Source organism: Panicum virgatum, chromosome 7K, assembly GCF_016808335.1.
Source record: "Panicum virgatum strain AP13 chromosome 7K, P.virgatum_v5, whole genome shotgun sequence".
NCBI classification, from domain to species: Eukaryota; Viridiplantae; Streptophyta; class Magnoliopsida; order Poales; family Poaceae; genus Panicum; species Panicum virgatum.
In genome coordinates this window covers 44715804-44769205 of record NC_053142.1, presented here as the reverse complement: position 1 = coordinate 44769205, position 53402 = coordinate 44715804, and the positions used below count along the sequence as shown (strand labels likewise).

General features: G+C 46.9%; 4 protein-coding genes and 1 long non-coding RNA gene across 8 annotated transcripts; 3 read left to right on the top strand and 2 right to left on the bottom strand.

Annotated features, from left to right (window-relative positions):
* Positions 1–1422: 1422 nt before the first annotated feature.
* LOC120641562 (importin-9-like) lies at positions 1423–17644 on the top strand. 4 transcript variants are annotated; one of them, XM_039917735.1, is made up of 33 exons: positions 1423–1791; positions 2686–2747; positions 2883–2975; positions 3659–3830; positions 4763–4878; positions 4982–5068; positions 5156–5272; positions 5359–5422; positions 5504–5646; positions 5972–6019; positions 6087–6155; positions 6752–6827; positions 7171–7301; positions 10113–10172; positions 11082–11121; positions 11192–11256; positions 11325–11386; positions 11475–11598; positions 11670–11727; positions 11830–11942; positions 12407–12484; positions 12575–12637; positions 12759–12854; positions 13270–13379; positions 13729–13918; positions 15536–15650; positions 15748–15860; positions 15944–16021; positions 16546–16623; positions 16703–16834; positions 16912–16965; positions 17042–17122; positions 17207–17644. In XM_039917735.1, exons 1-33 carry the CDS (start codon positions 1662–1664, stop codon positions 17255–17257), a joined length of 3069 nt encoding a protein of 1022 aa, XP_039773669.1. In that variant the 5' UTR covers positions 1423–1661; the 3' UTR covers positions 17258–17644. The 4 variants fall into 4 exon arrangements, with proteins under 4 accessions (XP_039773669.1, XP_039773670.1, XP_039773668.1 ...); XM_039917734.1 differs by having other exon boundaries at positions 1424–1791; positions 11052–11121; XM_039917737.1 differs by having other exon boundaries at positions 1425–1791; positions 4551–4878; positions 11052–11121.
* Positions 17645–21712: 4068 nt separating this feature from the next.
* Positions 21713–22436, top strand: LOC120640294. The gene has a single exon (XM_039916143.1). The coding sequence runs from the start codon at positions 21713–21715 to the stop codon at positions 22052–22054; it is 342 nt and encodes a 113-aa protein (XP_039772077.1). The 3' UTR covers positions 22055–22436.
* A 1000-nt stretch (positions 22437–23436) lies between these two features.
* LOC120641563 lies at positions 23437–24637 on the top strand. The gene is made up of 2 exons (XM_039917738.1): positions 23437–23948; positions 24090–24637. The coding sequence occupies exons 1-2, from the start codon at positions 23734–23736 to the stop codon at positions 24376–24378; spliced, it is 504 nt and encodes a 167-aa protein (XP_039773672.1). The 5' UTR covers positions 23437–23733; the 3' UTR covers positions 24379–24637.
* Positions 24638–27878: 3241 nt separating this feature from the next.
* Positions 27879–35091, bottom strand: LOC120641561 (pentatricopeptide repeat-containing protein At5g13770, chloroplastic-like). The gene is made up of 2 exons (XM_039917733.1): positions 33118–35091; positions 27879–28260 (listed from the first exon to the last, which is right to left on the bottom strand). Exon 1 carries the CDS (start codon positions 34962–34964, stop codon positions 33141–33143), a length of 1824 nt encoding a protein of 607 aa, XP_039773667.1. The 5' UTR covers positions 34965–35091; the 3' UTR covers positions 27879–28260; positions 33118–33140.
* Positions 35092–49502: 14411 nt separating this feature from the next.
* LOC120643094 lies at positions 49503–50360 on the bottom strand. Its single transcript, XR_005662847.1, has 2 exons — positions 50224–50360; positions 49503–50139 (listed from the first exon to the last, which is right to left on the bottom strand). It is a non-coding gene; the product is annotated as an uncharacterized LOC120643094 (long non-coding RNA).
* Between the last annotated feature and the right edge of the window lie 3042 nt (positions 50361–53402).

Here is a 53402-nt window from a genome sequence, read left to right as displayed (position 1 = left end):
ACCCAATGCTAGTTGTTTGTAGTCTCTAACTATATTAAATATTGGATTAATTTTTTATAATGGGGTGGTGGGCTATATTTAGTTAGACACAGGATATTTTGGGTCGATTTTTATCATAATGACAGTGATTGGATTAATTTCTTTTATAATGGCGTGGTGGGCTATATTTAGTCAGACATAGGAGTATTTTGTGTCGATTTTTATCATAATGGTAGTCGTGGGTAATTTTAATTTCTCTTATTTTTTCGATCAACGTGAGAAATTTTAGGCATTGAGAGCGAACATGGAGGTTTCGTTTGTTGATCAAATAATAAGAAATAGATAGATGGCAGCATGAGATGGCATGGAATGAAGCACCTGATACGTTCTCTCTAGAAGACTGCAGTTACCGGCTTTGCCGCCCGGCGCGCGCCCATGGCCCCGCATAGCAGACGGCACGCCGTGCCGCCGCTCGGCCCTGCTTGCGAGTTGCGAACCTGCCGTTCGCTCGCCGCCGCCTAGTGTGCCGACAGCCGCGGCCCTTATGGTGCGTCTCAGGGCGCGTTTAGTTCTCAACAATTTTCACCTCCCCTTTAAATACATGTATGAAACACTAAATGTAATTAAATAACAAAACTAATTACACAGTTTGGATGTACATGACGAGACGAATATTTTAAGCCTAATTAGTGCATGATTAGTCATAAGTGCTACAGTAACCCACATGTGCTAATGACGTGATCAAAGACCTCAAAAGATTCGTCTCATGGTTTCCAAGTGAGTTCTAAAATTAGTTTTTTAATTAGTGTCCGAAAAATCTTCCCGACATCCGATCAAAGTGCTGATTTGACATCCAAAAATTTTTGGACGGGGAACTAAACGTGCCCTCAGAACGATTTCGGCCTTGGGATCGTGGCCTCGTGGACAGGCTGGAACGAATTGTAAGTGTTTTGATGGGCTGGATTGCTTGACGACCCAAATCTCTACCTCGTTTTTCTTCTGAAGCCCAAACCTCGCGCTGTCTCATGCTAGCATGGATTTTTCGGTGCGAATGTCTGTAGTGCCGTTCCTAAAGACCGTAATAGAGCGGCCCATAAAATGACACCGTCTAAAGTCTACTTTTACTTTGTCCCAAGCTAAGTCATTGTTCATCGGACAGCACACCTTTCAGAACTTTGGCATCGAATCGAACTTTACAGTACATACAATCATCGCTAAACAAGATTCAAAACAAACCACGCCGTGGTCCTTTTCGCGCCCTTGAAAACCGGAGGGTGGTAATAATCTCAAAAAAAAAAACCGGAGGGTGGTGGGCCGGAGGCCCGTTCAACCAAAACAAGCGGCGGTCAATCAACCAGCCTGGCAGGTGGGGTCAGCGGCAAATGAGCGCACGCCGGGCCCATTGCAAATGCCCGCTTTCCGGTTCCCCGTGGCCATTCTCCCGGCTGTCCGCCCTCTTCCCCCCTTCTCGTCTTTTGCTCCGTCTCCTCCAGATTTTCTCTCCGCTATAAAAACCCTAGCCTAAACCCCGAATCCCGCCGCTCCCTCTCGCCACCGCCACCTCGCCGCGCGATCCCCCGTTCCGAAATCAGGAGGAGGGGTGTGCTCGTACTGAGTTAGTGAGCTCTGCGCGGAGCCTCAACCCTAGGCGGCGTCGGCGCCTCGGCAGTTCGGAACTTCCGATGGCGGCCGGGGGCGTGGCCGACGGCGACCAGCGATGGCTGGTGGAGTGCCTGACGGCCACGCTCGACACTGCGCGCGATGTCCGCGCCTTCGCCGAGGAGTCGCTCCGCCAGGCCTCCCTCCTTCCCGGTACGCTGCCCCCACCTACTCCTTCCCTCTCTCGGTGGCGATGGGTGCCCAATTCAAACATGGGCGCCGTTCAAGTATCGGGCAATTCAGCATCACGCGTTGGCTGGGAGCTGCTTTTGGTTGAGTTTTGGTCGCGTGCTATCAGCGTGTCGGTTGTAGATACCGTGAGCGTGCAATTTGGCCCCTAGGTGTTCCAATTCACTAAGTGGGAGGCGATGGGATCCCCCTAGGTTTTCCGGGAATTGTTATTTAGGAGTACTGGTTTGCTGCTGCAGGCTGGCTGCAGCATTGCCCTGTTCGGCAGTGCATCGCTTTGCTCTTTGTACACTCCTGTGCTTCTAGAGGTGATTGGCACTTCGTCAGGTAGCTTCTCACTAGCAAAACTTTTGTATATTTGACATATAATAGCTGTGCGAGAACATCTTTATTCCGCGGCCACAACAGAGGAATCACATATACCTAGTATATTTCGCAGCATAACAAAACAATAGCGAACCTGGCCCTGACATAATACTTGATAGCTTCATTGATGCTGCTTTACATTCAGTTTGGAGTGAGGGTCTTTCTAGCACTGAGAAGTGATTTATCTGAGCATAATCTGCACCCATGACCTCCTGTTGTAGTTAGCTGTAGTGATCATATAAATCATACGTAACTGCAAGTATTAACAATACATTTTGGTTTCTTAGCAATCAGCTCCACCTATCCAATTCCAGTTGGTTTTTACATCTGTCAATAATTGGCCAATCAGGTTGAAACCTTTTGCTACCCAACTGACGGGGAATTGATTTGAATCCCTCACCATTCTTTGACAGATGAAGTGAAAGCTTTTTCCAGTTTACTATCATTGACTGACAATAGCCTGTTTTTTCTTTTTCTGTAATGTTTTCACAGGATACGGAGCTGCCCTTACAAAAGTCACAATCAACAAGGAGATCCCATTTGGTTTACGTCAGATATCCTTGCAGCCATCTACACACGTTTTTTTTTATTGCATCAGAACTTTCTGTTGCATGCTGTATTTTTGCCAGTTGCCTTTTTCATGAGTTGGACTAGCTTTTGTTTCTTGTTTTTCCTTAACAACCTTCTACCTTGCTGCTGTCTTGCTAAAGCAGTTCATCAAGCAGCATTGGCAAGAAGATGAAGATAATTTTGTGCCCCCTGTTGTTTCCGCTTCAGAAAAGGTACCATAGCATACATTTAATGCTTTATATGTAAAGAAAAATAGGACTCAAGTGGGAGCATGCCCTTGATATCTTTTTTACATTGCTTCCTTGGTGTGCCCGAGAATATGGAAATAATTTCCATTTATTCTTTAATCACAATTACCGTGCTCATTATTTGAAAGGTTGCAAGTTAGAAAGAATGCAAGAATGGGAAGTGCTTTAGAAGTATGCAACCCGGACCTGCCATTTTCTTTCCAATTACAACTGGTGATGCTTCATTCAACCTTTTGATCTTGGAATTGATGCTAATTTCTAGGAGGATAGTTGGGAACCTTCCCACTGATTAAGAAAATATAGGTGATGGGTTGATTACTTTGATACCATCTAGACAATTCTGCATGATGTTCTTGAGCAATGCTTTTACTTTATATGAAGGAAGATTAAACTTTTTAAGGTTCCTTTTTCCGGGCCAGCAGAGACATCCTTCCATTTGTGAAGAGGATGATTTTCTTGCACGCAAATAGACAAGGCACCCTTTTGATCTCCCTTGAGCATCCGTTATTGTAATTAATGCTTTTGTTCTTGTATATGTACATTACAAGAAGCCAAGAACAATAAACTACCATTTGAATTATTAAGTCTTAATGTTGTATACCTGTACTGTGTTTGTATCACAATGTTTTCAATGTTATTTTCTTCAGGTGGTCATACGGCAGCTCCTGCTTACCTCACTGGATGACTCTCATGGGAAGATTCGTACTGCTATCAGCATGGCTGTAGCAGCTATTGGGCAACAAGATTGGCCTGAAGACTGGCCTGAGTTACTTCCCCTTCTTTTGAAGTTAATCAGCGACCAAAACAACGGGAATGGAGGTAAATAATTTTTTGTTGCTTATGATATATTGAAATGAGGGTATCAGGGTATGCAGCTGTTTTAAGGGGTGTATTTATGGGCCTGAAGCTTAAAATTTGATGTTGTCAGCCTCTAACACGCATAAGTCCCCAATTGGGTTGTTTCCTTAGATAACTGACCAGATGAATACCCTGTTTTGGTGATCATAGTTCTTTGTGAATCTAGCTTCGAAGAATCTGGTGGAGAGTGGTTTTTGCTTTTGCTTCTCAGTACAAAAAAGATGGGCTTATAAGAAGCTTCCAAAGCTACACCCATTTGGGATGCTTTCTTATAAGTTCCAGATCCTGTTCCCTTTTGGAATGGCTTAATCTTCTTACAGTTTAATCTGAGCAGTGCCAAATATGGCCTCAACTTATTTTTCTTGGGAAGCATAAATTGTCAACCTCTGCTGTTAGTTATGCAGAAGCCATTGCCCCTCCTTGACACTGGAGGGGGATGGGGAGGAAGGCTAGAAGAATGGGAGTTGTTTTGTAGGTGTGGATTGGAGAAATATTGTGGGAAGTGAGATTGTTTTGTTGACTTGGATCTTCTTTGGCCATACTCTCAGATGTTGCTTGGGTTGCACTGATAAGTTCGTGCATGATTAATGTTTCCTATTACGTTCCTAGTATAGAAAAATATTCAAGTATTTGTGGCATTGTCACATCTCGAGTGTCGTCCTTCGACTCCATGCTTTACAGGCTGGTTTACTTCATATCCTGCCCTGTTGCCTCATCTTCCTGTTGTCTTCGCTTTGGAGATTCAGTGCAGCCTGAATCTGAATAACCTCATCTTAGGATGCTGTCATGGATCAAGGACAGTGTTTCTAACTGTGTTATGTACTGAAATACTGCATATGAAAAATACATGAGTTACGTAGTTTCCTGTTATAATCTTCAACTCTTTTTTTCAGTTCGTGGAGCATTAAGATGCCTAGCCCTTTTGTCGGATGATCTAGATGATACATGTATTCCGAAGTTAGTGCCAGAGCTATTCCCGTCACTCTATAGAATAATATCATCTCCTCATGTATGTCCATATCACCTCTTCTATTATTTCTATTCTTGTTGTCCATTTCCTTGTGACAAATTGATAAGAAGACAATTTCATTTGCTTTGGCCCATGAAAACAGCTATATGAAAATTCTCTTCGTGCTAAGGCTCTTGCAATAGTCCATTCATGTATTTCCATGCTCGGATCAATGAGTGGTGTTTATAAGGTAGGTTATTTTTTGTATACTATAATACTATTAAGTTCTTTTTGCTGTTCTTCACATTGTGGAATCTGATGACATTTTTTTATGCAGAGAGATACATCCAGTTTGATGAGTTCGATGCTTGATCCACTAATAGAACAATTCTCCCTTATTCTAAATTCCCCAGTGCAGTCCCAAAATCCTGATGACTGGAGCATGCAGATGGAGGTATATACATCATACAGCCTTTGTTGAGATTGAATGCATGCATCACTTATATTTAGTAGCGATTCTTATTCTTGTCTTATCCTCAGGTGCTGAAATGTTTACTTCAGCTTGTCCAGAACTTTCCTGGACTGCCTGAAGCTAAAATTTCTGGCAAGTATACACACTTCATATTTTGCGTAGTAGTTTGATTGTACACCTTTGCTTTCCTGATAAAATGTAGAATTTGTACAGCCATTCTTCCATCACTGTGGCAGACATTTGTTTCGTCGTTCAAGATCTATCACCTGTCATCCATTCAAGGTTTGGAGGAACTAGATTCTATTAACTATGATTCTGATGGTAGTGAAAGAAGTCTTGAGTCCTTTGAGATTCAGGTAATTCTGAGGCAATTCCCTGTAGGCCATTGAAATTTTTTGAAATACCCGACCTACCACCAAAGGAGCTATGAACCTTTTGGGCCACTACTACAATTGCTTGTTTCCCTACATGGCACTACCGTCAGGATACCATGAAATTTCTGTTATCTAGCGCTAAAATGACTGATTCCCTTCAATTTAGTTTAATGGTGTACAAGGAATTCTCTCCAATTCTTTCCTTTTTGTTTTTGCTGATACTTTTTTGCCTACCATTTCCTGCTAATTTCTACTGCAGGTTATTTGCCACTGTTTCTTGACATTCCCAGTTTCCCACCTTTTGCAGTTATTTGAGCTATGGACAACAATTGTGGGGAATTCTAGATTAGGAAAGGTATGCCTTTCTAATTATTGTTTTGTGCATCATGTATTTGTATTGATTCTCATTGTTGTTCCACTAGGTCATTGGGGGAAACATAAAGGAGCTAGCATACTATACGATAGCCTTTCAACAAATAACTGAAGAACAGGTATGCACTTGCTGAAACACTGCAACTATTTTGACGTTGCTTCCTTTGTTCTTTTTGATTTGAATCATGTTTCAGACCTTTGCACTTTATTAAAGACACAAAGAAGCAGGCCACATGCCTATTGAATCGTGACTAGGGGTGCAAATGGGCGACCCTTAGGGGCACCTCCAACCCTCTTTAGTTCAAAATTTTGTACTACTTCTCCAAAATAGGATTCCATTTTGAAAAACTAGTACAATATTTTGAACTACAGAGGGTTGGAGGTGCACCTAAGGGTTACTCATTTGCACCCCTAATCGTGACCGTGGCTACCATTGTTTGGTCTAAACTTCATGACTTTAATCATAATGGCCAACAAACAAAGAGATTGAGCTTTGCACAATGATACAGTGCAGCATACAGTAAATATGATAAGAGTCAATTTAGAGAAATGGAGTTATGTTTCTTCTTAACACGTTATTTGAGAAAGAACAGATGATGTATCAGTGTATGCCTCTTGTAAACAGTTTGTGTGCTAGTTATTCTGTATGTTACCTTTTTCATTTTTTCTGTTTTCCAACCTATTAGTTACAGATTTGCTTGTTTTGTTTTTCTAGGTGCAAAGGTGGTCTCGTGATGCTAACCAGTATGTTGCTGATGAGGATGACGTAACTTATAGCTGTCGTGTGTCTGGTACAAACTGCAAAATTGATTTTTTGTTAACTTTTTTTTTTCTCAAACGCGCAGGAGAGCTGCACATCCATATATTTTTTGTTAACTTGATTGGTTTTATTAAAAGTGCAATGCTGCTTACCAGTATTTTTTCTCTCTCTATGAACCATAATGTTGACAGAAGCTGTTAATGAACTTAATTTCTGTTACTACTGTATTGCATCTATCAAATAGTACTGACTGCATTGCAGCATTGTTCAAAGATGCCTTTCTTTCACATTGTTTTTGTATGGTAGAGACCCTTTCAGTTGGTAATTGTTATTCACTTGGCTGCAGTGCTTCCTCACATCTTTTCGGTTTTCAGGGTCTCTTTTGCTGGAAGAGATAGTAACTGCTTATGAAGATTATGGAATCAATTCAATTTTGGAAGCTTCAAAAATGCGTTTTCATGAATCTCAAGAATCAAAACAAGCAGGTTCTGCCGACTGGTGGAGAGTGAGTTTTCAGTTTATAGATTTGATTTTTTTTAACGCAAGGCAGGAGCACTGCCGAATCATTTAAGAAGTTGCCTCATATTAGGGGAATCGAAGCCAAACCGTATACCGTACAATGTTCGGTTAATTATGGAAAACCGGGTTAAAATGGAGGACACTGCAGACAAACTAGCTAAACTAGTCCCAAAACACTGCACACTGACGGAAACTGCAGCACTAAACCCACTAGATTTAATTCAGCACTTCAGTTTCTTGCTTATCATATTCATCAGTGCTCTTTAAGTAAGTTTTTTTGAACTGAAAACAGCGAGGGAGGCCCCCGCTGTAAGATTTTATTTAGAAAAAAAGAAAACGCCAAAAGTTAAGAATACAGTACACCTGTACAAATAAAAGAAGAAGCAAAAGGGAGCAACAACTAGACAAAAACTTAAGAGCTATCTACGAGCTATACAGACAGATGGAACTAAGTCAAGCTATTGGACCAAATTAAGAAGGGGGTCTTCAGAGAGTCTTTCATTCGATGAGCTTGTATGAAGCATTCACTTTTGAAATTTCCTTTCCACAGGCTGAGGGTTGTTGGGCAGTTCTCAAAGATATGTCCATTCCTTATTTTCCAAATGTGCCAAATTTAAGTCTAAGTTTTGTTTAGCATAAACTATTTTTATATTTTAAATATTCTGATTATTACATAATCACCCTGTTAGAGTATATTTGGTAGTTTAGATATTGTATCCGGACTGCCATACATATCCGGTGGGGTTGCCTTGCACCCCAAGTCTTGTACTCTTATATATACCGGCCGAGGCCTCAAGCTAATACAATCCATCCATTATACGCATATCTTCCCTCCTACATGGTATCACGAGACTAGGGTTCCTAATCCTAGACCTAGCTTCCGCCGCCGCCACGCGCCCCCGGAGAGATCCATCTCCGCCGGGGGCAGCACCCTCCTAGATGCGCGGCCGGTCCCTCTGACCGCCGTGTTCGTCATCGTCCTCGAGTCTGCGATGGATCCATCTGATCCCGCCGCCTGTCGTCGTGTCGTCAAGCTCCAGTAGATCGAAGACCTCATCGCTGTGCCGCCGGTCGCGCCCCTCCTTCACGCCGCCGGCTGGGCCCTCCCTTCCGCGCAGCCGTCGTGGTGGCGGCTGCACTCCTCGCTGCCGATGCAGCGCGCCACCGTGGTGGTGGCCGCACCCTTATTCATGGTGGAGGAGGCCTGGACGGGTCCTTTTCGCCGGTGGCCGTCGCTCCGTCCTATCCGCGTCGCTCCACCGTCGCTTCGCCTGATCCGCGCCACCCCGTCGTCCGCCCACGGACCAGCGCCCTGTCGCCTTCCTGATCGGTTGTTGCTGTTGTTTTCTTTTTCCCGATCTGTGATCGGGTTTGCGTCCCCATCGCCCACCGCCGTCGACTTGCGCATCATCGACATCGGCTTCGACAACACCGACTTCCTCATCTCCTTCGACTGTGTTGCCGGCGTGGCCTGCGGCGTAACCGGAACGCTTGCTTGTGCCGCGCCCCCTCGTCTGCACGTCGACCTACGTCGGCTCGTCTTCGCCACCACCGATCGGGAGGCTCCACCTTCGACATCGCCTTCGCCATCGTTGTCTTCGCCTCGCACGCCGTCGGCCTGATCAACCGATCGCGCGAACCACCCTCCTGAGACGTTTGTCGTCTATCGCGTGATGCTTCGCCAAGCAAGAGGGCTGCCGCTGCGTCGCCTCCTCGGGCAGCAGCGTCGCCGCCTATTGTCGTCCTCGCCGTTGCATCTACATGCTGTCGACTCTATCTGCGCGTCTTTCGCGCATGGTCTTTGTCAAGCTGTACGAGTTCTTCGCCGTCTCCTTCGAGCACCGCCGCCGCGTCATCCGGATCACTTCGGCCTTGTGCTAGAAAGTCTGGATTCCCCTCATCGCTTCGTCTAGCACAACCACGTCGCCAGCGTCGCCATCTCGTCCCCGACTACTTCGTCTACTCCAGCAACAGCAGGCGTTGGCACCTTCTACCTCGCCTTCTTCTGCGCCTGCGACCGCCATGGAGGCCTTCTCTGCTGCGTCTGGTTGTGCATCCTCCCTTGCACCTCCGGTATTGGCAACACCGGTGCGTGCCCATTGTCCCCGATGCGTTCCCGAGCCTGGCAAACTCGGGCATGTGTCGCCTGATGGCCTGACTGCATCGACTTTGGCATCGCTCCCTCTACGACTGCCTCGACGCGTCGCCATCTTCGTCTCCGGCGTCTTCTCCATTACGCCACCACCATGGCGCCTCCTTGTGCCCCCGTGGCTTCATGTGCGGCTACCTCGTCTTCGGCAACTTCGACATCTCTACGTCGACCACAGCTACTCTACGCACAGCATCTTCGACCATGGCTTCTTCAACTCGGCTATCTCGACATCAGCACAAAGGGCTACCATCCGCATGAGTTTCTCGCCGGTTCTCTCCAGTCGCAGCATCCGCATTGCGCCGACGCTACAACTGCGGGGGGATGTCAGTCCGTCGGTTCCTACCTTCGGCTTCTCCTCCAGTCTCACTGTCTGCAGTGCTCACGCTGTGACTGCGGGGGGATGTTAAAGTATATTTGGTAGTTTAGATATTGTATCCGGACTGCCATACATATCCGGTGGGGTTGCCTTGCACCCCAAGTCTTGTACTCTTATATATACCGGCCGAGGCCTCAAGCTAATACAATCCATCCATTATACGCATATCTTCCCTCCTACACACCCAAACATTCTATTTAACTTTGCTGGTATTATGCTCAAGACACTTTCTGTTGCTGATATCTAATGCAGCATTTTTCCTGTGGCAGCTACATGAAGCATCGCTTTTTGCTCTAGGTTCACTGTCAGAACAGTTGTGTGAAGCGCAGGTTGGTTTATACTTCTTTTAGTCCTGCTGAGCAGTTTGTTAACAACTGATTTTCTCTTAGTATTTGGTGCAAGATTTTAGCCCCCTTGGTTCACAAAGGGTCTTGTTTCCGCATTTTAGGGCTTTCTATTTGACCATTAGTATTTATTGTGGATTTTTGAAAGCAAAACAAAATAACGATGCAATGAAGTTTATTGATGAAGAACTAGCTGATACCATTTGCACATGTCATTAAATAATGATAAATACAACTGCTTAAAGATCTAATAAGTGGATACCATGGACTTGATTGGGACACTTCTCTTTTTGTGACCATGGCATTTCCATGCATGCCCTTCAATGGAGACAGCCAAATTTCCTGGAGGAAGCCACCCCAATTTTATAGTAAAGGTTCAAAACTTGAGGATACTTAGTTCAGCTTGCCCTTGCATTGTCCTGTGCCTCTGGTAGTCTTGTTTAGGAGCTTGGATGTTGTGTTGCTGAATAGCATAAGAGCTCATAAATGCTTTTTTTAATGAAGTAGCTCTAAGAGGCAAAGAACATAGGCCTCGGTTGTAATTTATTTCTTTTTAAATGACTAAAACCATGATAGTTACGGAAATGGGTCAATGCTTGTTGTAAGTCAATGCATGTTATATGACCTCGCATGGATGTTTCCATCAGGCAGATTTAACAGTTCATGCCATCTCTGTCTGCTCTAATGGAAGCACCTGCCTGTAACATTCTTGAATAGTATAACATATTATAATGCTCGTTTTAAATGAAGTGGCTTATTGCTCTAGTGGGTGAAGTAGAGAGGCTTCCATTGCATTTTTATGTTCCTTTTTAAATGACTAAATCGTCCGCTTCTCTTATTTATGAATTGCTTTCTGCTTCTTAGGATTCTGGTTTTGCAAAATACAATGTGCAGGATTTACTTGAGCAAATGCTAACTGACATTATGGTAACAGGTATCTTTCTTTACTCTAGGGTGGGGAGTTCTTTGTGTCCCTGTTTTATTACTGAGTTTTTGAGTTTTAGGGGTGCATCAGTATCCATTTCTTCATGCGCGTGCATTCTCCATCGTGGCTAAGTTTTCGTCAGTGGTAAGTTTTTCCCCCCTGCTTTTGTTTTGCTTGATTTTCAGCAAGCTTAATTCGAAAAAACATGTCAGATAAGTAAGGAAGTCAGTGAACAGTATCTAAGCTATGCTGCTCGTGCGATCGCCTCAGATGTGTAAGGCCTATAATTCTTTTGTCTTACAATTTTTGACTGAACTCACAAGGAGAATGTTCCATTTATCTTTGGTTTATTTATGTTGCAGGCCATCCCCAGTTAAAGTTGGCGCTTGTAGGGCACTAGCCCAACTTTTACCAGAATCCGATCAGGATTTGATTCAGCCCAATGTTATGGGCATACTCTCATCTCTTGTTGATCTTCTGCGGCAGGTAGTTTTTTTTATGTACACAATTACCTGTCATTATTCTTTAAAAGACATGACTGAATGGAGTTTTTACAGGCATCTGATGAAACACTGCATCTTGTTCTAGAAACCCTCCAATCAGCCATCAAATCTGGTCTGTCAGCATGTTTATCAATCCATTTTCTAGCAAAAGGATGCCATATGATGTATTGACGCTTTGCATTTTGAGCTGGAAATTTTTCATGTGATAATGTAGGTGGAGAACAATCAACTTTAATCGAGCCCATCATTTCCCCTATCATACTAGATGTTTGGGCTCAACACATTTCTGACCCATTCATCAGTATTGATGCTATAGAAGTTCTAGAGGTATGTTCTCGTCAAAACTGGATAGTCCCACACCCATCCACTTTTTTTCTTTTTTAACTGATTATTCACATATGTATATTACCTTAAGTCTCACTTCATTTTTACTTGGTGTTTTTGAGAACCGTTCTGTCTATAGTTCTTTTAGATTGTGCATTGGGGAGCTGACCAGAAACAAGAATTGCTGAATGAATCAATATTAATGTAGTGATTTACTTCTTTTTTGTCCAAATGATTAATGCATGTTACTGCATGTTATTTTAGATGAGCATGTTACTGCAACCTCAAAGCAAAGTCTTTGCTTTTCAGGATGGTTTCTGTTTGTTTCTCTACACAGTATTTTATGTCATTCCACAAAGGTTTCCTGTGCACCTGTTATCATTTGTTAGCAGAAGGCTGTACAATTTGTTTTTTCTTGGCTTTCGAACTCCTTAAAGTTACGTTTGACATGATTTGTTAGTTTTTAGGCCATCAAGAATGCTCCTGGATGCTTACAGCCACTTGTATCTCGAATCCTCCCAACAATTGGATCCATTTTAGGGAAAGTAAGATGCAATGCCAGTTTACACATCACTATCATTGTTCTTCTGTGTTTGTCAGCATTTTGCAATTCTAATTTCTGGTCGTTTTGCTAGCCTAAGATCCAGCCGGATGGACTAGTTGCAGGTTCGCTGGACCTGTTGACGATGGTACTCAAAGTATGTCTGTTACATCTTCAAAGTTCTATGAAGTGAAATGCAAATTATTTATTATTAAGTATTTATGGTTTATTTTAATGAACTTATCAACTTTATCTTAATCCTGCTTTGCATGTTCCAGAATGCTCCAACTGTTGTGGTTAAAGCAGTCTTTGACACATGCTTTGTTTCTACTGTTCAAATTGTTCTTGAAAGTGAAGACCATGGAGAGATGCAGGTACGTGCTAAAACTATTCAGTTGTACATTCAGTATTCCCTCTGTATTGTTAGATGTATTTGTATCTTTTGTAGTTTCCCCGTTGTATAAGGGGTTTTGTGTATATTTCCTAATACCTGTACATGTATATATTCGGGCCTAGAGCCCTCATAATGAATACAAGTGCTATTCATAACATGTATGACAGTAGTTATCTGGTCTGCATACGTAGTAGGCATATTATGAGTACAATTTATTAAACTTGTTCGAAACTTGTACTCAGTATCTATAAGATCAAGAATGATTCAATTCTATTAAGGTTTACTTCAATTTTGTGCCTCTAGGTGTATGTACCAGGCAAATATTGCGAAATGGATGTAGTAGCTAACCTACTTTGTTTGGAGATGTGTTCCTAATATTAGCTACTCTCAATTAGAATGCGACAGAATGCTTGGCAGCATTCATATCAGGTGGCCGGGAGGAGTTGCTTGTCTGGAGTGGTGAACAAGGACGTACACTGAAGATGCTACTTGATGCTGCTTCAAGGTAATGTCGAAACTCGAAATCAGTATCATAGACAGCATTACGCCCATTAGACAACCATCTTAGTGACCAGGGACATATCCTAAAGAAACACATTGCAGGATCCATCTTTCACCTTATGCTAGGAACTCATATTTGTTTCCTCTGCACTGCAATTCTGATTGCAACAGCAACTATTTGTTTGAAATGGAGTTTTGCATTGAAATAGAATCATAATTCTCCGCAGAAGATTAAAAGAACACCAGAATTTGCACAGAGACAATGAGCCAGCGTACACCATGTCCAGATATTTTAAGTATTCTTTTTTTTTGTTACTGTATACTGATTCTATGGTTCTGTAATGGTTTTCCAGGCTCTTAGATCCAGCGTTAGAAAGTTCTGTATCACTCTTTGTTGGAAGCTTCGTTTTGCAACTCATTTTACAAATGCCTTCACACTTATCTCCCTACATACCGGATCTTATTGCTGCTATTGTGAGACGAATGCAAACAAGCAGCATTGCAGGATTGAAAAGCTCGCTTATTGTTATAATAGCCAGGCTAGTAAGTTCACATCTCTTGCTCACCCCTCCTCCCTCTCTCTAGCTTGATTAAGTCTCTAGTATTAAGGATGGCTCTTTTTACTTAACTTTTTCAAGATGTGCCCTTAATTCGCTTCAGCCAAGTTTATACGACTTGTTTGGACATTATTAATGGCAAAAAATGAATAAATCGAATTTCCAGTTAGGCTTAGCACAGGTTGTTAAATGTTTGTTTTCACGGCTTTAAGCCTGGATGCTACTTTACAATTTTTATTCCCCCCTCATTGCACTTTTTTTCTTGTTTTTTGGTGTTCTTGCCCCTGCTTTGAAGTGCAACAATCGTTTCCAGTTAGGCTTAGCACAGGTAGTACAGTCCAGGCACAAGTTTCACAGCATCCTCTTCTGTGCCATTGCTTTTGGTCTTTGCTTCTCCAGTTGTTTTGCCCCACATTTTGCTACTAGCTCAGTCTGATTGATTACTATACTTATGTGAGAGCTCTCCTTGTTCTCTCATAGTGGTCTTATACATGTAACTCCCTCTTGACTAGTTCTCATCAAATGCAACCATACGTGAATGTTTTGATTTATGCAAAAATTGCAGCAGAACACCATTAATCTGTGGCCTCTGCTGAGAAACACTTAAAACATGGTTTTGCAGGTGGACATGTTTCCTCTAGTAAATTACCAACGAACACTTTTTAGTATCCTGCACCAAATATGCACAATTTGGTTCATTTGCTGCAGGCCGTGTCCAGCAGCAGATTATGAAAAGGGCCAGTATCCACCAGCAAACCAGTTTTTTCTGGGTCTCAGCAAATTACATGAAAGGAATAGTGCACCGCAACAAATTTAAGGTTTATCTATAGCTATAAAAGGTTTCCATAGGAACTGTGGTTAAACATTAAGTCTAATCATGCATAAACTAGAAATCTACTTGGATTTTGCACATGAAAATAATCTCATTAGATTTCTTTTGAAAAAATAGCTTCATAGTATATAATTAGTTTATTAAAATTTTAAAAATACGGTTGAAGTATAAATTCAGAAAACTACCGTAGTAGCTAACACCCTGAATCATGTTTCCTATTTCTTTGAAATAATTTACAACGAAGTAGTCTCAAAACTAATAATATAATATTAAGAGACTAGTGTCCGTTGAACCAGTGACCCAGCTGATTTGATCACTGCCCAGTTTCAATGCAATGTCTCAGCCTCTCAGGCAACCTTTTTTTCTGTTAGTATTCTTGATCGTGTAATGGTAAGCTCCCTGCCTCCCCAGTTGAGGGAGACACGAACTAGGGTTCAAATCCTGGTGGCATAAAAAAAAATCCGCTTGTAGGCCACCCAAAAAATAGTGGCAGGGCACCGGCCTGTGGCACCTGTGGTTGTTTTGGGCCCTCCCACCACCAGGGGTTAGTTGCATTGGTCGCCAACCCAGTGGGTCGTGGTCGCCCCAGGTTATGGTGCGGACCTATAGGGTGAAGCCGGAGTTCCGGGGTTTTCTTGGGCAGTCTGGCTGAGGTTTCTTCTCAGTTATAATGCCACAGGGGCGGTCGGTCGAGCTTTATTATTATTATTCTGTTACTACATTGGGAGTGTATTCCAGAGGGGGAAAAGTGACATTTACTGCCTGCTGCAGGTACATCTGAGTGTACCAAATGTTGATCAGTTCATCAATCTCTTGCTTTCTATCCCTGCCCAGGGGAATGACAATTCACTTGCTTATATTATGTCAGTATGGTCACAACTACAAGGCAAGTGTTCACATGGCAGTATCATATACTGAATACTGAATTTAATTTACCTTTTTTTGTTTCCCTGAATATGGTTCCTGGAAAATATCTTTTATAGGCGAAATTCAGGGAGCCTACCAGATAAAGGTAACAACAACTGCATTAGCTCTTCTCATTTCAACTCGTCATCCTGAGCTATCTAAGATTGAAGTTCAAGGGCATCTTATTAAGGTAATGTTGCTAGGAATTTGTGTTCAACTGTTAATGCTTTGCCTGATAAAAGTTATATTGGAGTCTGACCCAGAAATATGCAGACTAGTACAGGTATAACCACACGATCAAAGGCTCGGGTGGCTCCTGATCAGTGGACCAAGATTCCACTACCGGCTAAGGTAATAGTTGATATCCAGGAAGGAAGCACTGATGTTACTTGCCATTGTCCTTTTATTTTGAAAAGAAAACAGTAGGGAAAATTCCTACTATTGCAATATTATCAAAATCATCATCGTCGTCACCATAGAGGGCTAAAACCCCCAGGGAAAAAGCTACAGAATTTACCCAACAGATTTGGTTTGTAGCCTCATCTTGCCAAACTTCATCACACTTTGAATTAAGCAAGTTGGGCCAACTCAGGTGGCTCTTTGGCTTGCAGCCACACTTATGACCAGATGCCTTTTCTGCCAACCTGGTTCCATATATCAGCTACTTAGAAAAAATGTGGCGAGATTCTCATGAGCTACCTGAAGCATGGCTGAAATTCCAAAATCATCCAAACTGAAGCAAGTGAATGTGGCATATGTTGCAATAAACAGCACATTTATGTATTTTGTAACTAAATCTTAATGTGATATCCACCCTCAACTAACTTTTTCATAGCAGATCTTCTCATTTCTATCATTTTTGAATGATCATGCAGATCTTCTCACTGTTAGCAGATACTTTAGCTGAAATTCAGGAGCAGATTGGTGGTGGTAGTGATGATGAATGCGAAGAGGTTTCTACACTGCATCTCATAATTTAAATCTCTAACTGAGATTCTGTTTTATTCTAAGTTCCAAATTTTGGCATTTCAGGATAGTGATTGGGAAGAAGTGCAGAATGGTAACACTAGTATTGCTGATGATATCATATACTCAGCATCAGTTCCTTCAAATGCGAATCCATCAGTTGAACATCTAAATGCTATGGCTAAAGTTTTTGATGAGGTTTGTTAGCAACAGATCTTGCACCCTTGGTAATTATTTTCATATTTACACTATATTTACCTCCAGTTGTACAACAGGATGAGGATGACAGCTATGACAATGATCTGACAAAAAATGACCCTCTTAACGAGGTTTGTTTTCACTGCGAAAATCTCTCTTGATTTTTGAATTAGGTGAAGCCAAAGTGAAATAATATGTCTGGCGCAGGTGAAGTTAGCAGTTTTTCTGACAAACATATTTACCAACCTGTGGGAGAATGATCGACCACTGTTTGAGTATCTCTGCCAGGTAAATGTCATTGACCGGTTCCTTTGCACTGTAAGTTGAAATGAATGTTCTCTGGTTTAATGTACCGATCAACATTACTTACAGGGCCTATCAGATTCACAGAGATCAGCTGTTGAAAAGGTTTTGAGGAAGTGATCCGTTGGTTGAAGCCTCCCTTTTTGGTTTCGGCCTTATATTTCTTGGCACTAGTGAGCAAGTCGTTTAGTAGTGTGGTTTTCATGCTTGTTGTAGCTTATAGCTTATTGCTGTAAAACTGATCCAGCTCTGAAGCTGGCGTTGCGAGGTTTTGTCAGTGTAGGTTTCTTTATCTTCTTCGTTTTTTGAATTTAAAGTGTACAAGATGTAGCTAGCCATGTATGCATTTGTTGTACCGGGTGGGGTGATGTTGGGAATCGTACCCGGTTTGTCAAGCCTAAGTTCCCTGAAGAATTCACAACTTCATGTGTTCTTGACGTTGAAGTTCTCCGGAAGGGCCTTGTTTCATTGGCTTTGTTTAAAGTATATGGATTGGTTGCGATCTTACGGTATGTTTGGTTGGCACGCTTAAAGGTTATGCTTTGATTAAGTTAGCTGTCTAACCATGAGATTTATTCTTTTTTGCACTATCATCTTTTTTTTTCCCGAACGCGTAGGAGATTTGCGCATCAATATATTAAGAAGATAAAAAGGAGGGAAAGAGTCTCCCGAAAAACAAAAAATGTTACAGGGATAGAGAAACAAAAAATGTTACAGGGATAGAGGGTTTGTAACACACCCTAAAAGAAAATAAACTCTCTCAACACACAAACTACTATAAGACCAGACCACACACCACCTGCCCAAGGCATCTAGGAGGTAGGGCAAGGAGATAAGAAACTCCTCGAGCCCCAGCTACAGACCACTGCTGAACATCTTCTCTAAAAGGATGATGATGGAATCAACTCCCTCTTTAACCTGACCAGAAAACCTGCTGCTTGCTCTTGCCCACCAATCAATAAAATAGTGTTCATCCAACCGTGGCGCAACAGCTTGCAGCCCAAATTGCTGCAGGATGCAGAACCAAAATTGCGGGGTGAAAACACAAGAGACCAACAAATGATCAATTGATTCTCCAACCTGATCACAGAGTGGGCATTTCGGTGGGTGGTTAAGGCCCATTTTAGCAAGTCTATCTGCTGTCCAACATCGATTATGGGCCACAGTCTACATGAAGAACTTGCATTTTCTTGGAGCCCAACTCTTCCAAATTCTTTCCCATGAACCAAACTGAGTGGCTCCAATGAATAAGGCCTCATAGGCTGATTTGGTGGAGTATACCCTAGTAGTTGAGAACCTCCAAATATGTGTGTAGTCCACCCCAGCCTGTAGTTCAATATTGGAAAGAAGGTCCCACAGGTGGAGATATTCAATCAGAACCTGCATATTCAAAGCTCCTTTAATATCTGAAATCCATCTTCTACCAGAGATAGCATCATAGACTGTTCTCCTTCTTGCTCTTACTGCAATTGCACTGAACAAATGTGGCAGGGTCTGTTTTAAGCTTTGCCCCAACAACCATCTATCCAACCAGAAACGAGTATTTTTTCCATTTCCAATTATTGTTTCAACAGCCATTGCAAAGAAGGCTTGAAGCTGGGGCTGGGCTTGGACGGGGAAGAAGGCCCATGCCTTTTCAGGCTCTGTTTTCTGCAGCCAAAGCCACCTGAGTTTCAGGGCTGACCCTAATTTTTAGAGATCAGAGATGCCAAGCCCTCCCAAACAGATTGGTCTTGTGACCTTTGGCCAAGCAAGCAGACAGTGCCCTCCTCTAGCATCTTTTCTGCCCTTCCACAAAAAAACCTCTTCTTATCTTGTCGTTTGCCTTTAAAACACAAGGTGGTAGCTCGAGTGCCAAGAGAATGTAGATGAGCATTGAAGTGAGCACATACTGCACCAAGATCATTCTACCAGCTTTGGTGAGCAAATCAGCCTTCCAACTTGGGAGTCTGTCTGCTATTTTCTCCACAATGGGCTGTGCTTGTGCTTTAGTGATCTTGTGAGGAGAGAGAGGAACTCTCATATACTTACACGGGAATTCAGAGATCTGACATGGCAGGGATTCTTGTAAGAATGAATTGTCATCTTCAGTACATTGTATGGGGAGAACACTACTTTTTTGGAGATTAGTTGTGAGCCCCGAAGCATTACCAAAGAGCTGTAGGATATCTAGAGTAATTGCAATATCACTGGCCGAAGGCCTCAAGAAAAGCACAACATCATCTGTATATAAGGAGATCCTATGTTGCAATGCCCTTCTAGCAAGTGGTTGTAACATCTGCTCATCTGCCGCTTTCCTTATTAAGTGACAAAGCACATCCATGACTAGGATGAAAAGCATGGGCGACAATGGGTCCCCTTGTCTTAGGCCGCGCTGATGATGTATCCTTTATCCTGGAGATCCATTAAGTAGTACTTGAGTGGAGGATGTTCGAAGCAGCCCACTTATGATATCACACCAAATTGGTCCAAAACCCAACTGTTTCAATACTTCCAAGAGAAAAGGCCATGAAACCGAGTCAAAAGCCTTATTAATATCCAGTTTGAGAAGAATACGAGCCTGTTTCTGTTGGTGTAGGAATTTTGTAGTCTGGTGAACCAACATGAAATTGTCAAGAATGAAGCAACCTTTGATGAAAGCGCTCTGATTAGGGGAAATCAACTGATTTAGAAAACCAGCCAGTCTGTTGGCAAGGATTTTTGTTACAAGTTTGGCAAAAGAGTGCACCAAACTAATGGGCCTGAAATCCTTGATATTTGAGGCATCTTCTTTCTTAGGCATGAGAGTGACAAAAGCTGAGTTTAGCAGTTCAAAATTGGCAAACTTTCTGCTCCACACAGCAGAAATTGCAGCCATAATGTCCAGCTTTATAATCTGCCAACAAACTTTATAAAACTTGCCTGTAAAACCATCGGGACCAGGTGCTTTGTCAGAAGGTAGGCGACAAAGATTTTCCATGTCTATTAAAGTTTTTTTTGAAATAAACATGTCTATTAAAGTGTGGCAAAGAATTTGATTGACTAATCTTTGGTTGTTTATACCGGCTTCGCAAACCAAAGCTAGAAGTTGGGTGAAGCTAGGTGAATCTGCTTTAAGACAAACCCTTCCAAATAATTGTCAGTATATCCAAACATGCCCTTAATTAGTCAATTGCATCCTGGTGGCCTCTATGGCATAAGGTTGAAATATGGTCACATCCAATACACACTAATCCTTTTTTATAACCCGACAGTTGTGGACCTGATCCTTCGAGTTTGACAAAATGTTGCTTCAACAACCGTAGTACTACTAGCCCTACTTGGCGTACAATAGCATTTGACGCACGCGATACTGTGATCGATGGCGAAAACGATTTGCGGCTAGGTGCCCTAGGTTATCAACACTCGTGGTACTCCAAATTCATACTCTAAACAGAATATTTCATCCCGGTCATCAATATTCTCTACTCTATATTTAGTTTCTCCGCACCCATCCATTATTTATTCTCCTCACTATACCAACTACCGGCTGTGGGACCCACATGTCAGATTTTTTATTTTTTTACCCCATCTCGATGGCCCCTTCCTCCCACTCCCCCTCCACTCTCTCTCTCTCTCTCTCTCCGACACTGCCGCCCCCATCGCGACGCCTGCTCGGGTCATCCGCCCAGGCCGCGGCGCATGGCGGCACTCCGGCCCCTCCCCGCGCCGGCCATCCTCCTCCCCGGCAGCCTCCTCAGCTCCGCCCGCCCCCATGGCGGACCTCCTCGGAGGCCCCATTCTCTCTCTCTCTCTATCCTGGAGGACCACCGCCGGCGCCATCCCTCTCTCCCAGGCGCTCCGGCGTGGGCGAGCTGCGCCGCCGCAGGCGAGTCCCGCGTGCGAGCAGCGCCGCCGCGGTCTGCAGGCGGGTGAGCCCCGCGCGCGAGCTTGGTGACGCAGCGGCCCGCAGGCGGGCGAGCTCCGCTCCGCGCCGGTCCGACTGCGGCGCCCGCCCTTGTTCCCCGTGGCCGGATCCGCCCCCGCCCCTGCCCTCCGTGGCCATGGTGACGCGACACGATGGCCATGGCAGCCGGATCCGCGCTGGATTGGCAAGGCGGAGCCAGGAATTTGTTTTTTTTCATTATTATGGGGGCCAATCATGCTAATTTATATAAAAATTTAATCAAAATTCAAATTTTCAATGCAAATTTGGGAGCCATAGGGGCCAGGCCCCTGCCCGCCCGCCCCTGTCTACGCCCCTGTGGATTGGAGCCCGCCCCCCTCCTCCTCTCTACCTCCCTCGCCGGCGGATCCATGACTACGGCGGCGGGCCGGATCCGGCGGCGCCATCTCCCACCTCGGCCAACACCCCCTCCAGCTACGGTGGCCAGCACTAGCTCCAGCTCCGGCACCGAGCTCATCGTCACACGACCGAGGAGGTCGAGGTGGTTGGAGCGAGCGTCCGGGCCCATGCCACGTAGCTGATGGTGAACGTCCTGCACTGCGCTGAGAATGGCACAAAAAAGTTGGCTCTCTAATACTGTATATACTATACACCCTAGAGAAGGCGCCTTTGGAGCGTCTGTGCTTCCGTGAGGCGACACGTGTCCCGCGATGAAAAAAAATAGAATGCGCGGAGAGAGGCGCCCGACGCAAGTCTTGGATTCGTCTTCGCCAGCTGCCGCGGGTCGTCGCCCGGCTCGTTCGGGCCGCAGGCTTCCAAAACCGGCTCCACACCTGCGGTCCTCGGGCCAGAAGCACCGCCTCCGCGACTTCGCCGGCGACGCCGCCGACCTCCATCGCGAGCGCGACAACCTCTCCCTCCGCATGCGCAGCCTCCAGGACGCGCTCCGCCGCGAGGCCGACGCCAACGCGTCCGGCGCCCTCGCGTCCCACCTCCGCCGCATCTTCGCCGCCCACCCCGCCCCAGCAGCCGCCGCGGCCGAGGACCAGTAGGCCCCTCGCTCGGCCCCACCTTCCTGTTCCGTGATGATGCCTTTGTCTGCTCACCCGTGAGGCCTCCGCGTGCGTTGCGTCGGGAGCGGACTCGCAATCCGCGGCAGCGCACGCGACGTGCTCGTGGAAATGCCGCACCAGATTTGCAGCGAGCTGGCTGAGCTGCTATGGTGTTTAAGTTGTACGGTCTCCTTCATGTGCTGTTTCAGGATTGCATTGATGCTAGATCGGTTTTGTTAATATGTCAACGACACATTATACACTCACATAGGTTGGCTTCGTACTCTGATTTAGCATGTCGATTGCAAGTTAACCAGCTGAAATACTCGAGCAATTTGCGCTTCATAAAGTCCGGTTTGAGAAATTTGCCAAGATTGAATTATGTTTTGTTTCGAGTGTGTGTGCTATGTCTTTCCCCTTCTTTTTCCGTTGAGCTTCTTGGTCGGCGCGGCGTAGCGCGCGGTCTACCTAGTTTACCGTATGTTTACAGAGCCCCGCTGCGACTGTTTCTACTCCAAAATCGCACTGCAAAACGCATAGGGCGTGGGATGCTTGGAGCCACATCAGCAGCCTGCCGCGGGACGTGGACAAGCGGGCTGCTCTGAGCCACGGAGCGCCGCGCATCCGCTCCTCCTCGCCACCGCTCGAGTGCTCGTGGCTCTCCAGGGGGCCATATTTTTAGCATGCCGCTGGCGACTCGATGCCGCGCTGATGTGGCACGCGCGCCAGTTGGCGCCAGGCCTCCTCGACCGTCCGTCCTCGCCTCTCCATGGGGACACCGATGGTAACCGACAAGCAACCCTCAAACGTTGATGCTCTGATCCCTTTCATCAATCATCATCATACTTAAAAGAAGACGACCGACGCTATGCAATGCAAAAGCCTCTTCGTCTCCATGCATGGTAGTACGATACAACGTTCTGAAACGAATAATAGTGCGAAATTTTTCTTAAGATGACTAGAAAATATGCGACAATCTGAGCATCTGCAACTCACGCGAACATTGTTATTTAGCAAGAGATCTGAGCATTTTTTTCCAGGAATCTGAATATCTGACAGCAAAAAAATGCCAAGGTCAGCTGCTGCTAGGGACGCAGACTCGCAGAGCCGACCCACCCCGCGGGCTCCAGCGGACGGGGCTGGTCGGCACGGCAGGGAGGCCGAGGAAACCAACCCGTGCGGGCAGGCACGGCACAGCAGCATCTCCTGGCGAAGCCGTGCAAGGAAACAGGTGGAGGCCTTATCCTCCCCCTTCGTTCCCACGTCGCCCAACCCCAACCCACTCCCGCTCCGACGGGAAAAGAAAAAGGGGAGGAGGAGGACACGGTCGATCGCTCGCCGTAGGTCGGATGAGAATGAGGTGGACTTCTCCTGTAGATAATACCGCGCTTTTCCCTCTTTTTTATTTGTCGCGCCAGCTGACTGACGGCTTCGTTTATCTTCTCCCGCGCGCATAACCCGCTGCTCGCCATTCTTATCCGCCTGCCTGCCCGCCCTCCGCTACCTTTATAGCTCTCGAGCTTCCCCTCCTCCGTTCCCTCACCCACGCCTTCCGCCTTCGTCCTGCAGCAGCCCGCAACCGTCGTCAGCTGAGAGCGTCGAGCCACGCCATTCTAGCTAGCGTCCGTCCGTTCGCGTGATCTGCGTTTGCTCGTCCGCCTGATCTGATCTCCCTGGGAATGGAGGCCTACGTCGTGTTCGCGCGCGGCAAGGAGGCGACGATCGGGTTCGAGCAGCAGGAGGAGGACATCGGCTGCGCGTCGTCGAAGTCGTCCGCGGCGGGTTCTTTCGCCTCGTCGTCGGACGAGGTGGAGCTCGCCGACGACGCCAGCTCGTCGGGGTCGACCGGTGACCACTTCGAGATGGCCTCCCTCATGACGCAGCTCCCGATCAAGTGCGTACGCCTTGCCTGGCCCGCCGCCCGGGGGCGTTGCCGCCGGGTTCCTTCCCGGCTCGCAAATGATTTGATCTTGGCGGGTGTGGCTGTGGTGTGATGATAATCTGACGCCGCGCTGCTCTGTTTGTTCTGGTGCAGGAGGGGCCTGTCCAAGTTCTTCGACGGCAAGTCGCAGTCGTTCGCGTCGCTGGCGGCGGTCGCCGGCCTGGAGGACCTGCCCAAGCCGCCGGCGAAGCGCCTCAAGACGTCGCGGAGCTGCGGCGTCGGCCTCAAGGACGCGCACCGCGGCCGCCTCCCCGCCCCCGCGGCCGGCAAGAAGCAGGCGCGCCTGACGCCGTCGGCGCCGAGGAGACTAGTGCGGGCGCGGCCCCTCGTGGTGGCGAGGCCACCGGCGGCGGCGGCCGGGCAGCCCCTGTTATTTGCCTAGGGGATTCGCCCGCTCGCCTGCCCGTAGAATCACAAATTCTCAACACCGAAGCCGAAGCGATCTGGTTGTTCTTTACTTTTCTTTTCTTTTCTTTTCTTCTTTAGTACGAAGCGCGGATCCTGAAAATGAAAGGGCCAGGGGTACTTGACATTTGGCAACTAGTAGGCGTGTGTGGATGCCTTTGCATCTGTAAATATTTTGCAAGAGATCTAACACGTTACAAAGGGGGTTTCTTCTGAATTTGATCTGGCTTGCATCAGATTGCTTTGTCCATTCCTGAACTTTTGCAAGAGATGCCTTTGCATCTGTAAATATTCCTGACCTCTTGTTTGATTTGAAGTCGGTAAACGTTTGGATGAGCACAAGGTGGAGTACTGCACATATCTGCATTTTGTTGCGGCGTGTAGATGTTAGATACATTCAGATCACGCCTGATCAATGCGCCGATTATTGTATTAGTGGTGGAGTATTTTTCCCTTAGGTAGTGGTGGAGTATTGACTGTTGACTAGGAGTATAGGTATGCAGAAGAAAATGATGAATCTGCTGAGATTCGGGGTTGCTAACTCGCTGTTTTGCTCAAACGGAATTCTCCACTGAAACTGTCGTCAGCACATTTCTTTGCATTTCTCTGAAAGCGAAACTTGCGTGGACATAACAGTAGCAGTTCACAGTTTATTGTATCAGATTTGGGACCGCACATGCCATCTACTGGACCTTTTGCCGATCCCCATGGATCGATTCAGATTGAATGCATGCCTTTCACAAGCAATTCAAATTTCGGAGCAAAGGCCAGTCGAGCTCTGATTTTTCTTCAGCCAATGGCCAGTCAACTGGTTTTTCCCGTGAAGAAACATGTGATTCGTAACACTGGCACCTCTTTCCACCACGCAGGAACCTCTGCTGCCATTCCTGCGGATAGCACCATTCTCCCCAACATTTCAGCTGCGTGTTTCATGCCTCTCCCCACGTTTGTTTCAAGTTCAACACTGTCATCATCAGTAGTTCAGAACAATGGCCATCGACACCAAGAAATCAGTCTGTTTCCAGCAGCTCCCTCATCCCGTCTCCCATGCGTAAAATGGGGATCGGGAGCTACTGTTCCTCCGTCCAGCAGATCTCGGATGCGGAATCGCAAAACCCGGGGCGAGGAGAGAGGATGCGGATCCCTACGTATTCTCTCTCCTCTTCGTAAACATCACGCCCGCTGTAGTAGCTGGTCTCCCGCGCGGTGAAACTTCCGCACCGCCCCAGCCCGTCGCCGCTAGCAGCCATCGCCAAGCCGGGGCCGCCGCCGCTTGCTACCGTACTGGCCATAGGCCTCGCCTCCAGATGTAGCCGACCGAGGCATCGTCGTCGCTGCGCCGCCACAGTCCCACAAGGCTGCCGGATGTGGCCTGCGCCGTCGACAAAGGAGCGGTGCCCCGATGCTCCAGCCCGCGATGGGGCCGCCGACTCCCGCCAAGCCACTGCTGCCTCACCTCGCGAAGGCATGCCAGGGCCGTCAACGGGCTACAGGCCACACCGCCACTGCTGGGGCCGTGCGGAGCCTCGACGCCGTCGCGTGTGGCTGTGCAGCCACGCCAGATCTGCCAGAGCCAGGCAAACTACAAGAGCTGCAGCTTGGAGCTTGGCCGTCGCCGCCTCTCGAGTCCGACCTCGCTGCCGCAGCCTGTCGCGTTGGTTCTCGCGGAGAGAACCAGAGAGAAGATGTGCAGTGGTTGGACGTTGGAGCCTTGGAGATAAGGTCCATCGTGGTGGGGTCCACAGGCCTTTTGCGCATGCGTTCTCGCAGTCTGCTGGAACTCAGGTTGCGAATGCGAAGGCTGTGTGTGGGGCCACGTCTCGCATGCAGACCAAAATGCGCGTTCGCATTCGCACGTTGCTGGAATCAGCCTTAGGAGCAAGCTGTTTATCCAAAACAGGATCTCCCATTCTCCCTGCTATTTGGTCTAGTTGCATAGGTTTCTTGGTTTTTCAGGGTCCAAAGCAAGCAGCGAGAACCGGTGTCTTCCCGTGAAGCCGAACAAAAAAGCACAAAATGCTCAGCTTCTCTGCATACCTCAACCCATCAATGGCCATGTCTTCCGGTTGGGCAGGGCAGACCTGCTGGACATGGTCGCCAAGAGGACGCCCGGAATCAGCAAGGTCCAAGGACTACGTCCGCCTCCGACCCTCCGTGCGGTGCGCAAGTCATGGCGCTCGTTCTTGTGCCCAAAGTCCACGCCGCCGGGGGTGACGCTCCCGTACGACCGGCGCAGCGAGAGCTGCACGGCTGCACCCGAGTCTTCCTGGACGCCTCCGACGCGAAATTCTTATTGGGCGCGCGTGCGCTGCTAGCGGAAGCGGCGCACGGGGGTCGTCAACCTCGCGCACGGCGCACGGGCGGAAGCGGAAGCGAGCTAGGGTTTGGGGGAGGGGGGAGGGGGCGGCCAGGGAGGGTGGGAGGTGGGCGGAGCGGCCGCCGGCGAGGTCGCCAGCGGCAGGGGCGGTGGCGGGAGGCGGCGGCCTTTAGGTTTTCGGGTTGCCGGGGTTGGGGGCGGCTCGCCGGCTTCCATGGCCGCCGGCCATAGAGGAGATGGCCGGGGGTGGCGGCGGTTCGGCCGGCGGAGGGCGCGGCGGCGCGGGAGCGCCGCCGGCCGGGCCGGGGCCGGACAGCCGGTGGGTCAGTCGCCGGTGGCGGGGGCGGCGGGAGAAGACGGCGCAACAGTGACGTGTTTGGTTAGCGATGGCGGCGGCGGAGGTCGCCGGAGCCGGAGGTGGCCGACGGCGGCGGGGGACGGCGGCGGGGGCGTCGGGAGGAAGAAGAGAGGAGGAAAGAGGAAGGAGAACGCACCTATTCACTGGCGACGCACGCGTGCGGAGCAGCGTCCCCCCCCCCCCCCCCCCTCCGACGGGACCGTGTACGAGCATGAGCTGCCGGAGACCAGGGGCAACCGCGCAAGCGGCGTTGCGGCTCGTCGCACGGGTGGCTAGTCCTCGAGCGCTGCCCCGCCGTGTTGCTGCTCAACCCGGTCACGCGGGAGCGGGTCCAGCTCCCACCCCTGACGCGCCGTGGCGAGGCGTCGCCGTGCTCTAGCGGTCGCTTCATGCAGAAGGGGGGCTCCAGGGAGAGGAGGGAGGACTGCGCCTACCGTGGCTTCCGCCGCCCGCGGCCCGATCCGAAGGTGCGCAGGGCAGCCCTGTCGTCGGACCCGTCCGTCGACGGCGGCTGCACGGTCATGGTCCTTCTCGCCGCCGAGGAGGCCGTGTTCTGCAAGCCGTCGGACGCGTCGTGGAGGACCCTCGCGTTCGCGCCGGGAGCGTTCAGCGCCGTGACGTCGCGTACCAGGACGGGGCGTTCCGCCTCGTCAGCCACTACTCAAGCGAATTCATGTACTTGTTACAAGAGAAGAGATGGCGGTAAAACTGAAAGCTGCACCCTACAGGGAAGTAGCGGCAGGAAGAAGAGTCGACAGACTAGCAAATATGAAAATCATGATACTATTTTAAAACATGTTACTTTCGTATAGACAGTACCCATATAATATGAAATTTTCATTATAGATACAAAGTTACATTTGTCCAAAGTGGCTATGGTACAGTAATTTCAATAAATCTGGCATATGCAGAGTTACTGAACTTGGCAATCTGTTCAAGAATTTTCGAATCAGATCATTACCGGTACAAAGTTGGCATCCCTTAAAATACAATTACATTGTTATATCCACTTGAGCAGTTGAGCCAATGAAGGTCGAAATTGATCAACAATATCATACAAAGCTTCAAAAGAGAGCATTGAGGCAAGCAAATATTTACCTATTTTTTTTTCAGTTTCCATTTACAGAGCAATGCCTTTCTTGGACGCCCGGTATACTCCGGTGCTGAATATTCACAGCAAGAAGTGTTAGAAGCGACGGCGAACAAAACGATGAAAAATAGAAAGATCAAACCGCAGAAAGACACGAAGATTTAACGTGGAAAACCCCTCCAATGCGAAGGGTAAAAACCACGGGCGCCAGCCAGCAAGAACTTCACTATATCGGGTGTTTGTGTACAACGCCTAGCGGCGGCTTACAAGAGGAATAATAGGATTGATATTCTCCGGTGAAGCCTATGGGTTAGATATATAGGAGAGTCACGTGGTCTCATCAACTTCTACTAGCAATGTGGGATTAAAAGTTTGCACCACATGGGCCTTAATGGGCCAAGCCCAAATTCCAACACTCTCCCATCAAAATTTGGATCACAATATAACATACTCCACCTTGAGACAAATTCCTTCTTGTAGCATATCAAAATCATCACCTGAACACAACAAAGAACAGAACTTCTGGCGCCAAATAGTCTCTTGGGCTAAACTGTCAAACCAACTAAGCTTGAGCAAAGCTCAAACTTAGCTACAGGAACTGGTTTAGTCATCATATCAGCTGGATTATCATGAGTACTGATCTTGCATACCTTCAATTTACCTTGTGAAATAACATCACGAACATAATGGTACTTGACATCAATATGCTTTGTCCTTTCATGAAACATCTGATCTTTAGTGAGGCAAATAGCACTTTGACTGTCACAGAATAGATCAATGCAAGAACCAACTCCACACAGCTCAGTAAACAAACCTTTCAGCCAAACTGCCTCCTTGCACGCTTCAGCAATAGCCATATATTCTGCTTCTGTGGTAGACATAGCAACAACAGGCTGCAAAGTAGCCTTCCAACTCACAGCACAACTGCTAACAGTGAACACATAACCTGTGAGTGACCTGCGCCTATCCAAATCAGCAGCATAATCTGAATCCACATAACCAATGAGTCCCTGATCAGTTCTCCCAAACTTCAAACAAGAATCTGCCGTTCCTCTGAGGTACCTGAAAATCCACTGAACTGCCTTCCAGTGTTCTTTACCAGGATTAGACATGTATCTACTAACCAAACTCATAGCATATGATAAATCTGGGCGAGAGCAAACCATGGCATACATCAAAGAACCAACAGCACTAGAATATGGGACTTTTGACATGTATTCAACATCCTCCTCAGAATTAGGGCACTGAGCAGCTGACAATTTAAAGTGAGGTGCAATAGGAGTACTAACTGGCTTTGAATCATGCATATTGAAACGCTGAAGAACCTTGTTAATGTAATTATGCTGACTAAGAAATAATAAACCAGATTTTCTGTCTCTAGTAATTTCCATACCTAGAATTTTCTTAGCAACACCAAGATCCTTCATATCAAATTCACTACTCAACAATTTCTTTACTGTAGTGATTTCTTTTCTGCTCTTGGCAGCAATAAGCATGTCATCAACATATAACAGCAAGTATATAAGTGATTCCTCAACAATCTTAATGTAAACACAGCTATCATATTCAGATCTTTTAAAACCATGTAACAACATAAATGAATCAAACCTCTTATACCACTGACGAGGAGACTGTTTCAAACCATACAAGGATTTCTTTAATTTGCAAACATAATTCTCTTTGCTTGGCACTATGAATCCTTCTGGCTGATCCATGTAAATTTCCTCCTCAAGCTCTCCATGTAAAAATGCAGTCTTCACATCTAACTGCTCAAGATCAAGATCATGCATAGCAACAATACTAAAGAAAGTCCGAATTGAGCTATGCTTCACAACTGGAGAGAACACATCATTATAGTCAACACCAGGAATCTGACTGAAACCTTTTGCAACTAACCTTGCCTTAAATCTTGGAGGCTCACTAGAAGACAAACCCTCCTTTCTCTTGAAGACCCATTTGCAGCGAACAGTCTTCTTTTTCTCAGGCAAGCTTACAATCTCCCATGTGCCATTCTTCTCAAGAGACTGCATCTCCTCATGCATAGCTGAGATCCACTTCTCCTTATCAACTGAATCAATGGCTTCAGAATATGTTGCTGGCTCACTAGCATCCTCCACCTGTTCAGCACAACTCAAAGCATAATAAGTCAGATTACACTCCTCAATTAAACGGTTTGGAGGTCCACAACTCCTCTTTGATCTGCGAAGAGCAATAGGTAAATCTACATCCTCCTCATGCTGCAAATCAGACTGTGAAACTGGAGGTGAGTGCTGAACAGTATCAGGAACACTATCTGAAACATTATTACCAACAACTTCATTTTCCTGGTCATCCATAAGCTCCACCTGCACACTAACTTGTGACTGCAATTTCTCAACTAAAGCATCATCTGTGGACAAACTGTCAGTAAACATCACAGATTCATTGAAAACAACACTTCTGCTCATAAAAGTCTTTCTAGTTTCAGGATTCCACAATTTATATCCTTTGACTCCCGAACCATAACCAAGAAACAGACATTTAATAGCTCTAGGCTCTAATTTTCCATTATCAACATGAGCATAAGCAGTGCAGCCAAAAACTCTCAAGTGTGAATAATCTGTAGGTGTACCAGACCATACCTCAATAGGAGTCTTCTTGTTGAGTGGAATAGAAGGCGATCTGTTGATCAAATAACATGCTGTATTAGCAGCCTCAGCCCAAAAACGCTTGTTCATATGGGCATTGGACAGCATGCAACGAGCCTTCGAGATGATAGTCCTGTTCATACGCTCGGCCACACCATTCTGCTGAGGAGTGTATGGTATGGTGTGATGCCTAACAATGCCTTCTTTTCTGCAATAATCATCAAAAGCATCCGAACAGAACTCTCCACCATTATCAGTTCGAAGCACCTTGACCTTCTTCTCAGTTTGTCTTTCTATCATAACTTTCCATTCTATAAAAGCAGCAAAAGTATAATCTTTGCTTTTCAGAAAATAAGGCCAGACTCTTCTAGAGTAATCATCAATAATGGTAAGCATATAACGAGCACCACCATATGAAGGCTTACGTGAAGGACCCCACAAATCAGCATTAACATAATCAAGTGTACCTTTTGTGGTATGAATAGAGGTATTGAATTTGACCCTCTTATGCTTACCAAATACACAATGCTCACAGAACTTCTTGCCACTCAGAATGCAGCCATCCAGCAGGTTTCTCTTCATCAATTCTGCCATACCGAGTTCACTCATGTGTCCAAGACGCATATGCCAAAGGTCAGTCTTACTAGGTTCAGCATTAGCAACATTAGCAGCAGAAACAGAACCATGCAAAGTACAACCTCTGAGAACATATAAATTTGAAGGATTGAGATCACCCAGCAAACATACAAGAGAACCTTTAGATACCTTCACAACTCCACCTGAACCGGTGTATTTGAGTCCTTCTTTATCAAGTGTGCTCAACGAGATCAGATTTCTTTTCATCCCTGGTATGTGCCTTACATTCTTCAGTATGCGAATCATGCCATCATGGGTCTTGATCTGAACAGAGCCAATGCCAATAATCTCACACGGGTTATCATCTCCCATGCGCACAAAATCACCGTTCTGCAAAGACTCATAGGAACTGAACCAATCTCTATTAGTGCAGATATGAAAAGAACATGCAGAATCAAGAATCCACTCATCATGACCAACAACACAACCAGCAAAGACAACCAAACAATCTGACTCAGAGTTTTCACCAGCAGAAGCAACACTAGCCTTACCATCAGATTTATTTTTCTTCTTCTCCTTATTCTGCAATTTCCAGCAATCCTCAATCATATGAGATTTCTTCTTGCAATACTTACAGAATTTCTTCTTGGGACCTTTGGACTGGGAGCGGCCTCTACCGTCATTGCTCTTGCCACGATCGTTGTTATCACTTGAGGATCTTTGCTCTGATCTGCCTCTGACATGCAAAGCGTCGCCCCTAGAGGACGAGCCATCTGTCTGCACCATGCCTTTCATCTTCTCCTTAGACTGGAGTGCCTCACAAACTTCCGCAAGGGTTAGTTCATCACGGCTTAATAGTATGGTGTCACGGAAACTTGCATAAGAACTTGGCAAAGAGCATAATAAAAGAAGACCTAAGTCCTCATCTTCATACTTAACCTCCATCGACCCTAGGTCAGCAACGATCTCCTTGAAGACAGATAGGTGACCCATCACCGAATCACCCTCCTGCATCTTAAGCGTGTACAGCTTCAACTTCATATGCAATTTACTGGTAAGATCCTTCGACATGCAGATCGATTCCAGTTTTAGCCACAATTCTGCAGCAGTCTTTTCCTGCAGCACTTCTTGTAGAATATCATTAGATAGATGAAGCTGAATAAGAGAAAAAGCCTTACGGTCCTTGCGCTTCTCCTCATCGGTCCACTCATCCTTCTTTTTCTTCCCGAATTTTTCCAGTGCCTCATCAAGATCATTGGTTTGCGCCAGAATAGCTCTCATCTTGACTTGCCACAGCGAGAACCTTGTCTTGTAGTCCAACATCGGTAGATCATACTTCATCGACGCCATCACGAAACCCAAACTTGAAACCACGGCTCTGGTACCACTTGTTAGAAGCGACGGCGAACAAAACGATGAAAAATAGAAAGATCAAACCGCAGAAAGACACGAAGATTTAACGTGGAAAACCCCTCCAATGCGAAGGGTAAAAACCACGGGCGCCAGCCAGCAAGAACTTCACTATATCGGGTGTTTGTGTACAACGCCTAGCGGCGGCTTACAAGAGGAATAATAGGATTGATATTCTCCGGTGAAGCCTATGTGTTAGATATATAGGAGAGTCACGTGGTCTCATCAACTTCTACTAGCAATGTGGGATTAAAAGTTTGCACCACATGGGCCTTAATGGGCCAAGCCCAAATTCCAACACTCTCCCATCAAAATTTGGATCACAATATAACAAGAAGAACCCGTGGCACCTGATATCATATCAGGTTTTCTCTTCCATGAACGTGAAGTTACTTTGGAGCCACTTCACATGGACCTCAAGCCCCGCATCCCTGAGGCTTCGCAGGACGGTCATGTACAGCCTCCGGTCCAGCTTGAGCTTGGTGCCATTCATGTCCTTGAGCAGCTCGATGAGCTCGTTGAACCGGCTGCACTTGGAGAACACCCCCACCATGAGCCCTGCCATGGCCTTGTCCACCTTCCCTCCGGTCTCCCTGAACTCCTGGTACAGCTCCATGCACCGGTCCAGCTCCCCTGCCCGGTTGTTCGCCAGGATGATGGCCGTGTAGCTGATCCGGTCAGGCCGGACCTTGCGCCGCACCATCTCCTTCCACATCTTCTCGGCCTGCTTCGAGTTCCCGAGCCGGCCGTTCATGTCGAGCAGGGAGTTGTACACCAGGGCGTTGGGTTCGCACCCCTTGTGCTTCATCATGGCCAGCAGCTTCATGGCCTCGGATGCTCTCCTGATCTTGCCGTACATGGAGATCATGTTGCCGTAGGCGACCACGCACTTGTCGAAGCCCCGGCCGATCATCTCCGAGAAGACGGCCTCCGCCCTGTCGCTCCGGCCGAGCCGGCAGTACACGTTGATGACGGAGGCGTAGGTGACTTGCCCGGGCTCGCACCCGATGAACACCAGCTTGTCGTACGCTCTGATGGCTGGTTTCAGGCCTCTCCTCTTGACGAAGCCGTTGATGATTGTGGAGAGGATGCAGTCCGTGACCCTCAGGCCGATCTGCCTCATGCCCTTGGCGACCTCGATCGTCTCCTCCACCACACCAGCCTCGACGTGCATGACGGTCAGCTTCAGGAACATGTCGGGATCCCCCAGCATCTTGCTGTCCCAGGCTTGGTGGTACAGGTCCTCCGCCGCCGCCTTCTCCCGGGCATCTGCCAGGGCGCCGATGACGGAGGAGTAGGTGGCGGCGCTTGGCGAGAGCCCGTCGGCCTCCATCTCCCGCAGGCTCCGCAGCGCGTCCAGGGGTCGGCCCGCCTTCGCCAGCGCGTCGCAGACGACGGCGTACGCCTCCGCGCAGCCATCGGAGGGGTACCATTTCTGCGACCTGTAGAGCTTGAACAGCGACGCCACCATGTCCGGCTCGCCCAGCGCGCCGCACGCCGCCATCGCGGCGCGGTAGGCGGCGGCGCCCAGCGGCAGGCGAGCCACCCTGGCCTGCCCGTACAGCAGCACCGTGCTCCGGTACATGTGCAGCTTGTTGTACGCCTGCATGGCCGCGCCGAAGGCCATCACGGCGGGCGCCCCCTTCCTGGCCTCGAGGACGGCGAGCACCGCGTCGGCGAGGCCGAACCGCCCCGCCCTGATGCAGCAGGCGACGAGCCGCGCGCACGTCCGCTTCTCCGGGAGCACGCCGTGGGCGCCCATGTCCTGGACCAGCAGCTCCAGCGAGCCCCACTGCTTGGCCCTGAGCAGCTGCACGGTCAGCGCGTTGGCCGTCTTCTTCTCCGGCAGGAACCCCGGCTGCAGCAGCGCCCTCCGGTAGCACTCGAAGGCGAGCTGCTCGGTCTGCGGGTCGCTGCAGAGGCCCCGGATGAACTTGTTGGAGATGCCGAGCTTCGGGGCGGCGTCCGGCAGCAGCGCCGGCGCCGGCGCCGGCGGCACGGCGGGGAACTCATCGGGCAGGTTCTTGGGCTCGAGGAGAGGGGAAGCGCAGGACCTGGAGCAGTGGAGCACGAAGGACGCGAGCTGCCGCCTGATCGCGCACAGGGAGGCGTGGGATTGCGGCGGCGTTCTTCGCGACGGACGCAGAGGCGGGATCGGGGGCAAATCGGAGTAGCATTTGGCCATCACCTCTGGAGGGAAGAAGAGGCTGGGAGTGGAGGAACCCACCCTGTTTACGCCCCGGGCACCTTATCCTGCGAGGGGGCGCGGCTGATTTTCGCAGGCAACTCCTAGTTGAAATGGCTGCTACGCATGGGTAGGGTGTGGCCACGTCATCTCCCTTCTCACAGAAAGCTCAGGAGAGCCTTTAGAAGTTTCTGTTTGAAACCAGTATTATTACGTGGAGTTGCAGTTACCTTGCAAGTGAAAGAAGCACGGTTTTTTGGGGCAAAATGTGGTGAAAAATCACCGGCCTCATCTGGATTCTGGAGGCGCTTGGTCCACGTAGCTCAAGCAAGGAGGACAGCCACCAGTAATTACGCTTGCAAAAAACAAAAAAAAAATCTGAAATGTTGAGCAGGCGAAGTTGGACTGCAAGACAGTATGAAAGCAACCAACAGTCGTCTTCATACCAAACTATCGCTCATGGACTCAAGGTGCTGCCGGATTTCTGTTCAAGGAAACAAACCTCTTCTGAGAGCCACACCAGATTTTGGCAATATTGTGGCTGCCTAGCAACCAAATGTTGCAACTCCGTTTTGACCACATGGTATCCAAAACGCAGGCTACATAATATCTTTTGCAGTTTCCACATCCCCTCTGGTTCTTCATGGTCTGTTGAACTGCGTAATATCTTCACCTTCCTAATGTCGCAAGCTGGAGCTACATTCTTCAAGTTGCCTACAACAACACGTGGCCTATATCGTATATATCTTGATCCAAATGGTTTCATTTCATCAGCACGCGTTGTTGGAGCCAAGGCGCATGGGTCGCCATTCCAACAATTTGTGGCCTATATGTTGCTCAAAATCCACGATCTCGTGCTATATATATGTTATAAGTTTGGTGCAGCAATGCTCGTTTTCTATGCACTAATCCTTGCCTTCATGGATAATGGTCCTTTTTGTTGCATCCACCTTCGATCATATTTTCTCGGTGGCTTTTTTTTATTTATGTTTATCATCCTCGACCAGTTGGACTGTCGGAAAACTATATTGACCATTTACACTCCTACCAACTCGTCATCGGAAGGCAAGTATCAGATCTAAATTTCAGATATTGAATGTGATTTTAAATATTTTTGTTGTATTTTGGATAAATACGAGAATAAGTATATGTCGGATATCAAATATCCGCCGGGATAATCGTGGTTGCAACTCTAATAGTTGGATCGGGTGTTCATTTGGCCTGACATTGAGAGTCAAGGCCGAAGGGGGTAAGTGAAGCATACTTTAATTCGTTGCTTTTCCTAAAGTATTTATATATGTATAAATTAAGGGACTATATTCAAACTCTAAATTTACTAACATATCAATGCAAATTTATCCATAAATTTAAAAGTAAAATTAGGAAATTAATATGAAATATTAAAAATAAATCTAAAAAAGTAATACAAAATTTAAAATTAGTGGTAATTTGCTAATACGCATAGGGATATTTGGATTAAGTTTTTATAATGGTAATGTGTATTTTTTTCTATATAATGGTACCCAAACTACATTTGGTAGTGGTGTTTTTCTTTTTTTGCATTCAGTATGCTAGGACGCAAGGCCCAAATCACAAATGCAATTTTGGGCCGGGCCTGTCGGCAGGCCGAACTCGGCTTTGGCTAATGATGATGGCCTGCCTAGAAATGCCCTGCCAGCCTGACCCAAAAAAACAGGCATAGAAACGGATGTTTCAAAGCAAAGTTTGTGTCGACACGTCGTGAACTGCTGCTGCTCGGCTCATGCGGCCCTGCGGCGTTTCGAGTCCCATCGTCCATCGAGGAACCAAACGGCATGGCACGGCACGCTTCGCTGCCGCCTCGTATTCGCCGCCGCCGCCGGCGTCCGCATGCCCGGAGCCCGGAACGAAGCATTCGCCATCAATGCCGTGGAGCCCGAGACGAACCGGGTGTCCCCTTCTCGGCCTTCATATAAACGAGCGGGCATTTGTGAATGCAAGCGGTGAATGATCTGCACCTTTAGCATTAGCATTTTTTTTTGAAACGATTAGCATTAGCATTTTGGAACGCATGGCCTCTGATTGAACCTCTTGATTCGTCGCAGAGCACGCCGTCGGTGGCTTCATCTGCAGGCGCAGATCTGACCGGCGCCGACGTGGCGGCCAAACTGTCCGCGTTCGAGCTCAACGACGCGCAGGCCGACGCCATTCTGAGCTGCGTTGCGGCGGCGCGCCGAGACGGCGCGACGAAGTTCAGCCTCATCTGGGGCCCGCCCGGCACGGGCAAGACCAAGACGATCAGCGTGCTCCTCCTGCTGCTGCTGACGACGAGCCAGGCCCGGACTATATGCCGCGTCCTGACGTGCGCACCGACCAACACGGCCATCAGCCAGATCGCGTCCCGCGTCCTGGCGCTGACGAAGCAGCACGCTGCCGCCGACGGAGGATGCCACGGCGACCTGCTGCTGTTCGGCAACCGGGAACGCATGGCCATCGGCGGCGATCTGAGCGAGATCTTCCTGGACACTCGCGTGAAGAGGCTCAAAAAGTGATTCTCGCAGGCGACGGGTTGGAGGCATTGCCTTGTTTCATTAGCAGGGTTCCTGGGAGAGCCAACGACACTGAGATGTCAGTACAACGAAGCTTGCTGGCAGAAGGACGGGACAACATTGCCAGAGGTTCCATCAGATATTTCAGAACCTGAGGAACTGCTTCAGAACAATCATGTCCCAGGTTCCCAAAGCCGTCCTATTGGAAAAGAATTACAAGAATATTGTTTCAGTAATCAAGATGCTAGAGGACTTCAGCATGCTGCTTGATAGGAAGATTGCTGGAAATAATGTCGCCGTGGAGGTCTTCATGGGTGGAAAGAAATGCGACGATTCAGCTGGGGGAGTGGGCAAGAAGGCACTGGTTGAAAATCTTATGAGAAACAAGACAGCAATTCTAGGCGTCACGAGGAATCTTCTCCGAGACCTGAAACTTCCTGTTACACGCTCTGACTTCAGGATCAAGAAGTTCTGCCTCCGGAGTGCGTCCTTCGTTTTCTGCACCGTGTCTGGCTCGGCAAAGCTGAATGCTCAGAAGATGGATTTGCTTCTCATCGACGAGGCTGGGCAGCTCAAGGAATGCGAGTCACTCATCCCGTTGCAACTCTCCGGACTGAAGCATGCTGTTCTTATTGGTGATGAGCGCCAACTCCCAGTAGGTACAATCTGTTCACCTCTCGCACTGCTTATTTTCAGATGGTTGCTTCCTTTGTTGCTGAACAGAATTTTTTTCGTGCAGGTTGCAGAGACTACATTGCTGGGCAGGAGCCTGTTTGAGAGATTGAGTTTACTGGGACACAAGAAACACCTTCGCGAATTTGTCTCAGCCCATGGGCTGTTACAATTATTCCATCCCCTTAGGACTCGACGTCCCCGTCGAATACCAGACCAACCTAAATACTACAGTCTCATGTGCCACGTCCGTGCGTCCAGTGCCGGCGCATCCCCGATGCCTGGGCATCTGCGCCCGCACAAAGTCGACTCTGATACCACTGCAACGACCCGGCCCAGAATAACGGCTAAGATCTATTCTACATGTTGAGTAAACCACACCTGCTAATTAATCCTCTCGCGCTTTCGTCCTCGTTTCACGCAAAAAAATCGATCCGAAATTAACTAACTTCCCAGAGCTCGGTATTTAAATTAGTCTGGGTTTTCTTGTATTGGTTTCCTTTTATTGTCGGCATTTAAATATTTCGCGATTCTACAGTAACTCGCGAATTTGTCCCGTCCCCTTTTGGCCCATGGGCTGGACCGTACTCGTTCATCAACATTGATGAATTTCTTAATTTTTATATTTTTTTTTCGATTTATCAAAAATATACGGCGATTTTTTTTTGTAAAAATATCACCCAGCCGCCAGTTCATCCGGCTGAAGGTAGGTACCGCCGGATGGACCGGCGGTAGGTTCATACCGCCGTTTCAATCGGCGGTAGGTGGCCGGGTCGGTGGGCCATGGTGGGCCGGGAACCTACCGCCGGTTGAAACGGCGGTTTTTGAGCCTTACCGCCGGATGATCCGGCGGTAGGCTGCTACCGCCGAACCAACCGGCGGAAGGACCCCTCTTAAAGAGGCCGTGCTCGGCCAGCGCCTCTGCTCGCACTTCCAGTGCCGCCACGCTCCTCCGCTCGCCCGCGTCGCCCGCTCCCCTGCGCGCCGGCGGTCCCCCGCTCGCCGCTGCGCGGCGCCGCTCGCCCAGGCCGGGCGCGCCTTGGTCGCCCGCCCGCCCCTGCGTGAGAAAGAAGCGAGGGCCGGCGTGTTTTGTCTTAGGTACACTTTAAAATCTGGTTTTATGAATAATAGTAGGTAGCCTGGTACTAGGAAATATATGCATGTGTAGAGTATTGGGTGTAGAAATAGTTTTAATGAATACTATTGGTTTGGATATAATTATTTTAGATATAAATTGTAGTACATGAAATTAAAAATATTAGTTTAAATACAAATATTAGTTTATATATATATATTAATGACTTGAAATAGACATATTAGTCGCATAGAAATATTAGTAATTTATATTATGTTAGATACAAAACCTAGAAATATAAGTTGGTTATAGAAATTGTAGAGAACAAATTAAGATAGACCTAAAAATTAATTATGTCCCATTACTCGATTTACAATTATAATTGATGATAAAAAATGCTATCAATATTGGAATGGTCATCAATACAATATAACTGAGTCACATACAGTGCTTGTTTAATTGAAATATGAAAAATTGGTAGGATCGACGTATGTCGACATCTGTGTAGAAAATATTATTAATATTTAAATTGTGGTCTGAATTTGACATTACAAAATAACAGAAATAATTACTGGCGTTGATTAAATTGTAAGGACGAGTAATTATTGTCGTAAATGTTGGCAGGCATGTCAGATGATTTGTATTTTCAAGTGTTCTATGGGTCAGTAGAAGTTAGATATGGTCTTGAAGGGGTAGATTTGTCAGAGTATAGCTCGATCACAAAAAAATACCCCGAGCTAGAGAGAGGACTTGGATTTCAATATCCAATTGGCTATTTAAGGCTTTCGGCCTTAATCGAGATGAACATGAGATCTCTGTCATGGCAGTGGTCAGTCGAAGGGAACCAGTGTTTTGGGAGCTATTGCCGCTTGAAGGGACGCAAAACTGGAGGAATTATGTCAATATAAGTAGTAGCAGAGGCTTACCGCTTGTGTTATTTGTTCAAGCATTCGAGAAGATTAGTTTTAGTACTGAAGCGGGTGGGGATCATGAAAGGCAGGGATATATAATATCGAAAGATACCGAGACGATGCATGAACCTCATGAAGAAGGTGATGAACTCGAGATTGTAGAAGATGATAGACATGGTGCACACGAACCTCGTCAAGCAACTGGTCAGGCTGATGAAGGGGAAAACATTACAGAAATAGTTGAAGAGTTTCAGAGAGAGGGTGAACAACAGCACAATGCAATGAATGATGATTCCTCGGATGATGATGATGATGATGATTATCATGTCCCACACAACTGGTCCGGGTATGATTTTTAAAAATTAAGTGTAAATGAAGGTGAAGCGGTCCCTTGGGAGTACAGGCAAAATGAGGTATGCATCGGTTCGGTGTATGCCAACAGTGACAATATGAAGGAAGCTATAAAATGTTGGTCCACTCTCTCTTTGCAAAGACAGTTCAAAGTTGTCAAGAGCAGTCCGAGAACATATGACGTGCGTTGTGAGAGAAGCGAATGCCCTTTCAGGGTGTACGCTTCTATGGGCAAGTGGCAGGATTTCTGGGAGGTCATAAAAGTTGTGGAGCACACATGTCTACTGGAGCAACTAGAACCACAACACCGGAACCTCAGTGCAGGTTTTATAGCTAACTACATGTACCCTTTGATCATGGACAATCCTAGTTATGAACCTAAATCAATTATTTGTGCTGTTGAGGAGGAGTTTAAATATAAAATTAGCTACAACAAAGCTTACAAAGCGAAGCAGAAAGCGCTGGAGATGAGGTAGGGGACGTATGAAGCTTCGTATCACAATATCCCGGCACTGCTGCACACGATATGCCTTAGAAATTCTGGTAGCTACTACGACTTGAAAACGTATCCATGTGCCCAGAAACCTGGAAAGCAGGTACTCCAACGGTGGTTCTTGGCCTTGGGCGCTTGCATTGAGGCGTTTCCACACTGCCGGCCAGTCATTTGCATAGATGGGACATTTTTGATAGGAAGGTATAAAGGCACAATCCTCACAGCTGTTGCAGCTGATGGCAACAGGCAATTGTTGCCTTTGGCAATTGCCTTCGTGGAGAAAGAATAAGGGGATACTTGGTATTGGTTTTTGTAGAGGGTCAAGCAGATGATTGTCAAAGATGTAGAGAATGTGTGTTTAATTCATGATTGGCATAAGGGTATATTACAAGCAATTGATGACATACAGAATGGTTCTACTGAGCGTCGTAGGACTGTACTTTGGCCGGACCTAAAGAGTAGGTGGTGCATGAGGCATATGGGGGCAAACTTTCATAGCCAATTCAAGAACAAAACCCTTATGAAGCTATTTAAGCGGTTATGCAGCCAGAATCAGGAAAGGAAATTCAACTTCATATGGAAAAAGTTGGATGAGCTGACAAAAAACAAACGGCCGAGCTAGCGAAGAGACCTGTCAATAAAAAGGAGGACGACCAGGTCTCACTTGAAGACGTGGGCTTGGACGGTCCGAATGTCAAGCGCAAAAGGAGAAGGACAATTAAGACATTCTCGGAGTGGATTGAGCATGAACCAAAAGAGAAATGGGCTTTACTATTTGATGAAGAAGGTGCTAGGTACGGTTTAATGACTACGAACCCAGCCGAGGTATATAATTGGGTGCTGCGTGGTGTAAGATCATTGCCACTTGTTGGGATCGTCGAGTTCTTCTTGTATCGCACTTGCGAGTACTTTAGAGACCGTTATGCTGTGGCACAGAAGGATATGGTCGATAATCGCAAAGTTTACGGATACAAGATTACGGAGTATATGGAGGCAGTTTTTAAAAAGGCCCGTTTACACCGGGTGACTCTAGTTGGCTCTATGGAACGTCGGTACGAGGTGATGTGTAGGGACAAAGCCCGAATGGGGGGCCGGCGTGAGAAGCATGTGCAGGAGTGTGTTCTCCGTCCCGATGCTTGTATTTGTCATGTCATAAGCCAAAGCTGCTGCACCTGCCGTGCACACATGTCATTGCTGCCTGTTTTGAAGCTGGTGGACTACAGCCTCGTATATATGTCTCAAATTACTTCATGAAGGAAACCATTTTGATGATTTGGAGGCACGAGATTTATGGGTTCCGCATCCTGGGAGACTTCATAACTGATTCTGGACACAATGCAACTTACATTCCGGATCCAGATCCAGAAATGTTTCAAGGGGTGGGCCGACGCAAAAAGAAACACATTCGGAATAACATGGATCGATCGGAGGCTGGTCGAGACGTGCGTCTCTGCTCGAAGTGCCATGAGACGGGTCATACGTACAAAGATTGTACGTCATTGAGTTATGGTGGCCGCACAGATGGAGCGGGCCCATCTGAAGCTACTCCAAATCCGGCAACGCAGGCAACGAGTCGTCGTGGCCGCCGTCCGAACAACGATGGACTTGTGTGATCGATGACAATTGTCATCTGTGTGATTCGCTATTGAATCATGTGCGATGTTAAATTATGTAATGTTAAGAACTACTATGTCATAAACTTATTTCGTCTTGGCGTACGAATATTTGTTGTAATGTGTGTCGCAATCGTATGTTGAACTTTGTTGAAATTGAAGTTATATGATATGTAATTTGTTGTGCATCATTTATTAGTTTACTACGTTACTCTTCATTTAGTATTTATTGTATTATTTAATGTTATTACGCTTAATATTCTTATTTATGTTCTGAATTTCTTTTTGATAAATCCTATTATGCAGGTATGGCGCACGAGGAAGGAGCCACCCCTGAGTTGCTTCATGCTCTCGTCGACAAGCGCCACCGGTCGTACATATCTGTGGTCCGTGGCATAAGCTTTGGGACGTTTCGGGCTCGTGTGCCCTGTGCCCATGTCGACGATGCCGATACACCGTCGCTGGGTTCCTAGGTACGGGTTACATTTGTCACATATTTTCATTGTTTCCGTAACCGTTTGTTCTAACTTGATGTTTCATTTTCGCGATACAGGCTACGCGCTTCGGGTCTTCTCCCGATTGCGCGACTTGTGGAGGGAGATATGACCGACCCTGCATGTCGACCTAGGGACAGGGCTCCACGGTTTCAGTTCGACATGTCCCTCCTTGCGGCACTTCTCGACCGTTGGCGTCCGGAGACGCACACATTTCACCTCCCGGTCGGTGAGATGACTCCTACTCTTCAGGACGTGGCGATGCTTCTAGGCTTGCCGTGTGCTGGACGAGCAGTGGGTGCAGAGGACGTGGGACTCTCGTGGCACGACGACCTTTTGGCTCGGTTCGACGGGGTTCAGCGCAACGAGCTAACGTTGTCGTACTGGCCCTTGCCTACGAACCACGGACACGGACCGACAAAGAGGTGGCTCCTACAGTTCAGTGTGAGTACTTAAATGTTGAATATTTTCGTACTTACGTTCCTACGTATTTGCATTGACGACTCGTACCATTTTCAAGACGGACTACATGAGGGCAGACGCAGACGACTTTACGGTTGCTAGACACTTGGAGGCCTACTTACTGTGGCTGTTCGGCTGGGTCATGTTCTGCCGCTCCCAGGGTGACTCATGCCCCCAAACAGCTCATTCCTTTGGCAAGGTCGATAGCTGATGCTCTACTTCACGAGGTCCCACAGTTCAGTTGGGCTTCTGCCATTTTGGCTGCGACTTACAGGGTCCTTTCCACGGGCGTGACGAAGGTATCAGCAGAGGAGCCCATCTTTGTTGGGTGTCCTCTACTGTTACAGCTCTGGTCGTACGAGCGCTTCCCCGTCGGTAGGCCAGAGATGGACTTCGAGCCATACGTCCAGCTGTCCCACGACCACGACGACGTCGACAGACCTACGATGGGATCTTTGTGGTGCCTCAGACGGGTACGTTATATTGTTTGTTTTACTTATTGTTACATGCCTTTAGAAATGTACAATTTAGTGGTTAACATTTTTTTTGTTATGCAGCCTTCTTGGGTCGGCGTGCAGACGAGAAGTCATACCACGACTTCGTGGGACAGTTTGACGCTCTTGTGGACACGGACGTGAGGTGGATTCCGTACACTCCAGCCGACATTTACGCCCGGGCACCGAGCGGTCTTTCTTCCTTATGCCTGCGAGACCACGAGTACTGGATGACGAGGAAGCCGATCCTTTACGACATCCATGTCGAGGAGTACCACGTGAACCGGGTCATGAGGCAGTCTTGCGTGTATAAAAGGCGACCATGTGGTTGCCGAGAGCACAGACTTACAATTCAAGTTCCATATATTTTTAGTTAGTCGAAACAAACAGCTATGAGCTCCTCATTCTCCCGGGCAGCTTTCAGTCGGGAAATGGAGGCTAATTTAGGATCCTCTTCTAACGATCCCAATAGATGTATTACAGATTGCAAGGTATGGCCTAAAGGTGTAGAGCCACCCGATTGCTATTGCCAGATGCGTTGTGTTCCGAACATATCTCGTGATTACGAGACTTTTGGCCAGAGGTATTGGTGTTGCAAGAATATCGAGGAATTCCAAAAAAGAGGTGCAACATCACAGGTATAGATTAATTTGTAAATATATTTTATTATTTTTTTATAATTTTGTATTGTTTCTTGTTTGCGACAGTAATCTGGTGTCATTTCCATGAGTGGATTGACACGTGGATCACTCGTCGTGATCAGCAATATATAGAGTGGTTGAAGAAGGTGCATGAAGATGTACGCAAATGCGAGCGTGCGAAAGCAGACAGGGCGGGACGTGATAAGGGTACTGCCCGTGAATGGTTGATGTTGTACTGCTCTGTCTGAATAAATAATGTAGCTACCCGGCAAATATGTTGCGTGTTTATTTTCGGCAGCCTTTTCCGCCTGTTTATGTAATGTTGTTTGTTGGAATTACCTAAGGCATGTTAGGTTTATGTTTGGACCTCGTTACCGTAGCTTGCAACAGGTCCTGACATGCCATGTCATGTGTTGTGTGTGTTCAATTGTGTGGACCACTACTTTATTTGTGTTTAATGTATGCAGGGTGATTGTTTTGTTTGTTTTTATTGTGTGTAGTGGCCGACATAACCTCATGGAGTTGTCATCACGTCGGTATGAAAAGTTTACTTGTACACCAATACTTCTGAAAAGTCTAGTTGTAGCTCATGTTTTATGAAACGGGTACTTGTAGTAGAAAGTACACAATGCAGATTAATTAGACATTGAAATTACATAAACAATTGCACTGGCATGTACATGGAACATGCTAACATCGTGTTCCATCTAGACCTAACATGCCTTATGGAATATGAAATTCGGACATTAAATGATAGTGATCTACTGAGTGCACCGAGGATATTTCATCTTTCCAATAGCCTCGTGCCCCGCTTCCTTCGCACGGCAGGCCCTCTCTCGCTTCCTCTCCCTATCAGCTTCACGCTCCTCCGCCTGCCGACGTTCCACATCTGCGAACCTCTTCTGGATCTCTTCTTTATCTTTCTTGCGCTTCTCCTCCATTTTTTCCTATTGCAGCATTCGCTGCCACCTTTCCGCAGCCCACCTTGCTTCGCGTTCAACGTGTTCTTTAGCTTCGGTTGATTGCTCCGTGTCCAGCCACTGTATGAAATCACAAAAGGTGGTGGACTCTATTGCCAAGTCGAGTTAGATTTAACTTACTGTACTCTGAAGGCGCAAACTAGATAGTGCGAGGTGATACCTTCGGTTTGTTCTTGCCGTAGCGCTTTGGCGGATCGTACTCGTAGTTGTCACACATGAAGAACCTCTTGCCGAAGTCATCGCCCAAAACTTTGGATTCCACCAGCTTGTACAACGAACCGCAGAAGCACATTGGAACCTGCACTCCTTGAGGCACAGGTTCTCTAATTTTATTCCACGGAATGTAGGTAGAACCAGAGGAAGACATGGTGGTAGTGCGGGGATGTCTAGTGATTTCGTATGAGATGGGGTGATGTCCCTATTTATAGATGGAGGTATTTGGTCTATAGGAATGGTTCACGCAACTTGAAAAGCGCACAGCTGTCAATTGACGTACCATCACATCCACATAGTAAACGAGTGGGGGTGCAGAAAAATCTGATGCAAGGTGACAGGACATCTAAATTATAATTGGAGCTCATGATAATATGTTATGAAAATATATTTTCACATTCTCCTAGAGTTAAATCTAATTTGTATTAGATTTTAAAAAAGTATTTCCATCACCTCTGCTGTCTCTATTGTTTTTTGAAATATCTCTAAGTGTAAAGAAAATAATTACAGCACAGAGAGCCTATAAAATAATTAAACAAATAATTACAGCCCAGAAAGCATACAAAATAATTAAAAAAATTATGGGAGGACCTACCGCCATTTGAAACGGCGATAGCCAGTATCGGTCTACAGTCCGGCTACAGCGCGACTATAGCCGGCTGTAGCGCCTACCGCCAGTTCATCCGACGGTATGTTACATGGGCCGTGGGCCAACAAACTTACCGCCGGTTCATCCGGCGGTACTTACCTTCCGCCGGATGAACCGGCGGCCGGATGACATTTTTGCAAAAAAAAAAAATCGGCATATATATTTGATAAATCGAAAAAAAAATCAACATTGATGGACTGGAAGATCCCGGCCGGAGCAAGCGCAGCATGGCCGAGCTAGCTGTCATATTGGAGATACTGCATGCTCTCAAAAAAGGTAACTTTTCCCTGGCTTCTTTCATGATTTTTTTTCCATTCTTACATTTGAAAAAATGTAGCTGAAATGGATAGATCAACGGCCACTACTTATTACAGTTCGTGCCATCCATTTTCATCTCTTGGTCATGTATGCAGCTTGTACCAGCAGTCAGCTAGGAGTTTCAGTTGGCGTCATTTGCCCATACGCTGCTCAGGTGGAGGCAATTCAGCAGCAGATAGGGGACGAGAAATCCATGCTTCCCCTTACCCTGCGCGTCAACTCTGTGGATGGGTTCCAAGGTAGCGAGGAAGATGTCATCATCCTATCAACCGTCAGGTCCAATGGTGCCGGATTCATTGGCTTCCTGTCCAATGTCCGACGCACCAACGTCGCTCCGACGAGGGCAAGGTACGCCGCCGTGGTTTCAGACCGAAAACAAACGAGACAGACAGCGACTGAACTGAACAGTCTGAACCCATCATTTGCGCTGAGCTGTTCTCGATGCCTTGCATTCAGGTTTGTTCTTGTTGCAGGCACTGCCTCTGGATCCTGGGCAACGCCGCGACCTTGCGCGGCAGCGGCTCCATCTGGGAGGAGCTGGTCCTGGACGCCGTGGATCGTGGCTGCTTCTTCAACTGGGATGGCGGCGCGGGCGTCGCTTCTTCCCCCATTCCTCTGTGCCGCGCTGGGCATGGATGGACTGCAGACGCAGCTGATTCAGATTTCAACTGCAGACACGAAGCTGCTGATGACATTTGCGATGCACTAGGCTGCCTGCGTCTAGTTGAGTGAAGCTGCTTTAGGCTTAGATTTAAGTTGAGTAGTGGCGATCCATCGACGTCGATGCATTTTGGCGGGTGTTTTCCGATGTGGTGGTAAAGTTGAACAAATCCTGCATTGAACAGCTGCAGTGTGGATAAGTTTGATGTGCTAAGGTATTTCCTTATGGGGAGTTAGGACTTCGTAAATTTGCGCTTTCATTCCGAGTTAGAGCATGTAAGCACAAGTTCAATTTGATGCTACTCGATTATAGAGTACTCTTTTCATAGCTCAAATTTTTGGGCCTTGTCTGTTGAACCGTTCAAGTCTGCAACCGTGGGGTTTCCTTCTCCTTGAGAAAGAGATTCGATCCGGTTTTTTCTTTGAAAATGTGGGCCTTAAAGCAGATTGATAGAGTTCGACGAAATTGGCTGCGGATACGAATGGGGGACACTGCCTGGTACGTTGGACCAAAACAAGCCGCCCAAAAAAATTTGGTGGGCTTGGTATTCTGGACTTGGAGTTGTTCAACAGGGCCTTACGATTGAGATGACTTTGGGTAGAATGGGCCGAACCGGACCAACCTTGGGTGGGTACTGAGGTGCCTTGTGACTCAATTGATCGCCAACTCTTCAGAGCAAGTATAGTAGTTACTATTGGTGATGGTAACAAAGCATATTTCTGGAAGTCTTCTTGGCTTAATGGCAGGGCGCCAATGGACATCGCGCCAGGGCTCTACAAGCTGGCTTGGAGGAAGAATAGAAAAGTGAATGAAGAGTTACAATATCAGTCCTGGACTAGGGGGCTATGGCGCATGTGTTCGGTCGAAGAGATGGCCGAGTTTGTGATACCTTGGGACTTGGTGCTGCAAGTTTCTTTGAATGATCAAGAAGATCAACTCTTTTGGCGTTGGATAGCTAATGGCTCCCATTCTTCCAAGTCCGCCTATTTGGCACAATTTAATGGTTCTTATTGCAGTTTCAAGGCTAGCAACATCTGGAAAGCACATGCTGAGGAGAAGCACAAGTTCTTTGCCTAGCTTTTAGTTCAGTCTAACATTCTCACTGCAGACAAACTTATCAAGAGGGCTTGACTGTGTGATCCAAACTGCCCTTTGTGTGACCAACAACCAGAGACCGCAACTCACCTTTGTCTTCATTGTGTGTTTGCACAAGAAGTTTGGTTTCTGATGCAGGGTTGGTCTAATGGTGTAGTGAAGACACCAGAAAGAGGAGTTGATATCGAAGCATGGTGGATGTCTTCCTTGCAGCTGATACCTCAAGAACAGCGGAGACATGTAGCAGCCCTGCTCATGTACACTGCATGGAACATTTGGAAGGAACGGAATAGAAGAGTTTTTGAAGGGAAATCGATGATAGCTCCGTTGGTATTCGGCTGCATTCTAGAGGAGTTGGGCCTGCGACAAGCAGCCTTGAGAGCCCCGAGCGTCATATAGTTCCTATTGTTATTCTTACCTTTGATGAGTTTGCGTGTTTTCTGTTTTATGTAATATCTTTTTAGACTTTTGTAAAACTCTGCTTCTCCTCCTTAAATGATTTGGCAGTGCTCCTGCCGGTTTCTTCAAAAGAAAAAGAAAGAGATTCGATCTAGGTTCCACTTCCAATATTTAAATTTTTCATGTACTGTAATGCATGCATTACCTACTCTTATGCTAAGGTTCACACTGCCTCCTCCCAAACAAGTTTATTTCATCTATGCAATGTTTAAATTCAAAAGTTTCATATGGAAGAGTTTGAAAATGAGAAGGTGCCAATTAGAACAAGAATTTTGAATTGAGAAACCCTCTGGTTTTAATTATGGCCAAAAGGTAGTTGGCATTAACAGACCCTTGGTTGAACGGAACCCTTCCCATTTTACTCATTCTAGGCTATATGGGCCATTCCAAGTAGATTACTCACATCACAAATAAAAGAAGTTTTAGCTCTGACCATTAATAGGTAAAAATGCAAATAGGTTTGCGATTCAAAAGTAAATTTACAACAAGCTAGCATATCTTTTTCCACTTGAAATAGCAATAGAGAAATAGAAAGTCAAATTTGTGATCGGATGGAGTGTGTTTTCTAGTCTCATCAATTGATAGAGAAATAGGTTTGTAAAAAGTAATCCAGATGTTTCTTCCGAGGAAAAAAAATATCTGGAAGAAACATGATCACCAGGAAGAATGGAAGTATGGAACACAGCGATACAGATACAATCACCAATCACAGTTTCTTTGAAGGGGTCTTTCCTTGAGAAGCACTTATCCATCCAAAACCTTGAGGGCAAAGCACACTGGTCCACAAAAAGAAATTTAGCACGCCTTGAAGCCCTGCTGTTTATATTGAGCTTCCTATGCTGTTTTTGATGCCATCTTGTTGTGTACGCTCCAATGAAACAGAATTTCATGACCTCTAGGACCCTTGCTCTTTTGATAAAAAAAACTTGGCGAATTCAACATGTGTTCTTCGCCCTCCATATGCTTGCAGCACGATGGTCTTCAGACTTCGGTTAAGGCACTCGATAGGACAAGATGGATCCCAGCGCAGGGCACACTTATAACTATTCCATGTATACATCAGCAACTAAAATTGAAAACAATATATTAGACAAGAATTGAATGAAGAAATCTGACAGCCGAAATGCACAAATGGATTTGCAAGCAGCACCTTAACATGGAGCTTCTCCAAGCACGGAAAACATGCTAAATACCCAATGACAACCTTCAACTTCAGCTGAGGCATGTCTAGCGCTAATATTGTCACCGTGGAGAACTGATCCGCCAAGCTAACGGGAACCATGGCCTGCATCAATTCACATAAAGAGCTTTGTCGGTCCAGGAATCCTCACGGATGGACCATATTCGGCCTCATGCATCACAAGCCGTTCCAGGCTTGAAGCATCCTCAACTAAGAATCTAAGATGTCCTCCAGCTGAATCTCCTCCACCCTATCGAAGTATGTGACCGACACCGCCAGGCACCTTAGCCTTGGCAGGGAGAGGCACAGGCAGCTGTGGCCAAAATTCGTGTCGAGCATTAAATGCTCGATTCTCCCGGGCTATTGGAGATCATGCCATGGAGGGGCTCCTCGGTGATGCCGACACGACGGAGAGAGAGGTAGGTCAGGCAGGGGAAGGCCGGCGAGAGACTGATGGCCCGGAAGGTGCAGTTGTCGATGTCCAGCACGCGGAGACAGCTGAAGCGGAGTGCGGTGGCCGGCATCCGATGAAGATGGTCGGGTGCGTAGGGGAAGTGGAGGACGAGTTCCTCCAGTGCATCGAACATCGGGAGGGGGAACCAATGTTAGTTTAAAAAACTCTAGGGTTCTAACTGGATCGAGTCTAGGCACATGAATCGGGTACAGGGTACAAGTTCTGAGTATAGAACCAAGTAGTTCGTCTCTAGTCTAGTACAAAAGACAGAGAGAGAGAGAGAGTTGAGAAGGAGCAGACCATCCGCAGGAGGTGGCACAGTGGAGCTCGAGCTCTGGTTCTCCATGGCGTCGACGGCGCCGAGGAAGTCCGGGTCGGAGAGGAGCGGGTCCGGCAGCAGCGCTGGGCGGCGCAGGTCCCGGCGGTCTTCGGGCCTCCACCGGCACTGCCTAGTGACGGTGGCGGCGTTGGTCGTCGCGGTGGCGGAGCTTCCTGTCGGCCAAGCGCTCCTGCGGATCGGATCGGGATGTGGGAGGGGTTCTGGCGGCGGTGAACTTAGGGTTCCGTGTGAAAAGACCTCGGATGTCACCTAGAGGGGGGTGGATAGGCGTTCAACAAATTTTGCAAATTAAAATACTAAAATAGGCTGTCAGCACACAGACCGGTCAGACCGGTCTCGACCAGACAGGTCTAACACTTAGAATGCGAGTCAGCACAACTAACCGGTCAGACCGGTTGGGGTGACCGGTCAGACCGGTCACACGCAGAATCTGTACAAATATCAAAGTTTCTTCCTTCCTCGAGCTCTAACACTAATATAACTTGGTGTAGTGTTCCTGCAGGTGAATATAAATATATTGCAAATCCCTGCACACACCAGGATTATAAACAAAGTGCTAGAACACAAAGTAGTGAGGCAAACCACAATGGAGATACAAGAATTTGTTTTCCGAAGTTCAGATTCACCACCGTGAATCCTACGTCTCCGTTGAGGAACTCATTGGGCGTGAGTCTTTTTCAACTCGATCTCTTGAGTTGGGTCTCTTTCAACCACTTTCTTGTTTCCACTAACTTAATTCTTCCACCAAGGGGCAAGATCACGCCCGCACAAACTTGCCACTGCTCACCACACCGTCGGGAGCTAGCCGGCGACACCTAGCCGTCTAGGAGGTAATCCTCCAAGAGTAACAAATGCAAAACTTCAAAGCTTTGACGAATCTCGAGTGCTCAAGCTATGGTTGCTCTCTTGCTGCTCAAAATACAGCTCTCACAATGCTCAACAATCTCACACACGCTCAATCTCTCAACCCAATCAAAAAATATGCAATCTAGTTGGCTCAAACTCACAAAGAGTGTTGGGGAGAGCTAGCTGGTCAAGAAATTGCTTCTGAAAGCTCAAAAAAGGTCAAGAAACCAGCAGCCCTCGAAGGAGAGGGCTGAGGGGTATAAATACCCCACTCACAAAAACTAGCCGTTGCTTCTGTCAGCGCAGAACGGTCAGACCGGTCCCCCATACCGGCCAGACTAGTCGGTTTAAACTAACTAGCTGTTACACCCTGACCGATCAAACCGGTCCCCAGACCGGTCTGACCGGTCTAGGCCAGAGAAGCCCAAACCCAAGTTTAGGTGCTCCATTTGGTCCACCAAGTCAACACTTGATCAACCAAGTAGCACAAAATTAGTTCGCAGGGGTTTTCTCTCAGGATTCTCACTTGGATGTCCTATGAGCACTTTTGACCGAGTCAAACAATCAATGTTGCATCTCTTTTGATAGTACGACATAGCTATACTCAAGATTAAATATAAGATACAATTCAACCGCTTGAGCCTTCAATTGCTTCAGCTTTGCCATACTTTAACTTTCTCAAACTCAGGATTCCAACATTGCATTATATTCTTTTGAGCAAATCCATACTTGAGCTAGTGACTTAGAGCTCCAAATTATTTTGCAACTCTGTCCTTGGATACTCAAGTCACTCCACTAAAATATTTGATGCATTGCATTGCTTCTCACAACAAAGCTTAGATATGATACTTCGAACACCCCACGGATACTAGTAACTTCACCTTAGCAATTTGCACACATGGTAAGCCGTCGCTTCACCAAAGCTTGTTTAGTCCCTCGCACTAGTCATCTCGGTTGGTTTCTTCACCACTTACCCTTGTCATGTTGAGTTAAACTTTGCACATCAACAAAGAATTCTACTTTTCATCCTTATATCTTCATTTCTTTGTCTTGCTTGTAATCATAAGACATTGATTCTTTTAGACAAAGAACTTCCTTAATTTGCCAAGCCATAAATAGAAACCATCATTGATCATCGCATGAACACTTATTTCTATTGTTCTTTGTAATATGCTTGTCCTTGCTTTGCAATCATACTTTTGATTATACATTTCTCTCTTTGTGTCAAGTCATAGATAGAAACTATTTATTTGTCATTGCATGAATACTTGTCTCTAGTTTCTCTTCACAATATGCTTGACTTTCAACAATAATTCCCATTTATTTGATTCCTTGATACATGAGTCAGTACATAAATTGATATACAAATAAATTTCTGCTCATGATAACTTCAACAAACATGTTAGTCCTTTAATCAAGTTGTCATTCAATTCACCAAAACCCATTTGGGGCCTAGATGCACTTACACCGTGCCCCGACCCCCTTCCCTGTTCTTTACAGCGCTGGCGA

Coding starts and splice junctions, on each gene's coding strand:
- LOC120641563 (XM_039917738.1), top strand. CDS start 23,734: ATGGAGGCCTACGTCGTGTTCGCGCGCGGCAAGGAGGCGACGATCGGG. Junction 23,949..24,089: donor ATGACGCAGCTCCCGATCAA/GTGCGTACGCCT, acceptor GTTCTGGTGCAG/GAGGGGCCTGTCCAAGTTCT.
- LOC120640294 (XM_039916143.1), top strand. CDS start 21,713: ATGAAAAAAAATAGAATGCGCGGAGAGAGGCGCCCGACGCAAGTCTTG.
- LOC120641562 (XM_039917734.1), top strand. CDS start 1,662: ATGGCGGCCGGGGGCGTGGCCGACGGCGACCAGCGATGGCTGGTGGAG. Junction 6,156..6,751: donor AACAAATAACTGAAGAACAG/GTATGCACTTGC, acceptor TTGTTTTTCTAG/GTGCAAAGGTGGTCTCGTGA. Junction 11,943..12,406: donor ATGCTATAGAAGTTCTAGAG/GTATGTTCTCGT, acceptor GTTAGTTTTTAG/GCCATCAAGAATGCTCCTGG.
- LOC120641561 (XM_039917733.1), bottom strand. CDS start 34,964: ATGGCCAAATGCTACTCCGATTTGCCCCCGATCCCGCCTCTGCGTCCG.